Raw genomic sequence first — 72,089 nt, 5'->3', positions numbered from 1 at the left:
CAATCTCCATTTGGAGTTCTGCAATCTAATCCATGGATATTGCTTGCTTTGCAATGACCATATAACACGACATTAAAGAAATAATTCAATACTCATCCCTTCATTCACACATGAAGAACAACAACTTGGGAAGGAGAAATTGGGCTGTCTCTTTAAATTTCACTTGCCAGGAGTTTTGTCATCATTCAGCACTATTTGCCTTAATACCTAACAACCTAATCCATAGAAAAGCTATTTGGTTTATGTTCAACTTCTCTACATTCTTTGTCTATACTATTACTGTAGTGCTCCCAAGGTATTCACTGGTTCAACAGCTATTTAAAATAATATTCCAGATAATATTTTACTTTTAAAATTACTGATTTATGTGCATTGTGAGTCTGTGTACCTGTTTATATTTCTCAAAGATAGAGGAGGGCATCAGGTAGTTTGGAGCTGGAGTTACAGGCAGCTGTGAGTATCTGGAGATAAATGTTGAGAGTTTTTCAGGTCCTTTCTAAGAGCAGCAAGCATCCTTTAATGTGGATCAATCTCTCTAGTGTTCCTAAAATACTGTTCTAAGGGCAGATTTCTAAATCTCCATTAACAGGATTGATACCAGTACTCAATCAACTCCACCACTGTTTTTACCCTGGACATCTTGCTCTCACAAATTCTCTCATTTTTCCCCAAATTCTTCATATCAGTATCTGAACATTTTATCTCAGCTGAGTACTATTTTGGAGTAATCACTTGGATAGATTTAAGTTCAGAAAATAACAAGATATTTCTATTTAACCAGTGAGTGAGAAGCATTTGACATATTTATTGCTTCAAAGGTACTTATCTTTATTGTAAGAGAAAAACTCAAGGGTAAATTTAGTAGTGGCTAAATTAACCTTAAGAGAAATTAATAATGTATCTTCAGAAACAAGTCACATTCAGTGGAAATAAAATACTCGATCCCTGACACTGAAAAAGCTTCTCATGAAAAGTTTAACACTGTGGACCAAAATATAACACATACATTGCTTCTAAGTGCTAAGAGAGCTCAGGATGGGCAGATACTATAGCCTACATCCTAAGAAATACCTGGAAAAAAACTTGCAGTAGGACTTCAATGCAATGCTGTATCTTCTCCAGTCCCAAACAAGAAACCACGGTTCATCCAATCCTTTAAATTAAAAATGGTGCAGTCTACAAGTGACAAGGTTAATGCTCTGAATTTATCTTACCTTTATATCACATTTGTCCTTTTGCATTCCTCTTTTTTTCCTTTTCTATTTTTATTCGATATATTTTTTATTTACATTTCAAATGATTTCCCCCTTTCTAGACCCCCACTCCCCTAAAGTCCCATCAGCCCCTTCCCTCCCCCTGTTTTCCCACCAATCCCTTTCCACTTTCATGTTCTGGTTTTGCCCTATACTGCTTCACTGAGTCTTTCCAGAACAAGGGGCCACTCCTCCATTCTTCTTGTACCTCATTTGATGTGTGGATTATGTTTTGGATATTCCAGTTTTCTAGGTTAATATCCACTTATTAGTGAGTGATACCATGATTGATCTTTTGAGATCAATACTACTATCTTAGTATGATGTTCTCCAGCTCCATCCATTTGCCTAAGAATGTTATGAATTAATAGGCTTCCATTCATCTAAATATTTTATCATGCTGTCTTTAACAATTTTGCATTATGCCATTAACCTTACAAAAATTATACACACACACACACACACACACACACACACACACACACACGCATATATGTGTATATATATATATATATATATATATCCTATAGCTAAAATGTACCTGATAAATGGGGAAAAATACATCTTGAGGACTAAAATAATTCCACAAAATAAGTGGGCAAGTTTGGATTCCATTCGATGTCTGTAGTGCTTACTAATTGCATCTTTATTTACTACCTACTAGGTACTAGGGTCTACTAGGGTGAAGATAAAACACAAATACCCTACATGCTGGAATGTTGGGCCTACTCCAAGGGGAGTGTGAATGATGCGTTCACCTTTAGTTGTGACCTCTTCTGTTTGTTCTAGTAAAGTCATTATTCAGATCCCATCATACATGCTAAATATCCATGCTAATACTTTGTAGCAAAGTATTAGCCTGGATATTTAGCATCATACACCACATAGGCTTTTATAAAATGTAACTCCCTTTGTATAAATAGACAGCCACTTCCTGCCAGAGACAGCCTGAGTAACACGATTTTCAATACTACTATCTTTCCATTCAGTGGCCAAGGAGAAGGGATAAAGATCCAGTACACATATTATACACAAAGTATATAAATGTGGTTTGTATACTTTGAAAAGCACTGTGTAATAATAGCCTCAACTGTATGTTATAAAGGGAAAGATACAAGGAAGTTAGGAGTTGACACAGCTGTACAATGAAAGGCAAAGGAAGTCTGGAGTTATGAATGAATTTGTAAAAGGCATGCTCCCCCAACAGAGTTATAATTATATTATAGTAATATAATGCGTTCTGCACTCATTTAATTTTTAAAGATCTGTTTATTTATTCACTTATTCACTCATTCTTCAAATATAAATGAATTAAAATCAGTGGTGTTGTATAATTGTTCCCTCAGATGTATTTAGACTTTTTATTGCCCCACAGCAGATATGTAAGCACCCCTACCCTACCATAGAGCCCAAACCCCATAGAAATGGAGACCCACAAAGTTAATAACCAAAGTGACCCAAGCCACTGCCAAGACAAACAACTCCTAGCAGTTCTTTCATGCTGACAATGCAGAGAACACTTTCTTTGAAATCACAATCAATAAGTATATGAAGTGAGATACATAAAGAGGAAAAGAATTAAATCTCCAAACAATAGCCAGCGTAATGATCATGTATGAACCCTCCAGTCATATAAGGAGGATTCTGGACATTTAGTTGAGAAAGAGATGTTTCATTAGAATGGCTTAAGTATGCCACTTAACACCCTACAGTGTGAGATACATGTAAAGCTAACAATTCTCCAATAAATAAATCCCTATTGCAGAAATAGGTGTAGGAAATATTGAGTAATAATCAGTATGTATGTAGTTCTTAAGGTCCTATGAATGAGCCCACTTAACAGATTAGGAAAATTGAGGCACAGAGCTTTTAAATACACTGCTTAATCTCACAAAGCAAATAAATATTAGAATGAAGGTTTGAACCCATGATGGAAATCTCCAACCTCTTTTGTAATTACCATTGTGCAGTAATAAGGTCCTTTTGTATGCTGAACATTCATTATTTATTGCAATTTTAAAGTATACTCTTATATATGTTTTATGACAAAGTGAATGAGAAAGCTGATTTTCTCTGCATTAAGTAGAAAGACATAGGAAAAAAAAAGATAGGGAATTTGATCAATCCATTTCCTTTCTCTAGGATATTCAGAACATGGTCTACTGGGCCTTAGTCACACCTCAGACTGTGCTTTTGAAATTGTCACAATCCTGAAATGGAAACTTCTGAAGCTGGATGGAAGTTGAGCAGCAATCGCTGGCATCCACTCAGTTTTCAAACATAGATGAGGCAGCCTGTGAAGATCAGCCTGACACCTCGTTGTCCTCTGGGTTGATTCTAATTCTTGATGGCAATTCCAGCAATCCTTGTAAATTTTTTTTTGTAAAAATATTGGAACAACAATCACCAGTCAGAGGAACAGAAATTCTGAAGGTTTTAAAGCTTATTTTAGGCTAGATATGCTTGTAAAGCTGTGGTTGAGGCTTTGTGTAGACTAAAGAAGTATATTTTGAATTTAAGGTCAGCCAGATATATGCAGTATATCTGAAGCCAAGCTCGGATACAGGCTCAATTGAAGTCATACAAGATAACCACACACCACACACCTCACCATACATATATCATACACCGCCCCCCCCCACACACCACATAACACACTCACACAAAAAAGCTACTCACAAAACATACACAGACACACACACACACACACACACACTACATATTGCACATGTAAACACACCTGCATATACATAACAACAATAATCACCAATCCTGATGTGGGGAGCATTTAAAAACCTAAATGCTTTTTTTTAAGTGGAATATATTTATATATATATATATATATTCATGTATATGAATGAGAAAAGTAGGACACATTCACCAAGTTCCTAGCTTCTGCCAAGGTTTTAATTCTGTCATTCCAATAACCAGACCATTCCTTGGTGTTGCTTTGGAGACTCAGAATTCACAAATCTCTAACGTGTACAAGCTACAGGGAACAGTTTTATCAGGAGTCTGACACTGCAGCTTTGTGTGCCATTCCCCTTTCCTGTGGTGCCTGAGGTTTTATTTAATGTTCCTCTTGTGAAATACGGCTTCAAATCCATTCTATGAATAAAAGAATCCATGATCCTGGAAGATCTCAGACAACACACTCAGTGCTGCTACCCTTGTTCCATAACATCCAAGCACCCGGAGAATTCTGTGATTCAGAGCTGGTTTCTGTGAGATGACTCAAGATTACTAGTCTCCATCAGCTGAGAGCTGTTGACTCCACATGAAAGTCTACAAATGATGTCACTGGGTAGTTTCTGTCACCCATGTTTTCTATCTTTTAAACTCTCTGATAGGATCATGTGTTGAAATCCGAGTTTGCTGCTAATTTTGGGTGGAATTTTCATTTTATGGTGGCAATGGCTGTTCACTCTGTCCCCTCCACTTTAGAAATGTGTAAACTGTGAGCCATCAGATACCCACTTAGGGATGATCTAATAATTAAAAAGACAGAACTAAAACCTTGGCAGAGGCAAGGTACAAGGCAGATAGATAGATAGATAGATAGATAGATAGATAGATAGATAGATAGATAATTATCAAAGTCACAAATTCAATTCAAGCATTTTTCTATGCCAGGTTTTAATCTGCTGTGATATTTCTTGGACAGAATTCAGATAAAAAAGCCTTTCCCTCATTCTGCTCTACATTTGATTGATCTAAGAGGGTGAGTATGCAGTATAGTAAGTGCTAAATTCAGTGGTACTCTTATGGGCATTTATTTTGATTCTGCAAAATGATTAACAAGCCATTTATTTTTTTTGCATTTACCCCAAATGTGGATAATGCCAACAGAGACAATTAGGTGTCCCTCAACCAAGTCCTGATCTCGTTTCTGACCCTCTTCACGGCCTCCTTCACTTCTTCTTTTTTTTTTTAATTTTTAATTTTTTTTAATTTTTAAGAAATGTTTTTATTCGATGTATTCTTTATTTACATTTCAAATGATTTCCCCTTTTCTGGGTCCCCACTCCCCACAAGTCCCATAAGCCCTCTTCCCTCCCCCTCCTTCACTTCTTTGTTGTGGAGGGAATAGATGATAGGGTTGAGGGATGGAGTCAGGAGGGCATACACTAAAGCAATAAGCTTGACAGTGCCCTCAGGTCTGCTCTGAGGTGAAACCATATACACTGTAAAAGCAGAAGCACAGAACAGCTACTGTCTGCTCCTGAGTGAAGACATCCATACTGGTGTCTTTACATCTTTGCATGGTTCAAAAAGCCGGTTCTTCCCATATGAGCTGCACCAACAATGTTTTCTTGTGGCCTGGATTCAGAGTGCAGACAGTGATTTCATAAGCTGTTTATATTGCCAATTGTCTAAGCTACTTTTTTCCCCTATCCCATTCTGTTTCATATTAGAGGAAACCTCCACTCCATCTTCCAACATATTGTATCACAATATTGCCCAAGTATACCGAATTCCATGTACTCGTGTGTTCTGTTTTCATAATTCACTGGTCTCCATCACAACATTTGCCCAATGCTCTCTTCCCACATCTTTAACTAATTTCAATATCTTCTGGGTCTTTCTCCAAAAGTCCAGTCTGAAATGCAAACCCAGAGCCAGTCCAGATTGTAGAAATTATAACAATTTCTTACTAAGTTCTGCCTGAGAAAGGTGAGCTTCATGTTTTTTCTCTCCCTTAGAATCTCTGGCTCACCCACTCCCACATTAGGACATTTTTAAATTTGTCCTGATCATAAACTGCTTGAGTTGAAAATTTCACATATTATTGGAACAACCAGGTAACTGTCTACATAAGTAAGCAGCTAAATCTTGCACTTTTCAAATGGTATAATATAAATCTAGGGGACTTCAAAATCAATTCAGCACAGCCTTAATCCTCTGTGTGACCCTCTTAAAAGCCTCTTTGACTTCCTTATTGCGAAGAGTATAAATAATAGGGTTGAAGAAAGGGGTGAACAAAGTATATACCAAGGCAATAAGCTTGTCTCTGCCCTCAGCTAGAATCTCTTTTGGCCCTACATAGACAATGAAGGCAGAGCCAAAGAACAATGTCACTACGGTTATATGGGAGGAACATGTAGAAAAAGCTTTGGCACGGCTAGCAGCTGAAGGCAGCCTCAGCACAGCTTTCACAATACCTCCATAGAGTCCCAAGATGAAAACAAGATTGCATGTATTGATCATGCCAATCACTGCAATATAAACCCGAGCATGCCAGCTAGTGTCCACACATGCTAACTGCATTACAGGTTCCAGGTCACAAAAGTAATGGGCTACCTCTTTCAAACAATAGGGCAAAGAGGCAGTTAGACCTGCAGGCACTAGGGCAGCTGAAAAGCCTGCCATCCATGTAAACCCAACTAGCTGTTTCTGTACCTGTCTGCTCATGAGTGCATGGTAGTGCAGTGGGCGACAGATAGCAAGGTAGCGGTCCAGGGCCATGACACCTAACAGGTAGCACTCGGTCATACCCAAGGAGTGGAAGACATACAGCTGGATAAAGCATGCAGCTGATGGGATGGGTGAATGCCCATGGATCAGGGTATGCAGCAAGGTGGGCACTGTGGTACTGACATACCAGATTTCCAGGAAGGAGAGGACACTGATGAAGAAGTACATGGGAGTGGACAGCCCTGAATCTGCCTGAACCAAGACAATGATGAACAAGTTCCCTGCCAGTGTGAGGAGATAGATGCAAAGGGTCCCAAAGATTGCAAGATGTTGCAGGGTGCCAGAGGTAGTGAAACCAGCAAGGATGAAAGTCCGGGTCCAGGTGTAGTTGACATGATCCATGAGTCCTGGGAATGAGAGAAAGACAGCAAATAAGTAGCTTTATGGTATTCCTCTGGACAATGTTTTCCAGAGTCGAAGGTATAGAACACACATGTCAAAAAAAATCACAGATTATCTATAAAATCCATTCCATGTACTAGATGAAATAGGAATTGAGTACTAGAAGTCAGAAGTGATTTGCTCAATAACTGTTGGTGACAGTGGCCACAGAGAATTATACTTCCTTAATTCACAGAACAATATTTGTAGACTATGGTACCAGAGTCAGGCCTAGGATTTTCTCCTCTCTGCTTTGGCAAAACAAACCAACAAGGAAAATGAGAGCAAAATTCTCATTCTCATTCTCATTCTCCTACCATTCCTAGTTAAATGCACCCATGATACTCTGAAATAATGACCCTTATTGTATAATGGATTCAACAACCAGTATATGGTAGGAAAAGGAGACTTACCTTTGTCAAAAGCTAAGTCTTATTGGGTGTTCTCCAGGAACTCATCGAGGTTCTCATCAAAGGTTGAAAGAGAAAAAGACGGTCTAAAATCAGGCTATCTCAGGAGCATATCTCAAAGCTCAAAACTTTGGGAGAATATGAAAAATCCATGGGCTAAAAGGATGTGTTTTCTAGAAGTATCCTAATGGGGGACACACTTGAGAATACTGCAATGGATAGGGAGAATGGAGAATTACAAAGCAAAGCCCCTATGAGATGTGTAGAGTGGTGCAAAAGTACTACAAGTAATGTCTTCTTTCAGGAATTATATTTCTACATTTGTCTTCATCACCAACTCAAAGTAAATCTTGGTCCAAACCACTGCTTCCTCTTTCCTTGAAGTTCTGTAAATGACGGAGTTTAAGTTTCAGGTTCCTGACATGGTAGTAGCATGTGATTCTCTAGTTATTGATGGATGTGCACTAGGTTCCTCATGGAGAATCTCTATTAATATCTGTAGAATGTCATGGCGGTACTCAAATGGAAATTATCCAGAAAAAATCAAAACTGCCTCTTGCTGCTATTTTTTTAGCCACTCTTACCTCTCCTGTGTGACCTCCAACCATTACCTTATTGCGTTGGTTAAAACAGAACTAGTCCCCCTCTTCTTGATATCACTTTTATCCCAAGACATTCCCTCATTTATAGTTCACACTTCTGGAAGCAAAACTCTTCCACTAACTGCTTAATAAATGTTCCCTGGGGTTACTATGACTAACTCTCATATGGATCCCTTTGGGTAAGAAGTGAGGTCCACAGAAGTGAGTCAGATGAGATGTGTCTCTCCAGTGACTTGCCTCTGCAATCTTCACTTTGGAGTTCTGCAATCTAATCATATTGCCTGCTTTGCAATGACCATAAAACATGACATTAAAGAAACAATCCAATTCTCATCTCTTCATTTACACATCAAGAATACCAACTTGAGGAAGGAGGAATTGGCTTGCCCCTTTAAAATTCTACTTGCCTGGAGCTGTGTCAACATTCAGCCTCATTTTCCTTATCACTTACCAACCTAATCCACATAGTAGCTATATGTTTTATGCTGAATGTCTCTACTTCTTTCTTCATACCATCATACTGCAGTGGCCACAATGGGTTGTCTGGTCCAACAACTGCTTACTGGCTATTTACAATAGTATTCCAGATTTTATTTTACTTTTGAAATTATTGATTTATGTGTATTGTGTATCTGTGTACCTATTTATATGCACTCAAAGGCCAGAGGAGGGCATCAGATCATCTGGAGCTTGAGTTACAGGCAGTGTGAGCAGCCAGAGTTGGGTGCTCAAAGTTCAAGTAAGGTTCTCTGTAAGAGCAGCAAGCATACTCAACTGCAGAGCAATCTCTCTAATGCTCTGCAAATACTATTCTAAATCCAGTATTCTAAATTCCCATAATAGGATTGCAACCTGTACTCAATCCATGTCACCACCATTTTTACCCTGGACATCTTAATGCAATAATTTTTTTTCCCACAAAACATTTGTACTCTCATTTTCTTCAAAACTAGTTATGTCAGTATTTGAACTTTTTGTCATCTGAGGACTATCTCACAGTTTCATTTGCATAAATTTATAGTCCAGATGAATAACAGGATAACTGCATTTACCCAGAGTGCGAAGTATTTTACTTGTTCATTGATCTAAAGGTAATGTTTTCTTAATGTCAACAAAAAAAGACAATGGCAAATATAGTAGTTACAGGGAGGTAATACTGTATTGTCTTAATAAACAGGCCACATTAAGTGGAAATAAAATACTCAATCCCTGACATTGAGCTTCCTGTGAAAAGATTAGCACTGGGACCAAAATATAGTATATACATTGTTTATGACTACTAATACAGATTCAGGATGAGCAGGGACTATAGCCTCCTTCCTATCAAATACCTGACCATTCACTTGGGTAAATAACTGCAACCATCCTTCAATATAATACTGTATCGTCTCCAGTCATTAACAGTCCAGAGACCACCATTCATCTAAACCCTTCGATTAATGATTGGGCAGTACTCAGAGTGGAAAGGTTAAGGCTCTGAATATATCTTACCTTCACATCACATTTGTCCTTCTGCATTCTTCTTAGGTCAGCCAACTCTAAGAAGAATTGTTATCCAATTTGTACATTTAATGGGATCTCTCCACTAACTGAATGGATTATATATAGCATAACCTAGGTCTCCCAGGTTATTACTAATCAGATACAAATACCTGAGCACAGAAATGGTACATAATATCTAGCATCAATAGAAGAGCACAGTATACCATCGAGTTGTAGTCTAGAGCAAAGATTGGCTTTTAAAATATTCTATTTTTTAAAAGTGAGACAGTATATAATATGTACAAAATTTCACTGGGTCTCATTAGTAAACATTTTTTTTTAAGTCAAATGCCTATAAGCAATGAGATGTGAATAAGTGAATACTTTATAATCTTAGGGACTTTATAGAAAAGTAAAAAGAAAGATTGTTAGAGTAAGAGATTGTGGATGAGTAAAAGAAGCATATTGTTTTCTGGACATAGCAGGGCAGATATCCACATGAGCTCACATTAGTTATGACAGCATCCATAAGACATGTGTAATTTCAAGCCAGGCCAAATCCCAGCAAGGAGAAGAGAGATTGACATAAAGTCCTTCTCTAAGCTGAGGAGTTATTGGTAAATGATAGCTTTAGGGAAAAGGGGAGTCAGTTTTCTTTAAGGGTATGGGCCCTCATTTATCACCAAGCTGTAATGGAAGGCCCCATACCTAAGGATATGCAAGCACCTCAAGTAGGGCTTGATGGGTTTAATTAGTAAAGCAGATAGAGGTAAAGATGGCACAGATTTAGGCTGGTAGGGAAGTGGAGTGTATCTGGAAGTACATGGAGTAAGGGTTGAAAGAAATCAGAGTACTTAGTAGGAAACTTTCAATTAATGAAGAATGATGAGGAACGTATAATGAGTTCATGAATTATAGGCTTCTATTCATCTAAACATTTGATCATGCTATCTTTAAAAATTAGACATTATTTTAAAATCATGCCCTAAATGGATAATAATCACTATGCATGTAGTATCTAAAGTCCTATTAATGTACTCACTTAACAGATTAAGAAAATTGAGGTGCAGAGATTTTAAAGACATTGCCTTAAGCTCAAAAAGCAAGTAAATATTAGAATGAAAGATTGAACCATGAAGGAAATCTCCAACCTCTTTTCTAATTACCACTGTGAAGTAATAAGGTCCATTTGTTTACTGAACATGTATTACTCATTGTAATTTTAAAGTATTCTGTTACATGTATTTTAAGAATAAGTGAAGTCAGAAAGCTGATTTTTCTCTCAGTAAGTGGGGGAAAAAAGGACAGGGAATTTGGCCAGTACATTGCCTTTTTTGGAATATTCAGAACATGCTCTGCTGGGCCTGTATTACACCTCACACTGTACTTTTGAACGTGTCGCAATACTAGAATCGAAACTTCTTCAGGTAGAAAAAATTTAAGAGGCAGTTCCTGAAGGCTACTCAGTTTTCACAGATAAAGATCAGCCTGACATCTGGATAACATCTGGGTTGAATCTGGTTCCTGATGGCAATTCCAGTAATTCTTTGAATTTTTTTTGTAAACATATTGGAACAACAATTACCAGTCAGATGAACAGATATCTTGAAGGTTTTAAAATTTATAGCAGGCTAGATATGCTTGCAAAGCTGTTCCACAAGCTTCATGTAGACTAAAGGAGTATATTTTGAGTTTAAGGTATATGCAATACATTTCAAGCCAAGCTCGGATACAAGCTCAATTCAACTCATACAACATAACCACACACCACACACACCATGTCCCACACCACACATATGACATATATAATCCTCATATACACATACCACATACCACACTCACACACAAACACTACACACCAAACACACACACACACACACAAACACAAACACATACACATACACATACCACAAACAGCATCCATAAACATAACTGTGTATAAATAAAATCAATAATTACCAATCCTGATGTGGGTAGCATTAAAAATTCTAAAGGCTTTTATTTTTGTAGTGGGATATATGTAAGAATAAGAAAAGTAACACACTTCTACCAGTTCCTAGGCTCTGCCAAGGTTTTGATTCTGTCATTCTAATTACCAGGCAATCACTAAGGGTGTATCTGGTGACTCAGAATTCACAAATCTCTAAAGCTTAGAGGTTAAAGGGAAAAACATTGTCATAAATTAAGCAGATAATGGTGCCTGAAACTGCAAATTTGTGTGGCATTTCCCTTTCCTGTAAAGCTTGAGATGTTTTTCTGTTCATCCTGGGAACTATGGCTTCAAATCTATTCTATGAATACAAGATTCCATGATCCTGGAAGATCTCAGAGAAGACATTCAGCTATGCTACCCTTGTCCTCTAAGACACAAGGTGTGCAGTTTGAGACTCTAGGCATGCTCTCTGAGAGTTATGTAATCCAGAGTTTATTTCTGTAATATGAGTCAAGATTACTGGTCTCTACCAGCTGGGAGCTGTCAGCTCTATATGAAACTCCACACATACTGTCACTGGATAGTTTCTGTCACCCATGTTTTCTATCTTTTACACTGTCTGTTGAGATCATGTGTTAAAATCAGATTTTGCTGCTAGCTTTGGGTGGCCTTTGCATTTCAAGAACTGCAATGGCTGCTCATTTTATCTCCTATGCTTTAGAGATGTGTAAATTGTGAGCCATCAGATACCCACAAAGAGACAGGCTTATAATTCAAAACGCAGAACTAAAACTTTGACAGAGACCAGGTACCAGGCAGATAGATAGATAGATAGATAGATAGATAGATAGATAGATAGATAGATAGATAGATAGACAGATAATTATCAAAGTCACAAATTCAATTCAAACATTTTTCTATGCCAGTTTTTAATCTGCTGCGATATTTCTTCATCATCATCTTGGACAGGATTCAGATAAATACACCTTTCCCTCATTCTGCTCTACCTTTGATTGATCTAAGAGGGTGAGTATGCAGTATAGTAAGTGCTAAACTCAGTGGTACTCTTATGGACATTTATTTTGATTCTGTAAAATGATTAACAAGCTATTTGATTTTTGCATTTACCCCAAATGTGGATAATGCCAAAAGAGACAATTAGGTGTCCCTCAACCAAGTCCTGATCTTGTCACTGACCCTTTTCACAGCCTCCTTCACTTCTTTGTTACGGAGGGAATAAATGATAGGGTTGAGGAATGGAGTCAGGAGGGCATACACTAAAGCAATAAGCTTGTCAGTGCCCTCAGGTCTGCTCTGAGGTGAACCCACATACACAGTAAAAGCAGAAGCATAGAACAGCGCGACTACTGTCATGTGGGAGGAACATGTGGAGAAGGCTTTGGCTCGACTGGCAGCTGAAGGCAGCTTCAGGACAGCTGCCAGAATACCCCCATAGAGTCCCAAGATGAGGACAAAATTGCATCCAGTGGCCACACCAATCACTGCCCCATGAATCCGAGCATACCAGCTTGTGCCCACACATGCCAACCGCATTAGTGGTGCCAGGTCACAAAAATAATGGGCTATTTCTTTCAAACAATATGGTAAACTGGCAGTGAGACCGGCAGGCACCAGGGCAGCTGAAAAGCCAGCCACCCAAGTGGCACCTGCAAGCCATAGCTGTACCTGTCTGCTCATGAGTGCATGGTAGTGCAGTGGGCGACAGATAGCAAGGTAGCGGTCCAGGGCCATGACACCTAACAGGTAGCACTCGGTCATGCCCAAGGAGTGGAAGACATACAGCTGGATGAAGCATGCAGCTGATGGGATGGGTGAATGCTCGTGGAGCAGGGTATGCAGCAAGGTGGGCACTGTGGTGCTGACATACCAGATTTCCAGGAAGGAGAGAACACTGATGAAGAAGTACATGGGAGTGGACAGCCCTGAATCTGCCTGAACCAAGACAATGATGAACAAGTTCCCTGCCAGTGTGAGGAGATAGATGCACAGGCTCCCCAGGAAGGCAAGAGGTCGAAGTGTGTCAGAGGTAGTGAAACCAGCAAGGATGAAAGTCCGGGTCCAGGTTTCATTGACATGATCCATGATTCCCAGAAGGAGAGGAGTTAAGATGCAAGATTAACTACTTCAGCGTCTGCCATCTCTTCATGAAATACTCCTAGAGCAAAGAACAGCGACTGTGAGCGCATGACTGAGCTTGGACATTATCTAATTAAATCCCTATGTTGTGATAATGGAGCTGCAGCCTCCTGCCATCCCTGTCAAGGTGAAATGATTGACTACATCATTTCATCAGTAAGTGGCTGGGCTAGAACTAGAAATGAATATTCCCGGTTTATCCTTGTATATACTCTACTACTGAAATCTTGAGTGTCCACCTACCCAGCTCTCCCCTATCCCACTCTCAATAAAAGGGAATGGAACTTTTCTACTATAATCTCCCCTATGACCTCTATGTTTCTGGGGACTCTGTGCATCTAGTTTACAATAATAAAATAACTGTAAGTGTTGGTCTTTTCTAAAGGGAGGCTTGATGTCTAAAGGCAGTTATAGTAACCTTTTTCAGGAAGTCTTACACGTCATTGACTATTCTGGTAGGGAAAGATTAGGTGATCTATGCATGATAGTGATGCAGACACTCTAAGATACATCCCTCAAATATAGTGCCCATGAAATGTAATGATTATTCACTATAGGGCCCATGATATGCGATGATTATTAATTATCAGGCCAATGATAATGCTATGATTATTCCCTATCAAGCCCATGATTTCCTATGATTATTCACTATCAGCCCATGATGTCTAATGATTATTCACTCTCAGGCCCTTGACTATCTACTGATTATTCACCCAATATTCATACCATACCTTCTAAACGTTGTTGATCTTCATGAGAGACAGATGACAGGGATTTTCAAAGAAGAAAAGCATGAGTCAGAATCCCCAGTCAGGAGAGAGACTTTGCAGTAGTTGTGAACTGGCTGTATGCCCTTGCTCTGACACAAATGTGCGCCCTGAGCTAGGGGATTTCTTACTTAACCAACTTCCTGTTCCCTAAAATGAAGAAGAGGAACAAGATTTGGCAGTTGGTTTCTACAACTGTTAGGAGTTTTGATCTCCCTAAGGTATTGGGAAATGATTGTGAGTTTTGTGGGCATCAAGACCAACACTGCTTGAGTTTTCCTTCCATAACCTGAGGATTCTCACTAGGAAAGGTCAACATCAAAGCTCTTGCCTTACTGTCTTCTGGTAATCTCCTACACTCTAGCATCTCCAACCATTGCCTGACCATTTTGTGGCATTAGCACCAGTGGCAGCCCCCTAGCAGCAATTCCTATCTCTATCTACTTATATGAAACGATGCTAGAAAGGCTGCTTTCCCAGAGGCTCCTTACTGGGTGTTCCCTTGAGCTGTGGGTATGATGAGCTCTCAGATCCCTCTGGAGTAAGAAGTAGGGCAAAGAGAAGTGAAACACACCAGTTCTATTCCTCAGATGATTTCTTTTCTTCTTGCCACCTCTGTCATGAAATCTATACTTCAGTAAGAGACAACTAATTAATAATAATGCTGTGGGAAATGATTTCAAAGGAAGAGATGAAAAATTTTTTTAAATATTTTTATAGAGACTCTCCCCCTTTGGTGCCTTTATCTTTTTATTATTTTTATTATTATTATTATTATTATTATTATTATTATTATTATTTATTATTATCTAGTTTACATCCCAATCACTGCCCCCACTACTTCTGGTCCCCTTTAAACAGTGTTTACTCCTATCTCCTGCTCTCCTTCTCCTCTGAGAGGGTGGAGCTCCACACCCCTACCCCCAGTAGCCTCCCCACCCTGGCACATCAAATCTTGTAGGTCTAGCCACATCCTCTCTTACTGAGGCCAGACAAGTTGACCCAGTTAGTGAAACATATTCCATAGTCAGGCAGCAAATTTACAGCAAATTTAATTGTTCTCTAAAAATCCTTTTAATCAATATATTCATTCATAGTATTATTTCCTAGAGGTAAAATGTGAACCAAAGTTCAAAATGATATAATATGTATAATAATAATAACCTGGGGTGATAAGTACCATGGGAGTGAGTCTGTTCTCATTAATCAAATATATATGAGCCACTTTCTGTTTTCTATACCTTGTACAAAGGAAAAGATAGTAGAGAGAGTAGTATTTCTTTCCTCAAAAAGTTTCATTTGAAGAGCAAGACATAAGCTTTAAATGGAGACTTAAAACAATAAAACAAAGATATGTAAATATGTGAAAAGATTAACCCAACTCACAATAAGGTTTGTTCTATTTGAAACTACATTATGACATTTCCTTGTATGGTTTTTCTTTTCCATTGACCAGGATCTGGAAGTTTACAAACATATGTGATTGGGAACATGTCAATTGAACAGGTATTTTTAACTCCTTACAAGAATATAAAATAATACTGATTTTTACAAACACCAGGTTATCCTAGTTCTAGGAATTCATCTTGCATAAGTTTGTGTGTGTCTATGAATAGATAGATACACATATAAGTATATATCTTTTTAGTATTATTTGTAACTGTAAGAGATCAGAAGCAACTCAAGAGCTCTTTAGCAGAAGACTGGTTAAAAACAAAACAAAACAAAAAACAGGAGATACCAAAATGAGAACACACTTCCAGGAATGATACAGAAAAATCTTCTAGAATGTATAAAAATATTTACATTAGTTTGCTTTCAAGTTGTAAAAACACAATTAAAATTTGTTTTGATGAATATGGTGTGTGTCAAAGGACAGAAAAGGGGAAACTAGGCTTGAGAGTTGCAGAAACACTCACTTATGTTATGTCCTGTGGATTACTTTGATTATTATAAAGGATAGAGTTGTATTATCACTGGAACAGTTGCACTCACCTTAAAAATTCACTTTCGCGTGATGGCATTGTGTCCTGCTCTGGGAATCAACAATGAGAGCATATTTGCTTGCATTGTTGGGTGACAGCTGAATACTCCATAGAAGGACTTTAGTTATTTTGGCCACATCATCAAATATAGACCTGAGAGATGTATTAATTTGCTCCAGGAGATAGTCAGCACTTATTTTGGGTATTACCAAGGAGTGTGCTGCTTGGGAAATGTCCTGTTCTTCTCCTAACTACTTCTCAATATAGATGGGTTGAGCTAACTTCAATTAAGACAAAAAGTAAGAAGAAAACAAAGTTAGGGTAGCCATTTCACACAGGCAAGAGGAAAGACAGGATGCTCCAGGGTGCCACTGAACATGTTGATACAAAGGCCATGTCTGAGTTGAATTATTATCACTTAGACTGACCTGCACATGATAAATGTGAAATATGTAAAAACCAGGCAAGAACATCCATTACGGAATTCATATGTAAAAAGTTTCAAGTCGTGTCTTTCTCACACAGACATTTGCTTTTCCATGTTTCAAATACTTTAACACAAGAATTCTCTCAGCTTATCTCCTGTCCTCATTTCACAAGAGGGAAAGACAAGCAACATAAGGGTTAAGGGACAAATTAAAAGACACTAAGGAGAAAAGCTGTTAGACCCAATGTTCGAACCTGGAAAAATGATGTGTAAATCCCATTTCTAAGCATGATCTGTCATACGTCTAGAAGAGAGGGGATCTGTTACCAGACAGAAACCCTCTTACGTGCCCAGATCAATCACAGTAAACTACTTTGTATCTTTTATTTCTTTTAATCTTTAGTTTGAATTCATTATTATGTTTTATGGATAAGAAAATATATTTCAGAAGAGTCTTTTTTTGCCCAGAACTTTATAACTAAAAGTAAATAAATAACTGGATATGTGTAGACACATTTCCCTCTCCTTGCCATAGTCAGAAACTACCCAGCTGAACTTGCATCAGGTGTTTTCCTTTGTAAAGCGGAGCGGAGCCATAAAGAGAACTCAGAGGGCAGAGTGCTTGCCTTGCACATTTAAGGTCCTAAGTTCAAAATGGTGTTGCAATCACAGAACCAAACTTCGTTAAACTGGAAACAAACTGAAAAGCATCCACACTGAAGACATGTTTTGCAGGGAGTGAGAGAAGCCAAGAATGTTGCAATAAGCAGCCGAGATCACCAACACACATCTAAGGATGAATGTGTGTCTCTTCGTATACAAAAAGTTCAGTCCAGAATTATTTCTCAATTTACTTTAAATAATCGTCATGGTCTTTTCTTAGAAAGAATGTGTAAAGGAATGCAAATTTGGATAGCGGGCTAGATAGTTGGATCAGTGGGTATTAGCATCTGCCATTAAGCCTAAAAACCTGAATCTTGTCTCCAGACCTCACCTGGTAGGAAATAACCTACTCGTGAACATTGTTCTTTGATTTCTACATGTATTCAGATGCACATGTGCAAGTAGCATGCACTTCCAGGTGTTCACATACATGCAAACCCACATATTCACAAACAAAGAAAATAAAATAAACATTTTTAAAAAGAAGTGGGTATGATATAGAAATTAAAACTATTATTGACCAAATATAAATTAATTTTAATGAGAGTATTTAAGACTCACAGAGTAGATAGTCTGTCTCTGCCAAGTTCTTTCTAAGGAACTGTGTATCTTTGAGAGATCTATGTCTCCTCCTTGGTTTTTAGTTCAGTCACCAGAAATAGAGCAGAAGCGAGTCATCTCAGATGAGACAATGGTGAGGTAACCATGTGGGCATAAGGAAGGAAGGAGTCTTTAAGCTCCAACTTCTAATTTCTGTTTTTGTATGCTTTCATTTTGTATTTATAATATTTATATGTGTTCCTTCATAGGTGATTTGTTCATTTGTCTTTTTAAAAATGGAGAAGTTAGTGTTTTTCTGGGGAACTTTATTTCAGTTTTATGTAAGACAGATGGGTCCACATCCACAAGGCTCTGCAGCAATGAAATAAAATGGGACACATGCCTACCTAGTCACATTTTGATAAAATACGTAATCCACTGTTACCATGGAAACAGTCAGCAAGACTAAGAGCCCATGCGTATGAACTCAAGCCTAGACAAGTGCAGTGACTCAGGGGTAAATGTCAGAGGGTGTAGAAGTTGAAGGGTCCTGCATCTTCTGAATCCAGTGTGTTTAAGAAGAACATTTAACTTTTATATTTGCTCTACACTGTGGAATATTTCTGACTACTGAGCTCACTCCTGTCTTCCTACATTCTATCCAGGAGGTCCTTCTCCCACTCATAACCAGCCCGTTATCACAAGAGGCATCATTTCCTCTCTAAACTTATAATAATTATGGGGTCTTTCTGAGGCTCTGTGTCCTGGTGAAGAAGTTCCTTTAGTGAATACAGTACCAGTGATATTGATCCTATCGCATACTAATGAATATTGCTGAACATTTCTCTCCAACTTCAATGTTGATGGTTATAAATATATAGATTCTGGTTAAATTCCTAATGACTGGTCTAAACGGGATTTTAAAAATGGACAGTTATAAATATCATTTCATCTAACCTTAGTTGAAAATCTTGCTAGTACAGTCAGAGTCTAGTATAGGTAAGCAACTGGAGCCTCTGGTGTGTATTTGAAAAATGATGTGATATACATATATCACAATCTGTCTTGTTTCACTGGAGTGCCACTAAAATAAAAGTGTTTGGTGAGCAAAAAAATAAGGTGCAAAAACAATGCTCAAGGACTAGAAATTCTAGACACAGAGAGGGGAGACCAGAATGCATGTGCCTTTCTGCTCAAAGGCTCACTAATGTAATGATCCTGCAACTGATTGAGCTGAGTGTTTAAAGCAACTCTTTACTATTCTACCTTTTCAATAGATCTCAGGCAATTGCCTTGACCATCCCTATCTTTAGCCAGCACAACTATTTGTTTCCATATCCTGTTTCCAAGACAAAGAACTTTGACCCCCCACTACTGGCTTCTGATGCAACACATCCTGTTAGAGCTTATGTCTCACAGGGAAGTGGAAGAGGCAGACCACAGGCAGCTTCAGAAATCCTCTCACAAAACTTTTCTTCAGAGCAACTCAGGGGAACAGAATGTAACACTAACAAGTTTGCTAATGAGAAAAAAAGGAGTTGCTTAATTAAGCTGGGAAGTCAGAAGCCAGAGCAAGGGAGCCGTTCCCAGGAGGAAGTCTATGCCCAATTAATGACATGGGCCCTCAACTTCAGTAATTATCAGCATTTTCTCTTAAGAGACCACCAGTGCAGGAGTTATGTAGTAGGAAGCTTTGGGGACACTTCCTTTTGCTTCCTCCAATTAGTCCTAATTAGGATCATGGGAGCAGAGACCAAGATGTCAAAGAAACTGTTTTAGGTTAAGTCTTTGTATGCGTCCCTTTCTTTGGCTATGTCAGGCATGGTCTCTAAATCATGTATTTGTTTCTCTTACCCATTGGAGGTAATAATGTGGTTTAGACTGACAGCCAGGCCAGAATTTAAATCCAGATTTTGCTCCTAGCTATCTCCAGTATAAAGTGAGCCACAGACCTTCCCAGGACTCAGTCTTTAATACACAAAAGTGATTGGACTCCATGGCCTTTATGGTGTTTTGAACTCAACTTCTAAATTATGATAAATGAGATGGAATATAAAATAAATATATTAAAAAATAATCCCATCCTAATATCAAGGTGCCAGCAACAAAAGAGTCAAATCAAGTCCAGGAGATTTGACTTTTGATTATACACATACATATGTGGAATGGGGTGGAGAAGGAGAGATATAGAGTGGGAACTCAAACAAATTAAGCCTTTCTTGTGTTCTTTTCTGCTCTTTTAGAACATGTTATAAGTTGTCACTTTTATGAAAAGAAAGCTCATCTTTTTTATTTCAAAAAAGTTTCAATAACTGCCTGTCTTTACATCCCTACTTGTCTGTACACTTACATGTTTATTATGATTCAGAGGGGCTACTAAAAGTAAAATACAGAAGTTAATAATATCATTGAATATTCTGTCAAAACCCTTAGATTTTAATTCTAATCCCACACTAGATCAATTTTAAAATATTTCACATAATTTACATAATTAATTTTGCCCTAATTTGCAAACAAAGTAGCAGCCAAGTGTAAGACCAGTGGGAAGGCTTTGTAAAATAACTTAAGTGAACAGACAGTAAGCTGCTACAGGAATAAAGCCTAGCTTTGTGAACTTCTATTATTCTTAGCAGCGTAAATGACCCTAAGTCCAAACACAAGAGATGATTTCTAAATCTTAGAAGTATTGGGTTAGAGATGAGTTCAGTAAATGACTAAAATCCTAGAGGTCTTCAGTTATGTATATACCTGGTAGGTTTTAGAACTCATTAATCTATGACAGAGGTCTCTGAGATGTTAGAGATACTCATGACTCATGACATGATTCAGACTCATCTCTCTTCGAAGACCTGAATCTCTTCAGGTATATGAAGTACAGTTTGGCCAGGGCCAACAAACTAGGATGAGCTGATGTCCTGCCCTTCTTAGAATGAAAATTTAGCTGTGACAGTTCAGGAAATGCAGTACTGTCTTCATGAGTTGTAAGGAAGGACCACAGCATAGAAAACGTTTAAAGCTTGGCATGGAAAATAAGTCCAATTACTATTGAGGTTCTGTCTTCTCTACTGTGGCATTCCTCACATTACTGAAATACTTAACACATGGGCAATCATGCAAGGTCTCCATATCATAAAAAAAGCTACTTTATAGGTTTTACTGCAAAAAAAAAAAAAAAAAACCCCAGATATCTTTAAATTCTATGATGTTATTTTTGATTTATTTGTCTTTATTGTTTGTGGAAATTTGGAGTTTATAGAAAATGGTGCAAGGGTGACAGACATGACTCAGTTAATAAAAACATTTACTCACAGACCTGATTACCTTTTATAATTATGCTAGCTCAGTGAAGTAGAAGGAGAGTTGTCCACTGATCTCCATATAATCAGTAGGGCATGCATATACCTGCCCACACACACACACACACACACACACACACACACACACAAAGATAGATAGAGAGAGAAAGAGATGATAGATGACAGAATAGATAGATGAAAGAAAGAATGAATGGTGTCTACATTACAGTTTCCATGTATACATTGTTCCACCATATGTACCACCTCTATCACTATCAGCATTTCCCCAAACAATAAGACATTCACTATATGAACATATTGACATGTCTTTATCAGTCAAATCAATAATTTGAACAGGATTTTTCTATTCATGCTATACATTTTGTGTTTAGGGACAAATAAGTAACATTACAGTATCATATGGAACACATTGTTCAGAATATGATCCGGTTCTTTACCTGTCCAAGTCCATGTAATGCTTGATATTTCTTTTGTCCTATGTCTAAATGTTTGTCTTTCTACAATGACAATTGCATGGAACTTGATCTGAAGAAAGCATCTCTACTCATGCCACAGCAGAAGGATCTAGTCTACCAGCAAACACGGCCATTCATTTGCATGCATAAACTCCTGTGATTGAAGGAAGTACAGTTTCCTTGGTTTTAAAGAACTGTGCCTTGATTGGTGAAGAAATAGTCTTTCAGTTGCTTGAAGATATACCCTGATTGCTATAAAATTTCTTGATTACAAACACAAGAAATTCACTCATTTTGGAGAAAGTGGAAAACTTATCCTAGCTTAAGCCATGTTATTACAACATTAGGCTTCATTAATGGTTTCTCTAAAATAGCCTTTTCTTGCCTTTTGATTTTCCCTGGTAGAGAGAGTTGAGATGGTAACTACAAGAAAGGTAAGAAGACAGTGATCAGAAGAGAAGAGTGTGCCATCTCCCTGTCAAAACTCTGACCCATTATTATTCCTCTCTAAAAGAACTGGAGGGATGGAAATGGAGAGGAGCCTGAGGAAAAGGAGGTCCAGTGACAGGCCCAAAGTGGGATCCAGCCCCAAGGCCTGACACTATTACTGAGGCTATGGCGAGTTCACCAAAAGGAACCTGCATGACTGCCCTCTGAAAGACCCAACAAGCAGCTGAAAGAGTCAGATGCAGATATTTGCACCCAGCCAATGGACAGAAGCTGCTGGATGAATTAGGGAAAAGCTGAACGAATCTGGGGAGGAGAACGACCCTGTAGGAGGACCAGGAGTCCATTAACCTGGACTGCGGAGCTCTCTCAGACACTGGACCACCAACCAGGCAGCATACACCAGCTGATATGAGGCCCCCAACAGAGGACTGCCAAATCTGGGTTCGAACAAGGAGGATGCATGTAGCCCTCTAGAGACTAGAGGCCCTAGGGAATGGGGAGGTCTGGTGGGGTGGGGAGTAGGGAGTGGGGACATCCTTGTGGAGACAGGGGTTAGGGAGCAGGTATGGGATGGGGAACAGTGAAGTCTGGAGTGTAAAAAAAAATTAAAAAAATTAAAAAGAGAGAGAGACAGAGAATAGAGTGGTGGAAGTGGGGGTAGATATGACAGTGGTCATTGTGGTGAAAGAGCAGCTGAAGAAACCCAGGGAGCATCTGGAGCTGACACAGGGGTCTCAGTGGTAAAGGCAACCAGGACTATGAAGAGCTGAAGAATGAGATGCTGTAGTTGACAACCAGGTGCATTCAGACAGCTACCAGTCCTTAAGGGCCAAGAATTCTACCACCTCAGCCAATGAGCTGTGACACTAGGCACTCTCAAGGTCCCAGGATCACAAAGGCTATTTGCTACTGTCTTTTACCTACTACTCTCAGAAGTTAATTATGAAAACTTCCAAATTCTGGACTGGCAGTTGGTGGTTACCTCCCAGAACCATAAGTCTCCAATCGAAAACATCAGGACCATGAGTCTCTGGATTCAGAAGGGTTTGGATGTAGGAAACCCTGATTGAATTAGACTGCTTGCTAGGCCTTAAGTACTTTACAACAATTAAAAACTCCTCAGCTGTTCAGGACTTCTAAGTAAAGCAGAAGACCCTTGGTCAGCTAGTTTTAACATCTTGATCTGGGTACACCATGTATTATTAGTTTTGTGTCTAGAGGCCAGTGTCCATCTGTTTGCTACAAAAGTCAAAAGGTCAGGACTTTCTTATTGAGTGAGATTCATCAGAAAAGAATGGAAGCCCGACTAAGCTGTGGATTTTTTTTCATAGTGTCCACAGTGTTTAATGGAAGTTAAGAGGTTTCACAAGGCAGGGATATTGAAAGCTATGAACAAAGCAGGGAGGAGGCCTGGCTGTTTCAGCACTCTTCACCCCAGGGAGACAGCACAGTGAGAGACAACCAGTGGTATTCAAGAAATGAAACAACCCAGAGTGTCGTAATCACTAGAATCTTCCTTCACAACCCACTGTTCAGTTTCTCATTTTCTGACTTATCTGGCTACCAAAGCAAAGCAAGCAGGACACTTCTTGTGCCGTTGACGGTCTCAGGATCTGTATATCACTGTAGAAATTTCCAGGGAGGTGAGTCTTGTTTGTTTCTTAAATATATGATCAAATCTATCTGTGAAGTATAAAGGAACATAGAAAAAAATCAGTGTTGGAGGGTGGGGGTACTAGAGCTAGTGCCAGCTGAACTCACAGCATTGAACCTGCTGTAGCTGGTTTCAGACGCTTCACTAGGAGGATGGCAGATGACAGAATAAAGATGCCACCTCTATTCCTATGACTTTTCATGCGTTAGTATTTAAGACTGATCTTCAGTTATCTTCACTAGAGAACACATGGGAGCTAGGAGATTGTGGTGAGTGACTGAGTAGAAGACAAGACAGAAACATGAAAATGATAATTAAAATAATGTTAGATGAAAACCACACTTCAGCATGAATATAGTATTCAGTTTTGTGAATGTACAAAACTGAGATTTATGTAAAACATCAAAACTCTCATTAGTCTGTAGAAGAAAATGACCCAGTTTAGTGAATACAGTTATTTAAATAGTGTCTTGACATTTTTTTAACTTTATTTATTTTTTTATTTTCTATATTCTTTGTTTACATTTCAAATGATTTTCCCTTTCCCAGTTCTCCCCTCCCCATAAGTTGCATAAGCCCTCTTTCCTCCGCCCTTTCCCCAATCAACCCCCTCTCACTTCTCTGTCCTGACAATCCCCTACAATACTGCATCAAGCCTTTCCAGGACCAGGGCCCTTTCCTTCCATTTTCTTGGGAATGATTTGATATGTGAGTTGTGTCTTGGGTATTCAGAGCTTCTGGGCTAATATCCACTTATCAGTGACTGCATTCCATGTGTGTTCTTTTGTGAATGAGTTATGTTTAGGTCTCCTTTTAGCTCCCTCCTATGTCAGATGTAAGAGACAATATCAGTCATACTCTCTTCTTCATTCCATGCTGGAGGTCAACTCTAATGGGGCAAAGTTAAACTTCTTCACTGTTACTAATTATTTCTAAAATTTTTCTAACTTCTTAGCGTGTTTTGCCTAACTTTTTATTAGTTGATACAAGGATAAATTTCAAGCCATAGTCATGATTAGTCAATGACATTACTTGTTTAAATAAATATATATTATTGCTTGTTATCATTATTATTTCAAAAATAATTACATTATACAAGACAGGTTTGCCGGGGACTTGGAGCATAGCTGAGGCCAGTCTCAAATTTATAGTCTGCCTCTGCTTCTGCCTCTGCCTCTGCCTCTGCCTCTGCCTCTATCTCTGCCTCTGCCTCTACAAGATCTTGAATCTTAGACATCCATTACCATACCCCTTTTAAATGTCTGTGATTAATTTTGTATTTTACTACATATTACTATTTAATGTCATGGGAGCAATGTAATTATAAAACTAAAATCTGTTATAATTTGGTATTTATATAATTAAAATGGTTTCATTTTTCTTGGGTTTTAATCTCTCAATATTAAGTAGTGAGCCTCCATGTTTTACGGTAGTTTCTTGGATGGTCCTTAACTATATTAGTGGAGAATTTGGGTGTCTTTAAAACAGTCTTTCAGCATCACATTTTTCTAACATTTTTGAAAACCATCAAATAGTATTTTGTCAGCAATTCGAAGGTGCTGGTTTTTTCTAAACCACTTTAAAATTTGTCTCATTTTGTGCTTTTTTTTATCTTTTTTGTTTTTGTTTCTTAGAAGTGTGTTTTAGGGAGGGATGCGATCATTTATATAAAAATCACTGTATGTATGTGGAAATCACAGGACAAGTTTGGGGAATTGTTTCTTTATAAAAGTTTCAGGGATCTAATCTCAGGCAATAAGGCTTGCACAGCAGACACTTTTAATGTATACTTAGCATGCAAGTGTTTTTGTGTGTTTTGTTTTTTCATTTATTTTTGGAATAGTCTGACAATTAAGAACGGGCATGTGCTTCTGTTCCCTCTCCCTCTACTTCTCCAGTACTGGACTTCCATGTGTGCATGATGGTACCTGGGTTCATTTTCTTTATTAACTCATCTGCTAAAAAGTATTTACCTTGTTCTGTATTACAGCTATTGTAAATAATGATGTAATAAATATGCAAGTGCAATTGTCTTCTGTGTATAGCTGTTTTATCTCCTTTGAATATATAGCCAGTTATTGGAAGAAGTGTAAAACACTAGTTGTGCTTTATATGTTTAAGTGATTTCTATATTATTTTGTATCATGGGTATACTAAACTAAATTTCTTCAAATGGTATATTACATTTTCTGTTTCTCAGAATCTTTTTCAGAATTAATTTATCTGTGTAATAATGAATATTATAAATGTATATAACATTATACATCAATATAGCTTCTTTTTTCTGCTAAGTCTCTTTTTTTAATTTTATATATTCTTTGTTTACATTCCAAATGATTTTGCCTTTCCTGGTTCCTCCCTCCCCATAAGTCCCATTAGCCCTTTTCCCTCTGCCCATTCCCCAGTCAACCCCCTCCCACTTCTCTGTCCTGGTAATCCCTTACATTGCTGCATTAAGCCTTTCCAGGCCGAGGGTCCTATCCTTCCTTCTTCTTGGGAAAGATTTAATATGTGAATTGTGCCTTGGGTATTCAGAGCTTCTGGGATAATATCTACTTATCAGTGACTGCATTCCATGTGTGTTCTTTTGTGAGTGGGTTACCTCACTTAGGATGATATTTTCCAGTTCCAAACATTTGCCTAAGAATTTCATGAATTCATTGTTTTTAATTGCTGAGTAGTATTATTCCCTTATGCAAATATACCACATTTTCTGTATCCATCCTTCCATTGAGGGACATCTGTTTTTATTCCAGCTTCTGGCTGTTATAAATAAGGCTGCTATGAACTTAGTGGAGCATGTGTCTTTATTGCATGCCTGGGATTCCTCTGGGTATATGCCCAGGAGTGGTATAGCAGGGTCCTCCGGAAGGGTCATGCCCAGTTTTCTGAGGAACCGCCAGACTGATTTCCAGAGTGGTTTTAAGAGCTTGCAATCCCACCAGCAGTGGAGTAGTGTTCCTCTTTCTCCACATGGTAGCCAACAACTAATGTCTCTTGAGTTTTTAACCTTAGCCATTCTGACTGGTGTGAGGAGACATCTCAGGGTTGTTTTGATTTGCATTTCCCTAATGACTAATGATGTTGAACATTTCTTAAGGTGCTTCTCAGCCATTAGAAGTTCTTCAGATGAAAATTCTTTGTTTAGCTCTGTATCCAATTTTTAATAGGGTTACTTGGCTCTCTGGACTCTAACTTCTTCAGTTCTTTGTATATATTGGATATTAGCCCTCTGTTGGATGTAGGGTTGGTGAAGATCTTTTCCTAGTTTGTTGCTTGCCATTTTGTCCTTTTGACATTATCCTTTGCCTTACAGAAACTTTGTAATTTTATGAGGTCCCATTTGTCAATTCTTGATCTTAGAGCATAAGCTATTGGTGTTCTGCTCAGGAAATTTTCCCCTAAGCTCATGTGCTCGATGCTCTTCCACAATTTCTTTTCTATTAGTTTAAGTGTGTCTGGTTTCATGTGGAGGTCCTTGATCCATTTGGAGTTGAGCTTAGTACAAGGAGATAAGAATGGATGGATTTGCATTCTTCTGCATGCTGACCTCCAGTTGAATCAGCACCATTTGTTGAAAAGGCTATCTTTTTTCCACTGGATGCTTGTAGTTCCTTTGTCGAAGATGAAGTGACCATAGGTGTTTGGGTTCCTTTCTGGGTCTTCAATTCTATTCCATTGATCTACATGCCTGTCACTATATAAATACCATGCAGTTTTTAGCACTATTTCTCTGTAGTACTGCATGAGGTCTGGGATACTGATTCTCCCAGAAGTTCTTTTACTGTTGAGAATAGTTTTAACTATCCTGGGTTCTTTTCTACGTCTTCAATTCTGGGTTTTTTGTTATTCCAGATGAATTTGCTCTTTCTAACTCTATAAAGAACTGAGTTGGGATTTTGATGGTGATTGCATTGAATCTTTATATTGCAATGTGGCCATTTTTACTATATTAATCCTTCCAATCCATGAGCATAGAAGATTTTTCCATTTTCTGAGTTCTTCTTTGATTTCCTTCTTCAGAGGCCTGATGTTCTTGTCATACAGATCTTTCACTTGTTTAGTTAGAGTTACACCAAGATACTTTATATTGTTTTTGACTATTGTGAAGAGTGTCATTTCCCTAATTTTTTTCTCAGCCTGCTTATTCTTTGAGTATAGGAAGGCTACTGATTTGCTTGAGTTGATTTTATAACCAGCCACTTTGCTGAAGTTGTTTATCTGCTGTAGATAACAGTTCTCTGGTGGAGTTTTTGGGTCACTTAAGTGTAGCATCATATTATCTGAAAATAGTGATAGTTTGACTTCTTCCTTTTTAATTTGTATCCTTTTGACCTCTTTATGTTGTCAAATTGCTCTAGCTAGAACTTCAAGTACTATATTGAAAAGCTATGGAGAGAGGGAGCAGCCTTGTATAGTCCCTGATTTTAATGTTATTGCTTCAAGTTTCTCTCTATTTAGTTTGATGTTGGCTACCATTTTGTTGTATATTGCTTTTACTATGTTTAGGTATGGGCCTTGAATTCCTGTTCTTTCCAAGACTTTTAGCATGAAAGGATGGTGAATTTTGTCAAATGCTTTTTCAGCATCTAATGAAATGATCATATGTTTTCTTTTTCTTTGAGCTTGGTTATATAGTGGATTGTATTGATGCTTTTCCATATCAATATACCTTTTATTTAACTTTTTGCATTATTTTTATTTAACTTTTTCTGATGATTAGAAAAACTGAACCATTTTTTAAAGAGTGTATGTTTAACAGTTTTTAAATTTTTCTTTATTCCTAAACATTTAATACAGGTTTATAGTGAAATACCAAATCACTTGGTAACTTATTCCAACTCCCCTATATCTTCCCTCAACACATTCCCCATCTAATCTTAAATCTTCCTTTGTATGTATCTGTAAGATAACCTGCTACATCTAATTGCTGGTGATCATGTGTGAATAGAGGTGGGATCAACCACTGGAGCATGGGATTTCTACCTTGGACACACCTTTCAGAAAGACTGAATTTTTCCTTCCTCCAGCAATTACCATCTGCTAATAGCTCCTCAGTAAATTCTAGGAACAAACTATCTACACCTGAATCTGTGCTAGAATTATGAATGACTTGATTGTAGTGTGGAAGGGTATATGAAAAGCTATATGCAAATATTCTATTTCACAATACAAATAAGAAAAGGGTTAGAGGTATAATTGGATATACGTGAAATGAAGGAAGGCTTAAATAAGAATGGAAACAGGGGTATGAACTAGGTAATAGGAGCACTAACCAAAACTAAGGGTTTATGAGAAAGCATATGCAAACCCACAAGTTACTAAGATAATTTTAAAAATATACCATAAAAAAGTTTGAATAGAATTGCCTTCTCTGTGTGGAAATTGTCACTCCTAGTACACATGGATTATTAAATGTTATTATTTAATAACAGTTATTATTAACCACAGTTAGAAAGTGGGATTACCTCCGTACAAGATATTGTCCAATGAGGCCACAGAAGCTTCCCAAAAACCCCACAGGCTAATAGGCTATTGCTTTTGCCCTTGTTGATGCATCATAACTGCATCCTAAGACAGTATTGCTAAAGATGCCTCTCATTTGATTGTTTAGTTCTTTAGCCCCCTTTTGCAGGGCATTGTTTGTTGGGTTTTGAATAGTTTTGAGTAGTCATCTTTTTTTCTCTTTCCTTCCTTCTTTCTTTCTTTTATTTTTTTGAGTTTTGCATGTTTACAATGTCAATTTACTTGTCATAATATTTACAATGTCAATTGTCATTAATATTTTCAATTTCAATATGAATTTACCTTTTATGAATATTCTCCCCGACTCTGTGAAGATCCCTCTACCTCCGGATTTCATCATATAACCCATACCTGCCACAAATGTGTGTCTCTATAAAGTTACCAGTTTAAAGATATTGAGCACGGAAGGAAAAAGATGGAACAAGTGTTGAGATGCTCCCATTCAATAAACATTTTGATTCTTCAGGAGAGAGTCAGAAGAAGTTCTGTAAAGCAACAGAGAAATGGGGCAATGAGGACTGAAAATATACTAACCTACCCTAGGGAAAAGATAAGATTACTTACAGATGTCATGGAATGTTGGGAGAAATATTAAAAAAACAAAACAAACAAACAAAAAAACCGATGTGGCAATTCCCACCCTTGTGCCTCTGCCCTGTTGGACTATTTTATCTCATGGAGATTCTAACTTTGAACTCCACAATCTCTCCATCCAGCTCACTAGATTACCAATGGCAAGTTGCTACCAAGTTAACCCTGTGCTTTAAATCCCCCAAGGCCTTTGGGAGCATCTCAGGCAAACCCATACTTGGTTGCCATACCTTTCTCTCTTGAACCCAGATAAGTCACTGTGTGAAGGAAAATGCAACACAAACTTATTTCAGAAACAATGGTAACTCAGTCTCTGGGCACAACAACTAAAACCTAATCTTCTAAGCCTTACTAAAATCTGATCCCTCTGGTGGTGAATCCTTGTGGATCTGGGCTGATATTAGAAAACTCTAGCAGCTATATCTTACCCCTCTGCTGTCCTGGTTCCAAAGAGACCCAACTCTCTCCTTTCATCTTTCTTCTGTCCAAGACAGAAATTGCACCTACTTACCCAGTGACTGGCTCCTTAATTCATTCAGGCATTGGTTCACAAAAAGAGTACCAGGCCCATCCAGAACACTGGAAGACATAATGAGAAGAGGGATGCAGGGCTGTGGCCAGAGGTTCCTCTAACATGAGAGACTGAAGCCCATTTTTTTGTTTGTCATATTGCTATGGTTTGAATATAAAATTTTCTCCATGCCTCAAGCATTTTTTATTCAATATATTTTTTATTTACATTTCAAATGATTTCCCCTTTTCAGGCTCCCTACTCCCTGAAAGTCCCATTGGCCCTCTTCACTACCCCTCTTCTGCCATCCACCCCTTCCCACTTCTGTCTTCTAGTATTGCCCTATACTGCTGCACTGAGCCTTTCCAGAACCAGGGACTACTCCTCCATTCTTCTTGGACATCATTTGATATGTGAATTATGTCTTGGGTATTCCAAGTTTCTAGGTTAATATCCATTTATCAGTGAGTGCATACCATGATTGACCTTTTGAGACTGGGTTACCTCACTTAGTATGATGTTCTCCAGTTCTGTCCATTTGTCTAAGAATTTCATGAATTCATTGCTTCTAATGACTGAATAGTACTCCATTGTGTATATATACCACATTTTTGTATCCATTCCTCCGTTGAGGGACACCTGGGTTCTTTCCAGATTCTGACTATTATAAATAGGTCTGCTATGAACATAGTGGAGCATGTATCCTTATTACATGCTGTGGAATCCTCTGGGTATATGCCCAGGAGTGGTATAGCAGGGTCCTCTGGAAACTATATGCCCAGTTTTCTGACTGATTTCCAGAGTGGTTGTACCAATTTGCAACCCACCAGCAGTGTAGGAATGTTCCTTTTTCTTCACATCCTTGTCAACACCTCCAGTCTCCTGAGTTTTCAATCTTAGCCATTCTGACTGGTGTAAGGTGAAATCTCAGGGTTGTTTTGATTTGCATTTCCCTAATGACTAATGATGTTGAGCATTTTTTAAGATGCTTCTCAGCCATCCGAAGTTCATCAGGTGAAAATTCTTTGTTTAGCTCTGTACCCCATTTTTAATAGGGTTATTTGGTTTTCTGGGATCTAACTTCTTGAGTTCTTTGTATATATTGAATATTAGACCTCTGTCAGATGTAGGGTTGGTGAAGATCTTTTCCCAATTTGTTTCTTGCAGATTTGTCCTTTTGATGGTGTCCTTTGCCTTACAGAAACTTTGTAATTTTATGAGGTCCCATTTGTCAATTCTTGATCTTATAGCATAAGCTATTGGTGTTCTGTTCAGAAACTTTCCCCCTGTACCTATGTCCTCAAGGGTCTTCCCCAGTTTCTTTTCTATTAGTTTCAGTGTTTCTGGCCTTATGTAGAGGTCCTTGATCCACTTGGAATTGAGCTTAGTACAAGGAGATAAGGATGGATCAATTAGCATTCTTTTGCATGCTGACCTCCAGTTGAACCAGCACCATTTGTTGAAAAGGCTATCTTTTTTCCACTGATGTTTTTAGCCCCTTTGTCGAAGATCAAGTGGCCATAGGTGTGTGGGTTCATTTCTGGATCTTCAATCCTATTCCATTGATCCGCCTGCCTGTCACAAGGATTTCAACACTTGGGAAACAGCTATCAATGCTATTTCGGGAGAATGCAAAGCCTTTAAGGTAGAGAGACTAAATAGGAGTTATGGGAATTTAGGCCTAGAGTTAGAAGATAATGGGCACCTGGTTTCTAACTTAAAGAATCTCATCCAATTGTATCTGTAGAAATTTAACAGGCTATGCACTCACAGACTGGATCTGAGGCACCAAGATTTACTCACTGTGAGACTGTAAGGCAAAATAAACTCTCTTCCCATATGTTACTTCTGGCAGGTGAAAAGTAACTAATACAGCCATAGAAGGTACAAGGAGTCAGGATCTGACAGACAGACAAGAAGGGAAAGTTTCAAGCAACTAACAGGAAGAGAAGAACAGTCACAAGTCAATACTCCTAAGTTCTGGCACAGAGGCATATCTCCAGAAAACTATTCATCACAACTACCCTTGACCCAAATCAACTATCATTATTAATAATGAAGATTGTTTTAAAGGTTTTCCTAATAAAACAATTATTTTCCAGTATTCCTTGTGATATAAACAGCTATTAAGCTGCTGTCTTTCTTTGGAAATTTCTGAATATAATGACAATAATGTATGCCAACTTTTTCTTCCAGGCTCACCAACAACTTGAAAGATGGTGAATGAATATAAGAGAATCGTTCTGCTCAAAGGACTCACACCCATCAGTGATGATCATTTTAGCTTATTTAAGTCATTGATGGCAAGTGATTTAAGACTGGAGAGAAACATGCAAGAGCAATACACCAGGGTTCAGATTGCTGACATGATGGAAGATGAATTCCCATTTGATGCTGGATTGGGAAAACTGATCAAGTTTTGTGAAGACTTACCAGCTCTTAGAAGACGTGCTGAAATTCTTAAAAAGGAGAGATCAGAAGGTAACACGAAACAAAGAAGTCCCTGTCCCTGCCAGTGGCTTACTATCTCTACTCTCTTCATAACCTTGAGGTCTACTCATAGCTGACATAACTCTGTATTACACCTCATGGCCATACTGGTCCTTGGATTGGCTACTGAGGATATTCCTCTTCCAGGGGATGCTTGTAATTTAAGGGGTATATATTAAGGTGTATATATTAAAAACAAAAATAGAAGTTGATCAAAGATTTGGCTTCCAGATTTAACATAGATATTCAAAAGTCATCATTTGAATTACAAAATTATGATTTATATTTAAATATATACAATACCAATTTCCTCACCTCTTCTATTAAGAATACTAATATAATTATCATTTCTGTTAACAAAGATAAGGCTATACTTTGATTAAATAGAGCCTTAAGGTGTGAGGCACCAGTACTTTTTATAAATTATTAAATTGGGTACAAAGATTTTATAAACTTAAAATCACAATTCACAAGTTTATGGCAGATTTCCTTTTACTTTTATCTATTATTTGAGTGTATTATATATAAAACATGACCAAAAATCAATGTGATAATATTTTGGATTTTTAAGAGAATAGTGGAGAACGGAAAGGAGGAAAACTTGACTCAAGTACATGGGCTTCAAGAGCAGGAAGGGTTTTTTCATTATATATGGGACACATAAAGAAAACATTGACTAATGGGAGATGGTATCACAGGTTGTGCCTTTGGTGCTGTGTTGCTAGAGTAAGCTATGGAATAAGCATCGATATAAATGCAGCAGAGAGGGAATGGCAGAAAGACTCGATGTTCCGTAGACCATCTATGTTGGTTTATGTGGGCTTTCTTGTTCATGCATTTGTTGTGATTTAAAAAAAAAAAAACTCCCCATTTTAGTAATAGGAGAAACATCACTGGGAATAAATTGGCAAGAAGCAGGCCCTGCAGCACCTACATCAACTACAAGCCTCATGCTAGCATCTGAAAGAGGGGAGACTTCCACAGCTCAGGTGGAGACTTCTACAGCTCAGGTGAGCCTGAGGAACAGTGGTGGGCTGGCAGTCCAGGGAGGCAGAGGCGATTCCTTTCCCCTTTGCTCAGTCTGTAGGGTACTCACTGCTTTCTCAGTTTCTCTTCAAGCTTTTATTGAAGCTCAGGACAACTGATCATGTGGCATTGATATGTGGTTACTCCTACTAGAGATGCCATGAACTTGAAAATCAGGTAGAGCAATGGTTGTTGCATATTTATACAAACCTTGTTTTTTAATTCAACTTCAATTGTTCCCTACCATAGAAGTAATAATAGAAAAAATGTGTATATAACTTTTTTCCTTTTTTCAGTTGAATACCATCTTCACTTCATTTACATTGCCAACCTTTCCCGATTTCCCCCCTCCCCTAAGATCCCCAATCCCTCCTACCTCCCACTCTCTCCACCTATGCCCCTTGATTTCCCTATTGAGCCTTTACCTGACCAAGAACCATTCCTCCCACTGATGCCCAACAAGGGCACGTTCCTCTGTCACATTTTTGGCTGGAACCATGTGTGCCCCTTGGTTGATGGTTCAGTCCCTGGGAGTCTTGGGGCATCTGGGTAGCTGAAATCATTGTTCTTCCCATGGGACTGTAAGCCCCTTCAGTTCCTCCAGACCACCCTCCAGCTACTCCATTGGGGACCCCATGCCCAGTCCAGTAGTTGTCTACTAGCATCTGCCTCTGTATTTATAAGGCTCTGGCAGGGCCCCTCTGGAGACAACCATGGCATGCTCCTTTTGGTATACATTTCTTTTCCATAGTAGTGTCGGTGTTTGTTGACTGTTTATAGGATGAATCCCCAGGTAGGGCAGTCTCTGGGTAGCCTTTACTTCAGTCTGTGCTCTACACATTGTCTCCCTTATTGCTCCTGTGAGTATTTTGTTCCATTTCTTAGAGGAGCCACAGCACCCTCTCTTAAGTCCTCATTCTTCTTGAGCTTCCTGTGCTGGGTGAATTGTAACTTGTTTATTTTGAACATTTGGACTAGCACCCACTTATTAGTGAGTGCATACCATGTATGCTCTTTTGTGATTGGGTTGCCTCACTCAGGATGACACTTTCTAGTTCCATCCCTTTGCCTAAGAATTTCATGAATTCATTGTTTCTAATAGCTGAATAGTACTCCATTGTGTATATATACCACAGTTTCTGTATCCATTCCTCTGTTGAGGGACATCTGGGTTCTTCCCAGTTTCTGGCTATTATATATAAGGCAGCTGTGAACATAGTGGAACATGTCTTCTTATTACATGTAGGAGCGTCTTCTGGGTATATGCCCAGGAGTGGTATAGCTTGGTCCGCAAGTAGTACTATGTCTAATTTTTTGAGGAATTGCCAAACTGATTTCCAGAATGGTTTCACCAGCTTGCAATTCCACCAACAATGGAGAAGTGTTCATTTTTTCCCACATCCTCTCCAGCATCTGTTCCCTGAGTTTTTCATCTTAGCCATTCTGACTGGTATAAGGTGGAATCTCAGAGTTGTTTTGGTTTGCATTTCCCTGATAACTAAGGATGCTGAACATTTCTTTAGGTGCTTTAGAGCCATTTGAGTTTCCTCGGGTGAGAATTTCCTGTTTAGCTCTGTACCCCATTTTTAAATAGGGTTAGTTGACTCTCTGGAGACTAACTTCTTGAGTTCTTTGTATACATTGGATATTAGCCCTCTATCAGAAGTAGGGTTAATAAAGATCTTTTCCCAATTTGTTGATTGCCATTTTGTCCTATTGACCATGTCCTTTGCCTTACAGAAACTTTGCAGTTTTATAAGGTCCCATTTGTTGATTCTTGTTCTTAGAACATAAGCCATTGGCATTCTGTTAAGGAACTTTTCCCCTGTGCCCATGTGTTCAAGATTCATCCCCACTTTCTCCTCTATAAGCCTCAATGTGTCTGGTTTTATGTGCAGATCCTTGATTCACTTGGACTTGAGCTTTGTACAAGGAGATAAGAATGGGTAGATTTGCATTTTTCTGCATGCAGACCTCCAGTTGATCCAGCACCATTTGTTTAAAATGCTGTATTTTTTCCACTTGATGTTTTTAGCTCCTTTGTCAAATATCAAGTGAATGTCCATGTGTGGGTCCTTTTTTGGGTCTTCAATTCTACTCCATTGATCTTCCTGCCTGTCTGCATACCAATACCAAACAGTTTTTTTCACTATTGCTCTGTAGTAAAGCTGGAGGTCAGGGATTCTGCTTCCCCCAGAAGATCTTTTATTGTGGAGAATAGTTTTTTCTATCCTGGGACTTTTATTATGCCAGATGAATTTGAAAATTGCTCTTTCTAAATATATGAATAATTGATTTGGGATTTTGATGGGGAATGCATTGAATCTGTCGATTGTTTTTGGCAAGATGGGCATTTTTATTATATTGATCCTGTCAGTCCATGAACATGGGAGATCTTTCCATCTTCTGAGACTTACTTCGATTTCTTTCTTCAAAGGTTTGAAGTTCTTGTCCTACATCTTTCACTTGCTTCATTAGGGTCAGACCTAGATATGAAATATTATTTGGGACTATTGTGAATGGTGTCATTTCCATAATTTCTTTCTTTTCTTTTTTATCCTTTGAGTAAGGATGGCTACTGATTTGCTTGAGTTAATTTTATATCCAGCTGCTTTGCTGAGGTTGTTTATCAGCTTTAGGAGTTCTCTGGTGGAAGTCTTGGAGTCACTAAAGTATACTATCATATCATCTGCAAATAGTGATATTTTGACCTCTTCTTTTCCAATTTGTATACCCTTGACCATCTTTTGCTGCCTGTTTGCTCTGGCTAGGACTTCAAGTACTATATTGAATAGATAGGAAGAGAGTGGGCAGCCTTGTCTGGGCCCTGATTTTAGTGGGATTGCTTCAAGTTTCTCTCCATTTAACTTGATGTTGGCTACTGGTTTGCAGTATATTGTTTTCACTATGTTTAGGTATGGGCCTTGGATTCCCAATCTCTCCAAGACTTTTATCATGAAGGGATGATTTTGTCAAAAGCCTTTCAGTATCTAATGAAATGACCATCTTTTTTTTTTCCCTTTAGTTTGCTTATGTAGTGTATTATATTGATGAATTTCCCTATATTGAACCATCTCTGCATCCCTGGGATGAAGCCTGCCTAATTTTGGTGAATTCTAGTTTTGATGCATTCTTGGATTCGGTTGGCCAGGATTTTGTTCAGTTATTTTTACATTAATGTTCATAAGGGAGATTGGTCTGAAGTTCGCCTTCCTTGTTTGGTCTTTGTTTGGTTTAAGTATAAGCATTATTGTGGCTTCAGAGAATGAGTTGGATAGTGTTCCTTGAGTTTCTATGTCCTGGAAAAGTTTGAAGAGTATCGGTATTAACTCTTCTTTGAAGATCTGATAGATTTCCGCGCTGGTCCTGGGCTTTTTATTTAATAGGAGACTATTAATGACTACTTCTATTTCCTCAGGACTTAAGGGACGATTTAGATGATTTATCTGATCCTGTTTTAACATTGACATCTGGTATGTATCTAGAAAGTTGCCCATTTCATCCAGGTTTTCAAAACTTGTTGAATATAAACTCTTGTAGTAGGATCTGATGATTTTTTGAAATGCCATAGTTTCTGTTGTTATGTCTCCCTTTTCAATTCTGATTTTATTAATTTGGATACTGTCTCTGTGCCTTCTGGTTATTCTGGCCAAGGGTTTATCTATCTTGTTGATTTTTTTTTTCAAAGAACCAGCTCATTGTTTTGTCGATTCTTTGTATAATTCTTTTTGTTTCTGTTTGGTTGACTTCAGCCCTAAGCTTGATTATTTCCTGCCATCTACTCCTCTTGGGGGTATTTGCTTCCTTTTGTTCTAGAGCTTTCAAGTGTACCCTCAAGCTGTTAGTGTCAGCTCTCTCCATTTTCTTTTTGGAAGCACTCAGAGTTATGAGTTTTCCTCTTAACACTGCTTTCATTGTGTCCCACAAATTTTGGTATGATGCATATTTTCATTAAATTCTAAAAAGTCTTTAATTTCTTTCTTTATGTCTTCCTTGACCAAGCTATTGTTGAGAAGAGCATTGTTCAAGGTCCATGTGTATTGTGTGTTTTATTGCTTTTGTTTGAGCTTAAGACTAGCCTTAGGCTGTGGTGATCTGATAAGATACATGGAATAATTTCAATATTTCTGTATCTGTTGAGGCCCATTTTGTGACCAATTATATGGTCAGTTTTGGAGAAGGTACCATGAAGTGCTGAGAAAAAGGTATATTCCTTTGCTTTAGGGTGGAATGTTCTATAAATATCTGTTAGATCCATTTGTTCCATCACTTCAGTTAGTTTCACTGTATCTCTGTTTAACTTCTGATTCCATGATTTGTCCATTTTTGACAGTGGAGTGTTGAAGTCTCCCACTATTATTGTGTGTGGGGCAATGTGTGCTTTGAGCTTTATTAATATTCCTTTTATGAATGTGGGTGCCCTTGTGTTCAGAGCATAGATTGTTTATAATTGAGAGTTCATCTTGGTAGACTTTTCCTTTAACCAGTATGAAGTGTCCCTCCTTATCTTTTTTGACAACTTTTGGTTGAAAATCAATTTTATCCGATATAAGAATGGCCACTCCAGCTTGTTTCTTGGGATCATTTGCTTGGAAAATTGTTTTCCAACCTTTGACTCTTAAATAGTGACTGTCTTTGTCACTGAGGTGGGTTTCTTGTATGCAGCAAAACATTGGGTCCTGTTTACATATCCAGTTTGTTAGTCTATATTTTTTTGTAGGGGAATTGAAACCATTGATATTAAGAGATATTAAGGAAAAGTGATTGTTGCTTACTGTTATCTTCTTAGTTAAAGGTGAAATTCTAGTTGTTTATCTTCTATTGGGTTTGTTGAAAGATTACCTTATTGATTTTTCTATGGTGTGGTTTCCTGTCTTGTGTTGGTATGTTCCACACATTATCCTTTACAGAGCTGGATTTGTGGAAAGATAATGTGTAAATGTACTTTTGTCATGGATTGTCTTATTTTCTTCGTCTATGGTAATTGAAAGTTTTGCTGGATATAGTAGTCTGGGCTGACATTTATGTTCTATTAGGTTCTGTATGACATCTTCCCAGGCTCTTCTGGCTTTCATAGTCTCTGTTGAGAAGTCTGATGTAATTCATAGGTCTGCCTTTATATGTTCCTAGACTTTTTTCTCTCACTGCTTTTAATATTCTTTGTTTAGTGCATTTGGTGTTTTGATTATCATGTGATGGAAGATTTCTGCTGTGGTCCAATCTGTTTAGTGTTCTGTAGGGTTCTTGTATGTTCATGGGCATCTCTTTCTTTAGGTTAGGGAAGTTTTCATCCTTAATTTTGTTAAAGATATTTACTAGCCCTTTAAGATGTATATCCTTGCTCTCTTCTATACCTATAATCCTTAGGTTTGGTCTTCTCATGGTGTCTTGGATTTCCTGAATGTTTTGTGTTACAAGCTTTTTGCCATTTTGCATTTTCTTTGACATTTGCATTCTCATTCTGTTGAGTCAATGTTTTCTATGGAATCTTCAGCATCTGAGATTCTTTCTTCTATCTCTTGTATTCTGTTGTTGATGCTTGCATCTACGACTCCTGAATTCTTTCCAAGTTTTCTATCTTCAGAGATGTCTCACTTTGCGATTTCTTTATTGATTTTATTTCCAGTTTTAGAACCTGAATAGTTTTTTTCAGTTCCCTCACTTGTTTTTTCCTGAAATTTTTTAAGGAATTTTTGTTTCCTCTTTAAGGGATTCTACCTGTTGAGCCATGTTCTCCTGTGGTTTTTTTTTTAGGGACTTTTGTGATTCCACTTTAAGGACTTCTGCATGTTAACCCATGTTCTCTCATAATTCCCTATGGGATTTTTGTATTCCCTCTTTAAGAGCTTCAACCTGTTGACCCATGTTCTCCTGTATTTCTTTAAGAGATTTTTGTGTTTCCTCTTTAAGGGCTTCTACCTTTTGATCCATATTCTCTTGTATTTCTTTAAGGGATTTTTGTACTTCTACCTGTTGACCCATGTTTTCCTGTATTTCCTTAAATGAGTTATTTATGTCGTTCTTGAAGTCCTCCATCAGCAATATGAGATGTAATTTTAAATCTAGCACGTGCTTTTCTGATGTGATGGAGTATGCAGGATTTGCTGTTGTGGGAGAACTGGGTTTTGATGGTGCCATGTTGCCTTGGTTTCTGCTGGTAATGATCTTGCGTTTGCTTTGGCCATCTCGTTATCTCTGGTGTTAGGTGGTCTAGCTGTCATTATCTTCTCTGTTCTGCAGGCCTGTGTTTCTATACTCCTGGGATTCCCTTTCTCTTCAATGCCCTGCAAACAGCTGGTTCTTCAGGAAGTATGGCAGACTTGGCAAGGGTCGAATGCCCTGTATGCTTCTATTTTGCAGCAAATGTTCTGCTGATGCTGGATATTGAATACTCTGCTGATCCTGGTTTTTGAATGTCCTGCTTCTACCATTTTGAATGCCGTACTGGTGCCAGTTCTCAAATGCCCTGCTCCTGCCCATTCTCTAAAGAGTATCAGGAAGTAGGCTCCTCTCCGTGTCAGAAGGGGCGCAGCTCGATTAACCTGCTCCTGCCAATGTACAGAGTATCAGGAAGTGAGATATCCCTGTGTTGGATATGACAGAGGACTCTAAAAGTAGGACTCCCTCTAACCGAAGGACTCTCCGTGGGTGAGATGTTCCCTTGCAGGATAAATGCCCAGACAGCTGTGGGGCTGTCCAGCTCCTATGTGCAGGTGGAACCCAGGTGGGCTGTGTCCTGAGTGATCTTTCACTCTGCTGTTCCCTGTGTACCTGGCTGAGCTGGTTGCTTGGTCTCAAAAGCAAAGATGGTGGTGACCTCAGACCGCAGAGCTCCTTCTAACTGCGGGCGCATATAACTTTTCTTCTCCTTTTATTTGACCAAATCACTTATACACATTTTTATAACTATTAAGGATCACATTTTAGACCTGGGCAGAGGATGGGTGCTACTCCTTAATGTTCGCAACATATTCAGGCTTAATAAATCTACTACCTAATATGAAGACACACGCTGCTTAATTGATTAGACTCATTAATAGAGCAATGAATATAATTTCAGAAAAGAAAAAGTATGAACAAAGAGAATACAGGAGTGAAGAAGACCAAGGCATCTAAGGAACAAGACCAGCCTCCCTGTTCTGAAGAAACCGTAGCTAGATGCCCGTCACCAATACCTCAGATCTCATCTTCGGCTTCATCTATCATTCCTTTGGCTAAGGTACAAGCGTTCTGCTCCCTTTTCATTTCTTCAATCCAAATATCAGGAACATGTCTTGAAATTCTGACCCTGACCTACCTTATCTCTGAAATTTAATTAATCAGACTTACATGGAAGCTGAGTATGATATAGATAATCATACAAAGACAGAAAGAGACAAAAATGTAACACAAATATAGAATTTGCTGACTCATAACCCTTTGTTTAGATGAGAACACTTAATGAACTTGTTACTTGTGTCAATGAGGAGTTTGTCTGCTTGTTTTGTTCCCAGGTAGGAAGAGGGAAGCAAAGAGTCTAGCACATGCAAGTACCAGAAGCAATGGACTCCATTTCTCCTCTATCATACTCTCATGTATCTTCCTTTTATATGACTAACCTGTTAACTTTTCTTAAATGCATATTAGGGTATATCCTCCTTCAGAAGAGTTGGCACATTGTATAGCCATTCTATTTTAAAAGACTGTAAGTGTCTAAAACCTTCTATCCTCTGAATTTTAGTGTTGGTATCTTGTTCTCTCTTTAATATATCCCTCTGGAAGTCCTACCACACTGGGTTAGAAATGAATAATGCTTAACTGGATAATATGTTCTTGGTTTATTACCAGTTATGACACAGAACTAATGTTTGTTTTCCACTTTGCTGTGCATTTTTAAGATTATGGTTTCCCTATTTTTCCTATAGACATTTGCAAGCCTGAGATTTCTTTGAGTGCCAGAAATATAAAAGGAACAGCACAGCTAAGGGGGATAGATGAGGGCTGTCTCCTCAAGTTAAGGCTCTAATAGATATTGCCTTAGTCAGGGTTTCTATTCCTGCACAAATATTATGACCAAGAAGCAAGTTGGGGAGGAAAGGGTTTATTCTGCTTACACTTCCACACAGCTGTTTATCACCAAAGGAAGTCCAGACTAAGTCTCAAGCAGATGAGGAAGCAGGAGCTGATACAGAGGCCATGGAGGGATGTTTCTTACTGGCTTGCTTCCCCTGGCTTGCTCAGCCTGCTCTCCTATAGAACCCAAGAGCACCAGCCCAAAGGTGATACCACCCACAAGGGGCCCTCCCCACTTGATCACTAATTGAGAAAATGTCCCACAGTTGGGTCTTATGGAGGCACTTCCCCAACTGAAACTCCCTTCTCTGTGATAACTCCAGCCTGTGTCAAGTTGACACACAAAATCAGCCAGTACAGACAGCCTGTGAGGCTTAGAAATAATAGAGCTTAAATGAGAGTAACTACTTTTTGATTGGGTTTAGGGGCCATTCCATGAGATGCAACCCATACCAGACACTGCAAATGTGGTCAGGAAACTGAGACCAGAAAGGTTGTGTACCTAGAAGAAAACCTACTGCTATTATTCTATAAGGAACACAGCAATAACATGAATCCCAATTGCCATACTTATAGAGCAGTTCCTCATTCAGTGCTCATCAGAGATGCTTCTTGCCATAGGTAGGGATTGACACAGAGACCCACAACTAACCTATGTGCACATAGGAAAAGATTTTTAGACCATTCAGTATTCGATGGGATGTCTTTATCAAATCTGTCTCCCTGAGACTCAGGAATCTACGTGGAAGAAAAGGATGGCTCTAAGGAAACAGTTTCTTTCAGATAAACAGGACTAATACACACATGTACACAGAGATTGTAGGTATACATTCAAAAATTCACGCCAGATGGGGTCCCAGAACTGAGAAGAGGAAGTAGAAGAAAAGCAGAGGAGGAAACAGAACATGCCTAACAAAGAAGCTATTTTTTTCAGTTGATATATACTAGCAAAGAGAAAAATCTGTTTTCTTCAACAGATAATATCAACCATCATCTAGAGCAGGTCCCATAGCCAGAGGTATTTGGCAAACAAAATGAACTCCATGTATTGACTTTTGGATTTTTATTTTGTTTTGCTTGGGATTTTTTTCTTTTATGTTTTCTTTGGCTTTGTTTTGTTTTTTCTGTTTTTTTTTTTTTTTTGAGAGTGACAAAAAGAACATGAAGTTGAATGGGGTGGGGGAGATTCTTAGGGGAGTTGGACAAGAGGAATCACAATGAGTATACATTGTCTGAAAAAGATTAAATAAAAATAATACGGAAAAGGCCAGTTCTTGGAGAGGAAAATAAGTGTAGTGAAGGAAGTTAAAGAATTTGTGGAAGTCCAGAAAAAGAGAGCATTCACCAGAAACTGTGAGTGAAAGAAATGAGCTACAATTTATGATCTCATGGTTATTCTTCCCAGGTCTAGCTGCCTTCAAATTAGACTTGTCAAAAATTTTGTCAGATTTAGTGTTAGCTTATTAACATAGGGGAAATAGGATGACTGGTGCCTCTTTTTTTCTGAGTACTCATTGAAGGAAATAAATGATTTGTCAGAGAAGGAAAACTACAACAGCATCAAGATCTACTCTCTCTAAACTTTCTCCTCTCTGTCCCTCCTTCCTGCCTCCCTCCCTCATTTTTTTTCTCACTTGAGGTAATATATTCAATGACTTAAGCAAAAAACAGAAACATTTTTATTCACCCCAGAACTTATCATTCAGATAATATAAGAATTTTTCTCTGTATATTTTCATATTTTTATAATTGTGTAGAAAAAGCTCCTAGTGTAATATGTTACAATAATTATTAGCCTATTACTTGTTTTTCCAGTTTAGCATATCAAGACTCTTGTTTCCAAGTCCCTAAATTAAAATTAAAATGCATATAATATTCAGGGGCAACACAAATAATCAATATTTATGTTTCTTTATCAAATAATGCATTATAAATTGATTATTCACTACCACAAACTCAATTTCTTCTTCGATGAATATCCTTGAAATGTGTGCATTGAGGCTCATTTTGTAGTTTCCATGATCATCCACTAGTTTATTTTATATATACCCAATAAATTTCTTTTAATTTGAATCTAGCCATTGCTACTTATTTACTTATATATAATCACCACCACTAATTGTATTGCTTTTGTTTTTTTATGTTATATTAATTGGTTGCACTGATCAAAAAATTAGATGCAATTGAACACAAATCATTCTTAAGTGATGACTGTGTGTGGCATGTTAGATCAGACTATTCACATATCCTTGGGTCTATGGACACAGCAACAATATATCTCCATATACTCAAAATCTATGAAGTTCATAGTTTTTTGTTACTTTGCATATTGTCTTATAGTCAGATAATCTCTCCATTAAAATATTTCATTGAAATGCAGTGAGCTCAGATCTATACAGACAAGAGATCAGATCCTGTCAATTTCTCTCTGGTTCCACAAATCATTACTTTTGAGGAAAACTCTCTATCCATATTTAAGAACATGGCTCTAACCAAAGGGACTCTACTTGAGCCTATTTAAAAGAAGGGGTTAAAAACCCCTTCTGCTCCTTCAGTCCTTTCTCTAGTTCCTCCATTGGGGACCTGTGCTCAGTTCAATGGTTGTCTGAAAGCATTCCACCTCTGTATTTGTCAGTCACTGGCAAGGCCTCTCAGAAGACAGCTGTATCAGGCTCCTGTCATCAAGCACTTGTTGGCATCCACAATAGTGTCTGGGTTTGGTAATTGTATATGAGATGGATCCCCAGGTGGAGCAGACTCTGGAGGGCCTTTCTTTCAGTCTCTGCTCCACACTTTGTCACTGTATTTCCTCTCATGGTTACTTTGTTCCCCCTTCTAAGAATATCAAAAGTATCACACTTTGATCATTTAATAGGAAAAGATTGTTGAGTATAGGCTTTTGTAGTAGGATCTGATGATTTTTGAATTTCCTCAGTTTCTCCTGTTATATCTCCCTTTTCATTTTTGATTTTGTTAATTTGGATATTGTCTCTGTGCCCTCTGGTTAGTCTGGCTAAGGGTTTATCTATCTTGTTGCTTTTCTCAAAGAACCAACTCTTAGTTTTGTTGATTCTTTGTATGGTTCTCTTTGTTTCTACTTGGTTGATTTCAGTCCTGAGTTTGATTATTTCCTGCCTTCTACTCCTCTTGGGTGTATTAGCTTCTTTCTGTTCCAGAGCTCTCAGGTGTTCCATTAAGCTGCTAGTATATGCTCTCTCCAGTTTCTTTTTGGAGGCACTCAGGCCTATGAGTTTTCCTCTTAGCACTGCTTTCATTGTGTTCCATAAGTTTAGGTATGTTGTACCTTAATTTTCATTAAATTCTAAGAAGTCTTTAATTTATTTCCTTATTTCTTCTTTGACTAAGGTATCATTGAGTAGAGCATTGTTGTGGGCTTTCTGTTGTTTTTGTTGCTATTGGATACTCTAGTCCTTCTTAGAAGGAGGAACAAAATACCCACAGAAGGAGAAAGAGAAACAAAGTGTGGAACAGAGTCTGAAAGAAAGACCATCCCGATACTACCCCACCTAGGAATCCATCCCATATACAATTACAAAATCCAGACACTATTGTGGATGCCCACAAGCGCTTGCAGACAGGAACTGGATATAGCTGTCACCTGGGACGCTCTGCTAGTACATGACAAATACAGAGAGAGAATCTCTCAGCCAGCCATTGAACTGAGCACAGGGTCCCCAATGGATGAGATAGAGAAAGGACCAAAGGAACTGAAGGGGTTCACAGCACCATAGGAGGAACAACAATATGAGTCACCAAGTACTCCCAGAGCTCACAGGGACAAAACCATCAACAAAAGAATGCACATGGAGTTACCCAGGGCCACAGACACATCAGCAACACAGGATGATCTTATTCTATACCAAATCGGGGAGAGGCCCTTGGTCCTGGAGAGACTTGATACCATAGTCTAGAGGAATACCAGGACAGGGAAGCAGGGGTGAGTTTATTGGGGAAGGGGAGATGGCTTACAGGATTTTTGGGGAAGGGGGAAATCAGGAAAGGGGACAACATTTGAAGTGTAAATAAAGAATATACCTAATTAAAAAAAGATGAAGATTGTTATATCTTATGGAGATATACTGTGATTTGTATCCTCAAAATAACCCACAGTGAGTCCAGCAGTAACTAAAGACCTTTGATACCTTTATTATTCTCTATTCTTAACATCATTTAATTTTCTACTTTATTTGCTTTAGCTATAATGTATAGATTATATTTGAATTTATTATAATGTTACTTAAGTACTTCATAAATTGCTCTAAACAGCATGTGCTGCATTTACATTAAACATTTTTCTTCATGTTAGAAAATAATTCTGCTTTTCAGTGAGAGTGTTTAAATGTCAATGGATGGAGCCCATTGATTTAAGTCATTGGCCTTTTGGTCAACTGAAGAATTCCTGTTTAGCTTATCTTTAGTTTTGCAAATATAAAACATTACTAGGAACAATGTCGAGATTGTGATTCGTCTTATGTGAAAATTAATTTGTATTTGCTGCTAAACTTATATGTTTCTACCCCTGTATTTATTCAACACAGAATCAAAACTCACAGCCCCAAAGCCTGAACATTGCCAGAGGTGTTGTTCTCCAAACAGAACCTCTGACAGTGATGGTGCTCAAAGCAACAGACCCATTTGAATATGGAACACCAGAACATGGAGTAAGGAACATGTTCCATGCTACAGTGGCTACTGTGAGCCAATATTTTCATGTGAAAGTTTTCAACATCTACTTGAAAGAGAAGTTCACAAAAAATAATTTTATCATCATTTCCAATTACTTGGAGAGCAAAGGCATCCTAGAGATCAATGAAGCTTCCTCTGTGTTAGAGGCTGCTCCTGACCAAAAGATTGAAGTGCCCAACCTTATTATCAGAAATTCAAATAAAACTCCTGAGATCTGTGATATTAAAAAGGGAACTGCTGGAGCAGTGTTTTATGGATTGTTTACATTACACAAGGTAATGTGGGAAAACTTGTTTTTTAACTTTCTCTACCAACACCTGGAATCAAATATGATAATGTTCCATTTAGTGCTTAATTATAGTATTGTAACACAAGATTCTACCTTGACTAAGGATAAAAAGTGAAATTATCAAATAGATTAGGAAATGAGATTGGGTGAACTTTTAACAACTGACTCCCTAAGATATCTCTGAGAGAGCTCTCTGAAAATGATTTACCAAGATACTTAGTTTTACTACTTACAAATACCTACCTCAGCCCCAGTGAGCAGGAATGTGACAGGGCATAGGCTGGTATCATGATAACAGTTAGTATTTGAAGCTCTATGCAAATATACAACACTTATTCATTTCTTTCTTTTGGCAGCGCTATGGCCCTTTAGTCTTTTTCAAAGAGCTCCTTTAAAAAACTCCAATGTTTTACAGCATACTATTTATAGACTATGCATATGAACATAGTTGAAAAGTTTATGATTAAGAGCTTGAGTAATGTTCAATACAGTATAAATTGGAGAGTATATCAAAAAATTACCTGAACAAGTGTGAATATTGATTTTGGAGTCATAAGTGCATTGGATGGATAAGTGCAGCTTTTTAAACTCAAAGCCATTCAAAAAATATATTGACTATCTCTACACATAGAAGGTTTAAACATTTAAAGTTGATTCTTATATCTTGTTCAATTAATTATTTCTGATTAGCTTGGTAACTATTTTTTTTAATTTATTGATATATTTATTTACATTTCAAATGATTTCCCCTTTTTTGGACCCCCACTCCCTGAAAGTCCCATCAGTCCCCTTCCCTCCCCCTGTTTTCCCACCCAACCCTTCCCACTTCCCTGTTCTGATTTTGTTCAATACTGCTTCACTGAGTCTTTCCAGAACAAGGGGCCACTCCTCCGTTCTTCTTGTACCTCATTTGATGTGTGGATTATGTTTTGCATATTCCAGTATTCTAAGCTAATATCCACTTATTAGTGAGTGCATACCATGATTGATCTTTTGAGTCTGGGTTACCTCACTTAGTATGATGTTCTCCAGCGCCATCCATTTGCCTAAGAATTTCATGAATTCATTGTTTCTAATGGCTGACTAGTACTCCATTGTGTATATATACCACATTTTTTCATCCACTCTTCTGTTGAGGGATACCTGGGTTCTTTCCAACTTCTGGCAATTATAAATAGGGCTGCGATGAACATAGTAGAACATGTATGCTTATTACATGCTGGGGAATCTTCTGGGTATATGCCCAGGAGTGGTATAGCAGGATCTTCTGGAAGTGAGGTGCCCAGTTTTCAGAGGAACCACCAGACTGATTTCCAGAGTGGTTGTACCAATTTGCAACCCCACCAGCAGTGGAGGAGTGTTCCTCTTTCTCCACATCCTTGCCAACACCTGCTGTCTCCTGAATTTTTAATCTTAGCCATTCTGACTGGTGTAAGGTGAAATCTCAGGGTTGTTTTGATTTGCATTTCCCTAATGACTAATGAAGTTGAGCATTTTTTAAGATGTTTCTCCTCCATCTGAAATTCTTCAGGTGAGAATTCTTTGTTTAACTCTGTACCCCATTTTTAATAGGGTTGTTTGGTTTTCTGGAGTCTAACTTCTTGAGTTCTTTATATATATTGGATATTAGCCCTCTATCTGATGTAGGATTGGTGAAGATCTTTTCCCAATTTGTTGGTTGCTGATTTGTCCTTTTGATGGTGTCCTTTGCCTTACAGAAACTTTGTAATTTTATGAGGTCCCATTTGTCAATTCTTGATCTTAGAGCATATGCTATTGGTGTTCTGTTCAGAAACTTTCTCCCTGTACCGATGTCCTCAAAGGTCTTCCCCAGTTTCTTTTCTATTAGCTTCAGGTATCTGGCTTTATGTGAAATGAAATTTTGTAAGCAAATCAATCTACTTTTCTAGATTCACTAGATTTCTAGATTTACTAAAGATATACAGACATCTCATTTGTGCAGCAATAGCAAAATCCAGGGTTTCAGAATTCAGATAAAAAATAATAACCTTGGTGAAATCAACAAATGCCCTATAAACTTGACAGATTTATGGCTCTTTAGCTTATCTTTTTAAAAATCTCTTTTTTAAAAAATCCATTGCTTTATGCACACTCTTTACAGTCCATGAATAAAAACACAGTTGAAAAGTTTATGAGCAAAGCCTGAGTAATGTTTAATAGAGTTTAAATTGGGGACATTGACTTAATTGGATATGATACTATAGAAAGGTAGGAAGAGGATCTAAGTGAGTGAATTACTGGAATCGTAACCTGTCCTGTAGATTCCCTATAACTATTGAATGAGTGAACATAAGGAACACATGTCCATTCATCCCTTTTCAAGTAGAAGATAGGAAGATGACTGCCCAAATTTCTGATTCCTAAGACCTTAGGTAATTTACTTGGAATCCAAGCTGTTGAGGAATAGGAACCAGTGGAAAACAGGAAGGACATATATTGTCCTAGCACTTCCAGGAAGAAAACACCAAATCAAGAAAGCACATCATAATTTTAGAGAAGTGGCATAAAGAGACTGTTCCCAGCTTGCTAGGTGTGAGGGAACCTAGGATCTTTGTCACTCTCAGCAGACCAAGAGTGAGGAGGCATGCTGTCAAGCAGAGAATCCTGCTGTTCTGCCAAGTAAACTGGAATCCTGAGGAAATGGGCTCATGTTCTTCTCTCATGAGAAAATAACCTTATTTATAGTTTAATTAGATATCACATCTCAGAGGTGTACTGTAGACAGATTTCTCAGACTGCAATGAGGTTTGGGTTACTTTGAACCAAGACATGCTATTGCTGGAAAACAGCACATGGTAAGAAACTGGAAACTGTGGGAAAAATCTTTCTTCTGCTTTGCCTTTAAAAGACATTGAGACTTTGAATAAACTGTTCACTGGCTTACTTGACTGTGCAATTAATGATGCTCTACCCTTGGGACCTGAACATACTAGACATTGACAACAGTAGTAAAAAACTCCTTGGGAAGACTTCTCTGGAGATATCTGTTTGCCTATGCCTATTACAGATTTCATATTTTTGTATGATTTTTTTTCAAATAAATTATCTTTTTGAATGTATAATAATGAATTTGAGTGACATAACTTTCAGAAAATGAATGTTAATTTAACTTTTGCAGAAAAAAGTGAACCCAAAGAACACAATCTATGAAATGAAAGATGATTCAGGAAGCATAGAAGTGGTGGGGAATGGAAAATGGTACAACATCAACTGTAAGGAAGGAGATAAGTTCCGACTCTTCTGCTTTCACCTGAAAACAATTGACAGGCAACCAAAGTTGGTGTGTGGAGAACACAGTTTCATTAAGGTAGGAAGGAGACAGCAAATGTATTTGCCAAAGAGGAAATTAACTTTTGCTTTAAGAATCTGAAAATTAAATTTTCAATATGTTACATAGATAATTCTATACCTGGAGGAATGAATTAAGATGATTATACTCATTTTTAAGGGGAAGATTTTAATAAATGGATATTGAAGAAATAACACAAAAACATTCTATATATATGAAATAACAAGCTGTATGAAGAAGTTAGAATGGCATGAAAATATATTTCCATGTAATTAAGATCAAGGATGTTAAATAAGTCAGATGTGCTTTGATAATTAGGAATTGGATGATCCTGGGGAAAGGTCAAGTATAAATCTTTACTTTAAGAGAAGAAATGCCTATATACATGCAAGTTATCATGCTGTCTAGCACATCATGAGAAATGAGTTGCTTCTATTTTCTTAACTCCGTGAAGACCTGAGAGAGAGAGAGAGAGAGAGAGAGAGAGAGAGAGAGAGATGATTTAATAAATATAAATGGTTTGGAAATATACCAAAGTCTGGATTGGCACAATTAATTCAACTACATATGAAAGACAAAGACTTTAAGAACATGAGTCCAAAGAATTGTTTAAAGGGCCAAATAAATATAGCATTGTCAGAAATAAGTAAACAGATCATTTATTGTGTGATAGGTAAATGTTGACTGGTTTTATGAGGATGAATGCTTAGATACTTTAACATATTAGTGAAAACAACTTTTGTACCTGTCTTGAAATTTTGTGTTGCAGAGAAACTTTATTTGGAGGCAGCAATTTTAGACACAACTATGAGCTATTATATGCTATATCATATTTATGCAACTGTGAGTGAGCTATTATTATATTAACATTAAATGTTGAAGGACTTTGTAAGTTGCTTCTGAAATCCTAGGCAGTTTAAAAATTAGCATAGATCCACACTATTAAAAGTTGCAAAGGCTTTAACTTTATAAATCAGGCAGGTACTTTACCGACACATCACAGAAGCTATTTCATAATTGTATAACAGAGGAAAGACAAATGGCGCTTTGATCAATGGATCAAAGTTTAAGAATAAAAAGCCCCCATGGTTTTATACCAGCTTGGAAATGGTAGTGAGAGAAAATATGTTCAAAGAACATTCAAAGCAATTGAGAGATAACATTATGAAACTGGATATATATATATATATATATATATATATATATATGATGCTGATACTAACACTGGGAAAGAAGAACATGACATAAGGGGGGGTAGAAATATTCTCAAATTGATGTTGATTTTCACATCCCTATAGGAAATTTAGTAAATATACAAAAACCATTATTGACACTTAGTGATCTACACAAACTGATCAGAAATGGAAATTAATTTATGTACATTTTTAAATTTAGGGATACTTGACAAATCTTGTACTTGGCCTACATCTAAAAATATGTATGATAGATGTTCTATTCATACTAATAGAGAACACCTACGAAATATTTACTATGATCTTGGACTTTAAACAGCAACAGAGAGATAGTAATTGTTTCCATTTCATACATGTAGCTACAAATGCTCAGGAATAGTCACTGACAAAGACAATGAGTAGTAGAACTGAGATCCACCTAGGCTACCTGGCATTGCATGCAGATACTTAGACAAGATGAATATACAGATCAGTGATGGAGGTTAGAGATCACAAGATTGTGGAGCAATAGCTAGAGGTCAAGTGTAGTACAAACTAAGATAAGCAAATTGAGAGATCAAGATCCATTGAAAGCTATATGAAACACAGACATAGAACATTTAAAAGAGTAAAGGAGTCATTGTCAACATAGTTCATGACAGACATAAATATGAAGGGACTATGTTAGTATATAAGATATGGCTTTAACAAAGGTATACTCCAGATACAGAAGTCCAAATACAAATGCTGCTGCACTTTGACACAGGGATATCCACATGAGTTGTTCTTTTTTCAGCAACCATCAATGAAAGAATCCATGGGTTTCTTCTCATCCTAATAACTCAGCTCAGCAAAAAACCAAAGCTTCATGTAGTGTTGCTTTGGTTTTTTCTTTAGATTTATTTTGTTTGTTTGTTGTTTGTTTTTCAGTTTTGTTAAAGATTCATTATTTTATGTATATTATTATACTGTCAGTACACCATCGCTGTTTTCAGATACACCCGAAGAGGATATCAGAGTCTATTACAGATGGTTGTGAGCCACCATGTGGTTGCTGGGAATTGTATTGATGACCTCTGGAACAACAGTCAGTGCTGGAACCACTGAGATATCTCTCCAGACCTTGTTTTGTTGTTATTGTTTCTTTGGTTTTGTTTGTTCTGGGTTTTTTTTGTGGGATTTCCTTTTTTTTTTTTTTTTTTTGTATTTTAAACAACTCTTAAAACAAAATGACAGGCAATGGTGGTGCATGCCTTTAATCCCAGCACTTGTGGAGCAAAGGCAGGCAGATTTCTGAGTTCATGACCAGTCTAGTCCACAAAGTGAGTTCCAGGGTAACCGGGGCTATACAGAGAAACACTGTCTCAAAAAAACAAAAAACAAAAAAAACACAAAAACCCAAGATAAATTAATCCTTTTTCTTTTTTGTTATAATTCCCCTCATCATATCTGGGAAATGTCTAACCTACACGAATAAACTTGAGTTGATTGAGAGGATCCATCTCTTCAAGGCCTGCATAGTCTGAAAGGGGTGGCTCAAAATAAAGCAGTACAATGGTGGAGCCTTTGTCAGCAGCCTTTGAGAAAGCAAAAGGTCATTTATGGCCCTTGACGGGAATAGACAAGAATGGGTGACTGAAGAGATATAAACAGTGCTTTGTCTCAATTGCTTGGATCTTATTGAATCTCTCCCTGTCTCCTTCAAGGTCACCAAGGCTGGGAAAAAAAAGGAAGCATCTGCTGCCCATTCAAGCACAAAAAAATGAAGAAGAAAATGGCTAGGAATTCAATGCTTTTAAAGTAGAGATACCAAACACTCACTTCTAAATAAAAGCTTTAGTAGTACATCCAAGCATTTAATAGTTTTCCTACCTGATTTCTGATTTTGTATTTCAGTTTGTAAAATTTCTTATTGTTCTGCTTTTCTATGAAAACAGCACTAGATTTAATTTCTCTATTGTAAAAATAATAAACTTGTCTTTTTAAAGTGACATAATTACAAAGTGCTATGTGTCATTTGGTTGATTCATGAGTGAACTGCTTAAAAGTGGTGTATTCATGCTCTGTGTGGATAAATATGTCAGAATACATCAGATTTCATCAGTGTTCCTGATCAGAGTCCCGATTGGACTTATAGAGTATATCTATAAGATTCTCTCCCTATTTGTGGTCTGTTTGGTCTCTCCATTGATTGTTATTTTTGCTATACACAATTTCTACACCTTATGGGGTCCCATTAATCAATCGTTGATCTTAATTCACAGATGAACAAAGTCCCATTAAGAAGATGTTTACTGTGAGAAATGTTCTTGTTGTCTTTTTTAAGACACAAGTTTACCACTTAGGATGTTTAAAGTTAACGGTACTTGGGAATGCTAAATGAAGCACATTTTTTTTTTTTGTTTATCAGTACAGAGAATAACACATAGACATGTACATTATCCCGTGTTTTGTGTAGCATCTATGTTTCAGATATATGGAATTGTACTGTGTTCTGTGAACTGTTTCTGTGAAAATATAGGAAAGCAAAGATTATGTTCCCATAACAAAATAGATCAATTTCTAAGCAGTATGTAGTAAATGCAGTTTGAAGATGTAGTCACAGAACCTCTACTGTGAGAAAAATTTTTGCTGCCTTCTTAAGAACACAAATTACCACCCAAAATATTTAAAGCCAAGTATGCATGTGAATACTAAATAAAACATTGTCTTTTCTGGTTATTATCACAGAGAGTAACACACAGGCATGCACATTGCACTGTATTCTGTGAAGCTTGTATAGTAAAGTACCTTTTTTTTCAGCTACAATGAATTAGAGTGCATTCTGTGACATGAGTATGTGAAAATACAAGAAAGTAATGATGAAATGTGTTTCCATACCAGAATGAATCAATTCAAAAGCAGTGTGTCCTACATTCAGGGTGAAGATTAGTCATGCAAACTCTATTGTGAAAAACATTCTTGTTGCCTTCTTTTTTTTTTGTTCGATAATTTTTTATTTACATTTCCAATGGTTTCCCCTTTTCTAGCCCCCCCACTCCCCGAAAGTCCCAAACCCCCTTCTCTCCCCCTGTCCTCCCACCCACCCCTTCCCACTTCCCCGTTCTGGTTTTGCTTCTCTGAGTCTTTCCAGAACAAGGGGCCTCTCCGCCATTCTTCATCTTAAAAAATGCTCAATTCATTAGTCATTAGGGAAATGCAAATCAAAACAACCCTGAGATTTCACCTTACACCAGTCAGAATGGCTAAGATTAAAAATTCAGGAGACAGCAGGTATTGGTGAGGATGTGGAGAAAGAGGAACACTCCTTCACTGCTGGTGGGGTTGCAAATTGGTACAACCACTCTGGAAATCAGTCTTGCGGTTCCTCTGAAAACTGGGCACCTCACTTCCAGAAGATCCTGCTATACCACTCCTGGGCATATACCCAAAAGATTTCCCAGCATGTAATCTTGTTGCCTTCTTAAAAACACTTTTACCACATAAAGTATTTAAAGATTAAAAAAAAGAAAGAAAGTCCTTCTAAACAGAACATCATTAGCATAGGTACCAAGGCCAGCAACTATTAATAAATGGGACCAAGTGAGGTTGGAAAGCTTCTGTGTGGCAAAGGATTGCATCGTTCCAACAAAGCAGCCATCTACACACTGTGCAGACAAGACATACAATCTTACAAATGTTCCTGTTTCTACCATACAAATACACTGCATTATTCAAATAGGCAATACTGAATTCTTATCTTACATCAGATCAAAATATATATTAAGAGAAACTAAAGACCCAAAAAAACGTCTTGGTCTCCAAAATTCCACTAACTCTCAATTTCAAATCACTTTTCTTTGATAATTATTGGTATATAATATGTGCATGCATATATGAATGTGTATATGTATGTACATACATATGGAGGTATATTTTGCCTTAAATTCAAAACCTGAGGGCCAATTTCTCCCATGATATTCATGTCACCATTGTACCACTGGGAAAATCTTGCCATGGTTATCATGGTTGTGATCTGTATCCTGTGATGAATATGAACATTACCTTATATGTAAGTTTTCCATGAATGTATTAATTGTTATCCTATGATTGTCTGCTTTGCTTTGGTCTGCAATAGTCATATGATAGATTAAATTTTGAAACATTTAGCCAATCTTTAAAAATCAAGAAAAATGCATTTTTAGCATTCTTTGCCTTTGTCTATAAAAGTATCTTCTGTGCAAAGTGGATTTAGGAGCACTGCTCTGAACTATCTATTTCAGTGAGAGATGTGTGTCCCATACTAAATGACTATGAAATGAAGAGACAATACAAAGTTTAAAAAAAAAGGCTGGCACATGCTCATCCTTGCAACACATACATGGTTGTTTGGTTGGTTTTTGAGACAGGGTCTAACTGTGTAACTCCATCAACCCTGGAACTCATTATGTAGTCTAGCCTAGCCTCAAACTCACAGAGTTTGTTTCTAATACTTGGTGCTGGGATAAAGGCATGTAACATAGCACCTGACATTTGCCATGTGTTCTTGACCCTTTAATTCCTGAGTTAGGTCATTCTCCTCCCTCTTTGTGACTACATCTATGGTCTACTCTACCAAGTGCATCACATGCACATTGCATCTAAAATCTACAAAAGTGAAGAAACTTGGATACCTGCAGGTGTCTATGGCTTTCAACCACATCTGTGCTTTTCTATAACTTGTCCTTTACTCAATAGTCTTTAGATGGATCCAATATCAGTCCTTAAACCATTTCATATGTGGCTCATACCTGAGGGTCCCAAGTTTATACAAGATCTAGCAGTCTTTATATTCAGACCCTACAGAAGAGCTATGACCTTGAATGTATACTTGATTCCTCCCCTTACTACTAGCTCCTGCCACTCACTGCTGTCAAACACAAAGGAACACAAAACCTGCCAAGGACCAAATCTTAAAAACCATCTTATAGATTCTGGTTCCATTTCACATGATTATAGTAGTCTAAAAATATTATTCAAGAAATCATGAACTAGTCAACATGGAAAAACACAGAGAAATGCTTTTAGTCCCTGATGCTTCCAGAAGTTGAGAAATCTTAAATACTTTTCAGGGAAATGAAACCATCATTATATAGGCCCCAAAGCTGCCCTACCTATCCACAAATAATGCAGAAACACTAAGGGACCGCTATACTTTTACTTGAGATTGGACTTGTATATATTTTTTTGAAATATGATTTTTTTTGGAATAGAGTGAACCTAACATTTATACAGAGGTAAGAAAGAAGATGTGTCTATGGCTTTTTAAAAAAATTTTATTGGATATATTCTTTACTTACATTTCAGATATTATCCCCTTTCCCAGTCCCTGCCCCACCTCCCGAGTAGCCCTGATCTTATCCTACCTCCCCTAACTTCTATGAGGGTGTTCCCCCAATCACCCTCATCCAATCTCCCCACCCTTGATTTCCCTACAATGGGGCATCTATCGAGCTTTCATAGGACTAACAACCTGTCCTCCCACTGAAGCCTGACAAGGCCATCCTCTGCTACATGTGCAGCCAGAGCCATGTGTATGCCTTGGTTGGTGACATAGTCCTTGGGAGCTCTGGGGTGTCTGGTTGGTTGATATTGTTGTTCTTCCAGTAAGGTTGCAAAGCTCTTCAGTTCCTTCAGTCCTTTCTCTAACTCCTGCACTGGGGACCCTGAACTCAGTCCAATGGTTGGCTGCAAGAAACTGACTCTATTTGCAAGGCTTTGGCAGGTCCTCTCAGGAGAAAACCATATCAGGCTCCTTTCAACAAGCATTTCTTGCCATCCACGATAGTGTCAAAGCTTGGTGACTGTATATGGGATGAATCCCCAGGTAGGAAAGTCTCTGGATGTTCTTTGCTTCAGTCTCTGCTCTACACTTTAACTCCATATTTTCTTCTGTAAGGACTTGTATATTATAGTGACATTATATTTTGTAAATCCACAGCTGTAGCAGTGAATAAAATGTTACATCAGAAAGTGCTTTAAAGAAAACCAATTCCAATTAAGATTGTCCTTTTTCTAGGAAATGTATTCAAATACTAATGGTAATATACAGCTTACTAATTGAATTTCTGTCATCTCTTATGTTCCGTAACACGAGAGGGAGGTGGCGATGAATGACTTACTTCCTTTCAATGATATGTTAGGTAACATTAATGGAATGTAGACACACCTAGTCATCTACCTATAAGTCTGTTAGGTAAGAGCACATCCATGTCTGAAATTTACCTGTTATGATTTGTCAGAATAACTACTGAGTATAGCTGGGTGACCAGGGACTATTTTCCTGACTAATAAGTTAAAATCTGTGAATAATAGGGGTGTAGTTCTCACTGATTAGTCACTGCCAGTCAAGGAAATCACTCAGAGACACCCAGAAGAGCTCATACAGAGAAGAGTACTTAAGCAGTGTCATTTTCTTACCATTTTTATAAATTCCTAATTTGCTGTGCATCTGATAAGATAACACTATCTTCCTGCTCAAAGCAGACAAGCTCTGTTTCTTGCCTTGTTGAAAACCTAGGACCTGGATCAAGAATGACTGAAGAAATCTCCAGCGTGGTGAGTCCTGCCCCCGTTCTATAGAGAATAGGTGGAAGTAGATAGAAGCCACAAGAATACCAGAATCGTGTTGGTTCTTCCATGTAGAGTAGAAGAGAAGGGCTGGTGCCAGTTGTTCTCACCACAGTGAACTATCCACTGTGAATAATATGCATTTTATTGTATTACTCTATGGTTGAGTTCTGAGCAAAGAGATCTTGACTCTTGCAGATTTTAAAATAAACTTTCTATGTATAATTTTAAAAAGGCAGAAAAGTAGAATCCCGGTTATTCTGTTTGAAGAGTATGTAGGAAACCTGGTGCTTGTAGTGAGTGACTGACTGAAAGAAAAGGAAGGTACATGAACTCCTGTGAAATGATACTGAGAGAATAGCATGGTGGCTTTAAACTGCGTTATCTAGTGTTACTTCCATGTCAAACAGCATGCACGGTATGAACACATGCTGGAGATAATTTCTCAGATTCCTGAACACATGCTGTCTTAATGATTTTATGTGGATAGTTAACATTCCCCTTCACTCTCTTCAATGCAACGTAAAAGAGCAGTCTTTGACCCACCATGAGATGTTCCATCATTTTGAAAATTTTTATTTTTGATAGTTTTGTTTTGTTTATATAATAACAAATTCATTTTTTAGAGTTTTTTAAAGGCTGTAGGTAAAAACACCAGTAAGAGACTTCAGTGTACTTGAAATAAACATTTTAAACGTTGGTCTGAGAATTGTACCCCTATTAGATTAATCTTGCTAAATTTATTAGTTAGGTTGACAAAATCTCCATAATATTAATCTACCATAATATTAGGAGTCTGTGGCTTATTTTTTCAAAATCACAGATATGTGTGATCACACATGCATGTGGAACATATGCTATATTTGTACATGACGAAATGCATGTGCATATGAGTGAAACATAGTCCACGATATTGTTTTTGGAGCCATGAAAGACAAACGGCTATAAGAAAATATGATGCAACACTACTATTGAATACATTCATTACTAAATCTGCTATAATATGTAAACATGATATTTTTGTGTCATTTAATCGTAGTTTTTATTTTAAGTTATTGAAAGACACACACTTATTTTCTTTAGGTATTGTACAAAGTAACTTTTACTTTTTTTTACACTACTAAGGTATATTTTGTTAAAACTGTCTTAAATAAAAATTGATAGTAGTTGTTACTTGACTGGCCAGGACATTCATGAACAAGCTGATAACATTTTTCTTGCTTCTGTTACTCTCACTTCACTTTATGTTATGTCTTTCTTATATTTTAAGAAAAATAGTTATCTTTATGTCTTCTTTCATTTGTCTTTGAATAATGTCACAGTTTTTGTCTTCTCTTTATGATCAGGGCTTTAAATTCCAGGGTAAACAAATATTTTAATACATTAAAATTTCATGCAATATAATTTATATTTTTTGAGGCTGTGATACATGAGTATTGTATCTCTATTATTTCTACCCCTTAAGTGCTCTTGTGTCCCCCACAATCCAGCTTAAATTCATGACTTCTTTAAATATTAATATATGTATATTTATATATATTAAATATTAATGTATATATGTACACTTGTGTATGTGTGTTGCTTGTTATGTATATGTGATTATGGAAAACCACTTGGGATTTGATATAATCTGTCAGGAGGCCTGGCTCACCACTGAAAAGATTTATTACACTTTTCTTAATAGCCATTCATTCCTATAGCTCTCTTCATCTTGAGAAAAGATGTTTGAGAGTTCCTTCATCCAGGCTGGTATGTAAACTTCTGTTGTCATTGTGAATGTCTTATTTAGCCAGCCATATTATTCAATTTTCATGGATGCAGCTATCTGCTATAGGTCGAAACAAGGTACTCTTCTTGCATTAAATAACCTGGCCATCTGGCTTTTATATTCTCTTACCTCTTCCACTATGTTCCCTAGGCCTTGGTTATACGATTTGTATTATAGATGTGTAAACAAGGGTTGGGTACATAGTCTGTTACTCTATTTTTATCAGTTGTGGATTTATGTGATATTCTCATTGGCTACAAAATGTAGCTTTTTTGAAGAATGATGAGAGCTACTCTTATCTGTAGGTTTAAGGATGGGTATATAGAATGAAATGCAGCTGTCAATTATACTAGTTTAGGAAATCAAATTGATCACTCTCCTTTCCTCTAGGGACCATGACCTCACCAGCCAGTAGCTGTCTAGGTTTTCAGTACTATTTATAAATTCCTTCCAATTGAGAGAGTCTTAGGTCCAATTGGACAGTTTCTGGTTACCTCCAAAATACAAGGTCCACTATGGCCCCCTCGGGGATATCTTTCTGTGATGGCCATTGTTGTTCATAGGCTTTACAGTTAGGCAGGAGTAATAATTGCCATTCTCCTTTGGCAGTTTGCATAGCACTTCTCAGTACATTTGGGAGTAATCCACACTCTTCAAATATTGTAACTCCAGGTATGTAGATTCAAGCACAAAAATACAAATAAGAACAACCAGAAGAATATGATTTCCTGTACACAGCAATCTGTTACAGGCCCAGAGAAAAGAAATTTAGCTGAAGCATGAGGCAAAGACTTTAATATAACAATTTTAAATGTGCTTGAAAATATGAAAAAATCTTTATACAGTCCTTGAAAATACATAGAATTGAATGACATAATGAAAACAATTCAAACATGAAAATAGAATTCAACAAAGATAAGAAATCACTAAAATAAAGCACAAACATAAATAAAACTGGAAATGAAAAACCTTAAGTGAAACATCTTGGATATAGGCCCCTCGGATATAGGAGATCTCAATCAAACATTCTGTTTCTGCACGAACAGACATGCTGTCCCAGGCAATGTTCAACCTTAACTTGATGTCATCTACCAGCACATGGAAGAGAAGGTTTCAGATGTTGACGACAAGTAGAAAGAAATGAATATCTTAATCAGAGAGAATGTTAAGTGCAAAGACAAACACAACTAAAAGTTGTAATTGACCAAGCTATTTGTAGTCAGTGTTCACTACAATTATAACACACATTCCATCCCAGAAGGGCACTTGTCCTCTGAAGTACTGTAGTTACAGAACAGTTATTATGTGTGTGGGCTGGGAGATATGGATGTGCAATTGTGCGTAAGCCACAAAGGTAAAAAAGAGATTATGAATAGAAAGAAAGAAGTCATAAGAGAGAGCAGAAATGGTAAGCATGGGTGAATCCATGTAATTAGGGAGCAGAAGTGGTGAGGAACCCAGCAAGACCTGGCAGGAGGACATAGAGAAGATTTCAGGGAGGGAGAAATGAGAGAAAATTATTTAAAAACAGGCTGAAGTGTGTAATCTTTGTTAGGCTATGTGGAAGGTAGATGGTAATGTTGTCTGAAGATATGCTACCATTCCAGGGAAAAATTAGAGAACAAAGATCTTCTGTGAAAAGAACTAAAGAAAAATATGCCAATAATCTCTCTGACTTTGAAAGCAACTGTCAAAGTATAAAGGAAGAGAAGGACAATCTTTTTTTTTTCCTTTGTAACCAGGAGATCTCAATCAAACATTTTGTTTCTCCACGAACAGACATGCTGTCCCAGGCAATGTCCAACCTTAACTTGATGTCATCTACCAGCACAGATCTTGCTAAGGGTCAACAACAGAGACCTCCCAGCCATTCATCTGGCCCTGTGGATGAACAACCCCAGGCCTCTGCAGGACCTGTAAGCCAACTCAGAGCCTTGCCAGCAATTCACTACAGTCTCCTAGCCATTCTTCATCAATTATAATAATTTGCATTTTCTTTATGATATCATTGAAATATAATCACAATGGTCATAATCTTGAAAGAGTGTCTCTAGCTTCCCACTAGTTTATTTCTTCAATGTGTTCCTTCATTCCCCAGATGTATATTTTAAAACACTGACTGAACTGGTACCTTCTGTTGCATTGTGCCATTATATCAGAATTAGCAGGAGTAAAGATGGTGGCCTCACCTTTAACCATGGAACTCCCTGCAGAGCAGATGTCCCCAAACAGGATAGGTGCACAGATGGCAGTGGCGGAGCTGCCCCACTCCTAGGTGCAGGTGAGACCCTGGTGGGCCATGTCCCAAGTGAGCTTATACTTGGGTGTTCCCTGCATACCTGACTGTAACAGCCAGCTCAGTAGCAGGAGTGAAGATTGTAAAGCAAATTTTTAAGAAGCTTTGCATTTAGAAAACTCATACCCAGATTGGTCCTAAATACAAGAAAACAATTAGCACTAATGAATATCACAGTTAAAAGGAAGTGTTTGTATAGAAACTTACCTTTACATTTTTTAATTAGGTATATTCTTTTTTTTATTCGATATATTCTTTATTTACATTTCAATGATTTCCCCTTTTCTGGCTCCCCACTCCCCGAAAGTCCCATAAGCTCTCTTCCCAACCCCTGTTCCCCCATCTACCCCTTCCCACTTCCCTGTTCTGGTATTCCCCTATACTGCTGCACTGAGTCTTTCCATAACCATGGGCCACTCCTCTGTTATTCTTGGACATCATTTAATATGTGGATTATGTCTTGGGTATTGAAAGTTTCTAGGCTAATGTCCACTTATCAGTGAGTGTATCCCATGATTGATCTTTTGAGACTGGGGTACCTCACTTAGTATGATGTTCTCCAGCTCCATCCATTTGTCTAAGAATTTCATGAATTCATTGTTTCTAATGGGTGAATAGTACTCCATTGGGTAAATATAGCACATTTTTTTGTATCCATTCCTCCATGGAGGGACACCTGGTTTCTTTCCAGCTTCTGGTTACTACAAATAGGGCTGCTATGAACATAGTGGAGCATGTGTCCTTATTGCATGCCGGGGAATCCTCTGGGTATATGCCCAGGAGTGGTATAGCAGGGTCCCCCAGAAGTGTCAGAAGTGTCAGATTTCTGAGGAACCACCAGACTGATTTCCAAAGTGCTTGCACCATCTTGCAATCCCACCAGCAGTGGAGGAGTATCCCTCTTTCTCCCATCCTCGCCAACACCTGCTGTCTCCTGAGTTTTTGACCTTAGCCATTCTGACTGGTGTGAGGTAAAATCTCAGGGTTGTTTTGATTTGCATTTCTCTAATGACTAATGATGTTGAACATTTCTTAAGGTGCTTCTCAGCCATCTGAAGTTCTTCAGGTGAAAATTCTTTGTTTAGCTCTGTACCCCATTTTTAATAGGGTTATTTGGTTCTCTGGGGTCTAACTTCTTGAGTTCTTTGTATATATTCGATAGTAACCCTCTGTCGGATTTAGGGTTGGTGAAGATCTTTTCCCTATTTGTTCACTGACGTTTTGTCCTTTTGACAGTGTCCTTTGCCTTATAGAAACATTGTAATTTTATTAGTTCCCATTTGTCAATTCTTGATCTTAAAGCATAAGGTATTGGTATTCTGTTCAGTAACTTTTCTCCTGTGCCCATGTCCTCAAGGGTCTTCCCCAGTTTCTTTTCTTTTCCATTTGTTTCATTGTGTCTGGTTTTATGTGGAGGTCCTTGATCCAGTTGGAGTTGAGCTTAGTACATGGAGATAAGAATGGATCAATTCGCATTCTTCTGCATGCTGAACTCCAGTTAACTAGCACCATTTGTTGAAAGGCTATCTTTTTTCCACTGGATAGTTTCAGCTCCTTTGTCGAAGATCAAGTGACCATAGGTGTATGGGTTCATTTCTTGGTCTTCAATACCTTTACTTTTAAAATAAAATTTAGAATCTTTAAAAATATGTCTTATAAGTTTCATAAAAGAATATTAAGAGTATTAGTATTTCTGATGCATACATTTCTTGTATATGAATAATGCATTTTATTTAAACAGAGTTATGATAGTTTTTAAAAACTTTAACCTACACAGATACTGAAATGAATCCTAACTGTATTTTATGCATGATATCTCAGCATGCTGCTGGTTCAAGATACCTCCCTACATTGACTAATCTGTAACTATTATGTGATTGACATTATAATTTCTCTTTCAGTAGGTGGGAATTAACACAAAATCCCACCATTCTGACTTCAATAAAATGTCTTTACCAAATCTGTCTCAAAAGTAGGGATCTACATGAAAGACAAAGGTGAAATATTGTAAGAGCCAGAGATGATGGATGACTCCAAAATAAAAACATTGTCGTTCAGATAAACAAGACTAATGCACATATAAACTCAGAGACTATGGCATGTTAAAACAGCACAGATGCAAGGCAGATGGGATCCTGCAACTTTCTAAGTCCCTAAATTAAAATGCATACAATGTTTAAGAGCTACGTTAGTATTTGTGTTTCTTAATTTGTTTTTGTTTTTGTTTTTGCTTGTTTTTTTCGAGACAGGGTTTCTCTGTATAGCTTTGGCTGTCCTGGAACTCACTTTGTAGACTAGGCCAGCCTCAAACTGAGAAATCTGCCTGCCTCTGCCTCCCAAATGCTGGGATTATAGGCGTGTGCCACCACCGCCTGGCAGTATTTGTGTTTCTTTATTACCTAATTTGTTATAGGTTGATTATACACTACCACAAACTCAGTTTTTCCAATGAATATCTGCATGTGCATTAAGACTCATTTTGTAATCTTCATGATAGTCCACGAATTTATTTTATATATATTCAATGTATTTCTTTCGATTTGAATTTAGTCATTGCTACTTATTCACTTATATACAATCACTATCACTAATTGCATTGCTTTTTGTTTTTTATGTTATATTAATTGGTTGCACTAATCAAAAATTTGGATCCAATTTACCACAAATCATTCAAAGGTGTTGAGGGTGTCTTATATGCTAAATAAGACTATGCATATCCCCTTGGGTCTGGGATGACATAACACTATATCTATATATTAAAAAATCTATGAAGTTCACAGACTTACACAACATTGCATATTGTCTTATAGTTAGACAATCTTCTCTCCATTAAAATATTCCATTTAAATCTAGTGAGCTCAGCCCACTATACAGAAATGAGATCAGGTCCTATTCATATCTCTCAAGTTTTACAAATCACTGCTTTGGAGGTAATCTCTCTATCCATGTTTAAGGAAATGGCTCTACCCAAAGCAACATTACCTGAGCCTATTTAAAAGAAGAGGCTGTAAACCAGCTAGTGGATTTTTCATCATTTAATTATAGAAAATTGTTATCTCTTGTGGAGATATGATTTGTACTCTCAGAATAACCCCCAAAGAGTCCAGTGGTAACAAAAGACTGTTAGGACCTTTATGGTATATGATAATTATTCTCAATTTTTAACAGCATTTAATTTTCAAGTTTTATATTCTTTGGCCATAAGAGTAAATTTTATGTTTGAATTAATTATAATTTTATTTAAGTACTTAATAAAATTGCCCTCAATAGGTTGTGATGTGCTTATGCTCAAAATGTGTGTTTGTTTGTGTATGTTAGAAAGATAACTGCTTTTCAGTGAATGTATTTAAGCATACTGGGTAGAGACCATTGCTTTAATTAATTGGCCTTTTGGCCAACTAAAGAATTCCTGATTAGCTTCTCATTAGTTTTACAAATACATAAAAAATGTTGAGATTGAGATTTGTCTTATGTGAATGTTAATTTGTATTTACTGCTATATCCCTGTACATTTTTATCCCAGAACAAAAATGCACAGACCCAAAATCAAAGTATTCCCAATCGTAAAAATGTTGTCCTGCTAGTGATGGTGCTGAAAGCAACAGACACATTTGAATATGAATCATCAGAAACTGGAGGAAAGAAAATGTTTCATGCTACAGTGGCGGCAGTGGCTCCTGTGAAGAAGTGTTACGATATCAAAGTTTTCAACATCGATTTAAAGGAGAAGTTCACAAAAAATAAATTCATTATCATCTCCAATTATATCCAAATTCGCCAAAAAAGGGGAAACATCCTAGAGATTGATGAAGATTCCTATGTGTTCAGGATAGCTCCTTCTGAAAATATTGAATTCTGCATTAGTGATACCGAAAATGCAAGTGAAACTCCCCAAATCTCTGCTATTCAAAATGGTAAAGTAGGAACACTGATTTCTGGATTGTTTACATTATACGAGGTAATGTGTGAAATCTTGCTTTTTAAATTTTCTCCACCAACACCAGAAATCAAATACGTTAATTTTCTGTTTAGTGCTTAATGACAATATTGCAACAATGCATTCTACCTTGACTGAGGATAAAATTTGAAATCATTAAATAGATTAGGTAATGATTGTAGGTGATCTTTTAACAGTCTATTTCCTAAGATATCTCTGAGAGAGCTCTGTAAAAATGTATTACCAAGATACATTATTTTACTAGATACAAATACTTATCTTCAACTACAATGAGCAAGAATGTTGCAGGAGACAGGTTGGTGCCATGCTAACACTATTTTAAGCTCTACTGCAACTATAAAACATGCATTCATTTCTTTCTCTAGACTTTGTTTCAAAAGATTACCTGAACAAAGGTGAATATTTATTATTACAATTTTTGTAGTCACAAGAAGATTAGATGGCATCTTTTAAACTTAAAACCATTCAATAGAATGAATCAACTATGTCTGCATATAGTAGGTTTAATAATTTAGTGTTGACTATTGTATCTTTTACAATTAACTAAATATTTCTTCTTAGCTTACCAACTCAGAAATAGTACATGAAGTGACATTTTAAAGATAATCAAATTGACTATTCTAGACTCACTAGATTTCTAGATTTACTATATATATATATATATATATATAATATATACATATATATTTATGATATATATACATATATATATATATATATATACAATATACAAATATATATATAATCATTGATATAATGGTCAAATACAGAGTATTAGAATTGAGATAAAAAATTGACAACTTTGTTTAGCTTAACAAATGGTTTATAAATTTAGCATCTTTATGGTTCTTCAGTCTGTCCTTTTTTAAAGTTGCTCTATTAAAACCACATTGCTTTATAAAACCCCCTTTCCAGACTATGCATATGATCACAGTTGAAAAGTTCATGAGCAATAGCTTAAGTAATGTTCAATAAAATATACATTGGAGACATTGATCTTACTTGGACATAATACTGTAGGAGGTAGGAGGAGTGCCTAAATGAGTGAAATACTAGAATCTTAACCTGTTCTGAAGATTCCCTGTAACCTATTGAATGAATGAACATAAGGAAAATTGTCCATTCATCCCTTTACAAGTAGAAGATAGGAAGATAGCTGCCCAAAGTTCTGTTTCTTGTGACCTCAGGTAATTTACTGGGAATTTAGGCTGTTGAAGATTAAGAAGCTGTGAAAAACAGGAAGAACATGTATTGTCCTAGAACTTCCAGGAAGAAATCTCCAAATAAAAAAGACAAATCATTATAGTTATAGAGAAATGTAATGAGGAGACTGTTCCTAGCTTGCTAGCTCTGAGGAAACCTAGGATCTTTGTCACTCTCAGCAGACCGAGAGTAAGGAGGCATACTCTCTCAAGCAGAGAATCCTGCTGTTCTGCCAAGTAAACCGCAATCCTGAGGAAATGGTCTTGTCCTTCTCTCATGACAAAGTAATTTTGTATAAACTTTAATTAGACATCACATCTCAGAGTTGGACAGTAGACAGATTTCTCAGACTGGAAGGAGATTTGGGTCACTTTGATCAAGATAAGCTATTGCTAGGAAAACAGCATATGGTGAGAAACTGGAAAGACGGTGAAAATCTTTCTTTTACTTTGACTTTAAAAGAAGTTGAGACTTTGAATAAATGTGTACTGGCTGACCTGACTGTGTAATTAATGATGCTCTACCCTTGGGACCCACACATAGTAGACATTGAATATATTAATAAAAACTCATTTGGTAGACTGCACTGAAGATACCTGCTTGCCTGTGTCTATAACTGGCTTTACATTTCCCATGAATTTTTTTCTAATAAATGATCTTTTTGAATGTATAATAATGACTGTGAATGACATAACTTTCAGAAAATGGATCTTAATCTTCCTTTTGCAGAAAACAAAGTGGGAAAAGAACACAATCTATGAAATAAAAGATGGTTCAGGAAGCATAAAAGTGTTGGGGAATGGAAAATGGTACAACATCGACTGTAAGGAAGGAGATAAACTCCAACTCTTCTGCTTTCACCTGAAAAAAATTAACAGGGAACTAAAGTTGGTGTGTGGAGAGCACAGTTTCATCAAGGTAGGAAGTAGACAGCAAATGGATTTGCCAAAGAGGAAATTGATTTTGCTAAAAGAATCTGAAAATGAAAATGAAATTTTCAATATGTTATGGAGACAACTCGGTATCTGGAGGAATGAACTCAGAAGCCTTTATACCCATTTCTAAGGGGAAGATTTTTATAAATGGATTGAAGAAACAATGCAAAACTGTCTATATATACTAAATAGCAAGATGTATTAAGAAGGTAGAATAGCATGGAAATAGATTTCCATGTGATTAAGAGACAGGATGTTGAGAAAGTCAGATGTGCTTTGATAATTAGGAGTTGGATGATCCTGGTGAAAGATGAACTTTAAATCTCGACTTTAAGAGAAGAAATGCTTATATACTTGTAAGGTATCATGGTGTCTATCTCATCATGAGAAATTAGTAGGTTCTATTTTCTTAACTCTATAAAGACAAGAGACGGGGGGGAGAGAGAGAGGGTGAGGGAGAAGGGAGAGAGAGAGAGAGAGAGAGAGAGAGAGAGAGAGAGAGAGAGAGAGAGAGAGAGAGAGAGAGAGAGAGAGAGAGAGATTTAAGAAATATAAATCATTTGGAAATCATTTATATTCCAAAGTTCAGATTGGCACAATTAATGCAACTACATATGGAAGACCAAGACTCTAAGAACATGAGTCTAAAGGATTGCATAAAGGGTCAAATAAATGCAGCATTGTCAGAAATAAGTGAATAGATCATTTATTGTAAAATAGGTAAATATTGAAAGATTTTATGAGAATGAATGTTTAGACACTTTATAATTAGTGAAAAGAACATTTGTATCTGTCTTGAAACTTTGTGTTGCAGAGAAACTTTATTTGGAGGCAGCAATTTTAGACACAACTATGAGCTATTATATATTAACACTAAATGTTGAGGAATTTTGTAAGCTGCTTCTGAAATCTTAAGCAGTTTGAAAATCAGCATAGATGTGCACCATTTAAAAACTGCAAAGATTATAACTTTATAAATCAAAGATGCTACTTTAAGGAGACATCTCCAAAGCTATTTCATAATTGTATTGAGCAGAGGAAAAAAAAATAGCACTTGGATCAATGGAGGCGACTACTGTTTAATAATAAAAAGCCCCCATGGTTTTATACCAGCTTGGAAATGGTAGTAAGAGAGAAAATATGTTCAAAGAACCTCCAAAGCAATTGAGAGATAACATTATGAAACTGGATAAATGATGCTGATACCAACACCGGGAAAGAAGATCATGATCTAAGGGGAGGGTGGTGAAAATATTCTCAGATTGATATTGATTTTCACTTGTCTATAGGAAATATCTGTAAACCTTTATTGAGATTTAGTGACCTATACAAACAGATCTGAAATGGAAAATAATGTACGTATATTTTGAAATTTAGGGATACTTGACAAATCTTGTACTTGGGCTACATCTAAAAAATATATGATAGATGTTCTATTTATACTAATAGAGAACACCTATCAAATATTTACTATGATCTTGGACTTTAAACAGCAATAGAGAAAGAGTAATTATTTCCATTTCATATGTGTGGCTACAAATTCTCAGGAATAGTCACTGACAAAGACAACGAGTAGCGTAACTGAGATCCACCTAGGCTACCTGGCACTGCATGCAGATACTTAGACAAGATGAATACAAAGATCAGTGATGGAGGTTAGAGATCACAAGATTGTGGAGCAATAGAGGTCAAGTATAGTATGAACTAAGATAAGCAAATTGAGAGATCAAGATCCATTGAAAGCTACATGAAACAGAGATCTAGAACATTTAAAAAAAAAAGGAGTCATTGTCAACATAGTTCATGACAGAAATAAATATCAAGGTACTCTTGTGAAATAAGTATATTAGTATGTAAGATGTGGCTTTAACAGAAGGTATACCCCAGATATCAGGAGTCCAAATACAAATGCTGCTGCATTTTGACACAGGGATATCCACATGAGTTGTTCTTTTTTCAACAACCATCAATGCAAGAATCCATGGGTTCCTTCTCAACCTAATAACTCAGCACAGCAGAAAACCAAAACTTCATGTAGTTGTGCTTTGGTTTTCTTTTTACATTTGTTTTGTATGTTTGTTGTTTTATAAAGATTCATTTCTTTATTTTATGTATATTATTACACGGTCAGTATACTATTACTGTTTTCAGATACACCAGAAGAGGATATCAGGTCCTATTACAGATGGTTGTGAGCCACCATGTGGTTGCTGGGAATTTTATTGCTGACCTCTGAACAGCAGTCAGTTCTGGTAACAATTGAGCAATCTCGCCAGACATGTTTTTGCTGTTATTGCTGTTGTTGTTTCTTTAGCATTGTTTGTTCTGTGGTTTTGTGGGATTTATTGTTTTATTTGTAGTTTAAACAATGCTTAAAACAAGAAAAATCAATCCTTTTTTCTTGTTATAATTCTTCTCATCATAACTGTGAAACGTCTAACCTACACAAATAAATGTGAGTTGATCAAGAAGATCCATCTCCTCAAGGCCTGCATAGTCTGAAAGGGGTGGCTCAAAATAAGGCAGTACAATGACAAAGATGAAGCAAAAAGGACCATCAGCCTGAGAAAGCAAAAGGTCATTTATGGCCCTTGAGTGGAATAGGCAAGAATGGGTGACTGGAGATATATAAACAGCGCTTTATCTCAATTGCTTGGATCTTATTGAATCTTTTCCTGTCTCTTTCAAGGTCATCAAGGCAGGAAAATAAAAGGAAGCATCTGCTGCCCATTCAAATACAAAAAAATGAAGAAGAAAATGGTTATTAATTCAATGTTTTTAAAGTAGAGATGCTAAACACTCACTTCTAAACAACAACTTTAGTAGTACATCCAAGCATTTAGTAGTTTTCCTACCTGATTTCTGATTTTGTATTTCAGTTTGCAAAATTTCTTATTGTTCTTTTCTTCTATGAAAATTACACTTGATTTAATTTCCCTCTTGTAAAAATAATAAACATGTCTTTTTAAAGGAACATCATTATAAAGTACTGTGTGTCGTTTGGTTGATTCATGAGTGAACTGCTTAAAAGTGGTGTATTCATGCTCTGTGGTGAAATATGTCAGAATACATCAGATTTCATGAGTGTTGGATTCTGAGTGGATTTCCAGAGCATAGTCTATTAAGATTCTCTCCCATTTTGTGGTCTGTTTTGTATCCCCATTTATTATTCTTTTTCTATACACAAACTCTACAACTTATGGAGTCCTGTTAAGATCAAATTTTGATCTTAATTCCTACATGAACAATGTCCCATTCAGAAGATGTCTATTGTGAGAAATGTTCCTGTTGTCTTCTTAAAAATACATGTTTACCAATAAAAATGTTTAAAGCTGACTGTACATGGGAATGCTAAATGAAACCCTTTTTTGGTTGTTAGCACAAAGAGCAACACACAGGCATGCACATTATACTGTATCTTGTGTAGCATCTGTATTTCAGATATAAGGAATTGTATTGTGTTCTATGAAATGTTTCTGTGAAAATACAGGAAAGTAATGACTATGTTCCCATCCCAAAATAAAGCAATTTCTAAGCAGTATCTAGTAAATGCAGTTTGAAGATGTAGTCACAGAATATTGTGAGAAAAATACTTGGTGCCTTCTTAAGAACACAAATTTACCACCCAAGATATTTAAAGCTAAGTATACATGTGAACAATAAATGAAACATTGTCTTTTCTGGTTATTAGCTCAGAGAGTAACAAACAGGTATAC

General features: G+C 37.2%; 3 protein-coding genes across 4 annotated transcripts; 1 reads left to right on the top strand and 2 right to left on the bottom strand.

Moving 5' to 3' along the window:
- Nucleotides 1-5,267: 5,267 nt before the first annotated feature.
- On the bottom strand, nt 5,268-7,133 carry LOC127697412 (olfactory receptor 10C1-like). Its single transcript, XM_052200549.1, has one exon. It carries the CDS (start codon nt 7,068-7,070, stop codon nt 6,132-6,134), a length of 939 nt encoding a protein of 312 aa, XP_052056509.1. The 5' UTR covers nt 7,071-7,133; the 3' UTR covers nt 5,268-6,131.
- Nucleotides 7,134-11,602: 4,469 nt separating this feature from the next.
- On the bottom strand, nt 11,603-14,542 carry LOC127697277 (olfactory receptor 6N1-like). Its single transcript, XM_052200310.1, has 2 exons — nt 14,425-14,542; nt 11,603-13,712 (listed from the first exon to the last, which is right to left on the bottom strand). The coding sequence occupies exon 2, from the start codon at nt 13,637-13,639 to the stop codon at nt 12,695-12,697; it is 945 nt and encodes a 314-aa protein (XP_052056270.1). The 5' UTR covers nt 13,640-13,712; nt 14,425-14,542; the 3' UTR covers nt 11,603-12,694.
- A 9,251-nt stretch (nt 14,543-23,793) lies between these two features.
- LOC127697368 (interferon-activable protein 205-B-like) lies at nt 23,794-54,599 on the top strand. 2 transcript variants are annotated; one of them, XM_052200466.1, is made up of 7 exons: nt 23,794-23,940; nt 32,776-33,060; nt 33,946-34,079; nt 41,156-41,314; nt 46,707-47,129; nt 50,283-50,471; nt 53,332-54,599. In XM_052200466.1, the coding sequence occupies exons 2-7, from the start codon at nt 32,796-32,798 to the stop codon at nt 53,389-53,391; spliced, it is 1,230 nt and encodes a 409-aa protein (XP_052056426.1). In that variant the 5' UTR covers nt 23,794-23,940; nt 32,776-32,795; the 3' UTR covers nt 53,392-54,599. The 2 variants fall into 2 exon arrangements, with proteins under 2 accessions (XP_052056426.1, XP_052056428.1); XM_052200468.1 differs by lacking the exon at nt 23,794-23,940 and adding an exon at nt 24,586-24,659.
- The last annotated feature ends 17,490 nt before the right edge of the window (nt 54,600-72,089 follow it).

This window comes from Apodemus sylvaticus, chromosome 12 (genome assembly GCF_947179515.1).
Source record: "Apodemus sylvaticus chromosome 12, mApoSyl1.1, whole genome shotgun sequence".
Classification (NCBI taxonomy): Eukaryota; Metazoa; Chordata; class Mammalia; order Rodentia; family Muridae; genus Apodemus; species Apodemus sylvaticus.
This window is presented reverse-complemented; position numbering and strand designations above follow the sequence as displayed.

What these genes read in the sequence shown, in the direction of transcription:
- LOC127697412 (XM_052200549.1), bottom strand. Translation starts at nt 7,070, where the DNA reads ATGGATCATGTCAACTACACCTGGACCCGGACTTTCATCCTTGCTGGT.
- LOC127697277 (XM_052200310.1), bottom strand. Translation starts at nt 13,639, where the DNA reads ATGGATCATGTCAATGAAACCTGGACCCGGACTTTCATCCTTGCTGGT.
- LOC127697368 (XM_052200466.1), top strand. Translation starts at nt 32,796, where the DNA reads ATGGTGAATGAATATAAGAGAATCGTTCTGCTCAAAGGACTCACACCC. An exon ending in TGGAGACTTCTACAGCTCAG is followed by an intron (nt 34,080 to 41,155) that starts GTGAGCCTGAGG and finishes ATATAATTTCAG; the next exon opens with AAAAGAAAAAGTATGAACAA. An exon ending in GATTGTTTACATTACACAAG is followed by an intron (nt 47,130 to 50,282) that starts GTAATGTGGGAA and finishes TAACTTTTGCAG; the next exon opens with AAAAAAGTGAACCCAAAGAA.